The sequence below is a fragment of the Oratosquilla oratoria genome, chromosome 11 (assembly GCF_046742065.1).
Source record: "Oratosquilla oratoria isolate Oo_2021 chromosome 11, ASM4674206v1, whole genome shotgun sequence".
NCBI classification, from domain to species: domain Eukaryota; kingdom Metazoa; phylum Arthropoda; class Malacostraca; order Stomatopoda; family Squillidae; genus Oratosquilla; species Oratosquilla oratoria.
The window spans coordinates 22,357,583-22,410,082 of NC_134787.1; the positions used below are offsets into that span (position 1 = coordinate 22,357,583).

The 52,500-nt window shown below is 41.7% G+C and overlaps 2 protein-coding genes across 3 annotated transcripts; one reads left to right on the top strand and one right to left on the bottom strand.

Moving 5' to 3' along the window:
* The first annotated feature begins 7,269 nt into the window (after positions 1-7,269).
* On the top strand, positions 7,270-21,852 carry LOC143029463 (uncharacterized). The gene is made up of 4 exons (XM_076192110.1): positions 7,270-7,323; positions 18,503-18,550; positions 19,070-19,266; positions 20,353-21,852. The coding sequence occupies exons 1-4, from the start codon at positions 7,312-7,314 to the stop codon at positions 20,948-20,950; spliced, it is 855 nt and encodes a 284-aa protein (XP_076048225.1). The 5' UTR covers positions 7,270-7,311; the 3' UTR covers positions 20,951-21,852.
* A 4,320-nt stretch (positions 21,853-26,172) lies between these two features.
* On the bottom strand, positions 26,173-46,910 carry LOC143029643 (dehydrogenase/reductase SDR family member 4-like). Of its 2 annotated transcripts, none has more exons than XM_076192427.1 (7): positions 46,550-46,910; positions 38,850-39,027; positions 37,754-37,831; positions 35,074-35,220; positions 33,736-33,870; positions 32,382-32,437; positions 26,173-27,545 (listed from the first exon to the last, which is right to left on the bottom strand). In XM_076192427.1, exons 1-7 carry the CDS (start codon positions 46,693-46,695, stop codon positions 27,431-27,433), a joined length of 855 nt encoding a protein of 284 aa, XP_076048542.1. In that variant the 5' UTR covers positions 46,696-46,910; the 3' UTR covers positions 26,173-27,430. The 2 variants fall into 2 exon arrangements, with proteins under 2 accessions (XP_076048542.1, XP_076048543.1); XM_076192428.1 differs by lacking the exon at positions 46,550-46,910 and adding an exon at positions 46,323-46,430.
* Positions 46,911-52,500: the final 5,590 nt, after the last annotated feature.

The following is a 52,500-nucleotide window of genomic DNA, read 5'->3' on the forward strand; positions in this document are numbered from 1 at the left end:
CCTTTCCCCCACCCCCTCCCGCTCCCTCCACCCTTTCACCCTCCCCCTCCCTCTCCCTCCACCCTTTTCCCCTCCCCCTCCCTCTCCATCCTTTCCCTCCTCCTCCCACTTTCATTAGCTGAGTAATATCGCTGACGCAAATGAATCCTTATTTAGTGATTCCAATATTCCCTACTCCAACATCACCTACATACCGCATATCTAAATATCTGAATCAAGAACCAAATAGTTGAAAGAATAGATACAACCACATAGATGGCTTAGTACCATGATAATATATAAAGACAAGTATGGATAAACAGACAAATAAATAGATACATAAATAAGAAAATAATAGATAAACAGAGAGGCAAATAGATAAATAAAAGATAAATGGGTAAAGGAATAAATGAATCAATACATAAATAATCAAATAAATACAGAAATACATAAATAAATTAATAAATATATAAATTCATAAACAAATAATAATGCACTTTCATGAATAAATTGGTAGTCGAACAGAGACAACGCTTCCCTTATTTGTCCAATCTTGCCGATGGCCCTGGGAAGATCAAGGCCAGAGGCAACTTGATAAAAGATGAGCTTGAGCGACCTAACTGAAGACGATGAATTAAGACAAGAAGTCAGGAACCGCAGTAATGGATTTCAATTGGACACATTTAGATTTAAGAAGGAAATAGGCAAGAACTAGTTACTAATAGGATGGTCAACAAATGGAATTGGCTTAGTAACCATGTAGTGAGTGCTGAAACTATCGGTTGTTTTAAGAAACGGTTAGACAGCTTTATGGATGGGGATGACGGTTGGTCATGGACATGGAACTGCCTAGTGTAGGCCTTATGGTCTCTTGAAGTGTCCTTCATTCTTATGTTCTTATGAATGATTAAGATTGGATCCTTGTGACTGTGTCTTTAAATGACAAGTCACGAACCTTTAGTGAAATAGGTTCGAAGAGATATGAAGTCGTAGTAATTAGTGATCATAATAGGTAATGAAATAAAAAGACGCATTACATTTGGTTGGAAAGTGTTTGGTAAGTATAATAAAATCCTGAGAGGTTCTCTACCTTTATGTTTGAAACGTAAAGTTTACAATCAGTGCATTCTACCAGCAATAATCTACGGGTGTGAGACTTAGAAACTAACGAAGGCGATGGAAACAAAGCTAAGAACTGCACAGAATAGAATGGAGAAGTCAATGATGGGAATAACGCTGAGAGACCGAGAGAAAGTTGAGTAAGAAAGCAGACTAGAGTGAAAGATATTGTGGAGGCTGTGAAAGAGAGGAAGTGGAATTGGGCAGGTAAGTTGGTGCGAACGACTGATGAGCGATGGAACAAGTGTGTTACTGAGTGGACGTCGCGAGATAGGAAGCGTGGAAGAGGGAGACCAGACAGAAGGTGGAGAAACGAGATAGAGAAGTTTGCAGGAGTGACGTGGCAGATGTTGGCGCGGTCGTGCGAATCATGGAATGCTATGAAGGAGGCCTTTGTTCAGCAGTGGACTTAGGATGGCTGATTTGATTGATTGATTGATTGAATAGCTATTGAATCGAGTTTCACGGACTCAAACCCCACGGTGGCCGCCAAGGATCCCTAGGATCTTCCCACAGATCTCTTTAGGAAGACATACTGGACTGAATGTGGAACTGGTTCTGTGTCACTGACATTTCGTAAGAGGAGGAGAACAGTCGTCGGGTGTTAACTCTCCTTGATTGATGAAAAACACCCAAAATTGACAGAAAGAGGGAGGAATCTCAGAACCCGGCCTAGGAACCGAGTGCCAGCCCCTCGGGGCTCCACTCCAAATGAAGGTGTGGGTGTTGGCAAACTTTGAAGAACGGCGACAGGGACATGATTCTCTCTAACGTCCGTCTTTTAGGACCACCAATCACAGGCACCCACCATTGGTCTACACACGCACACACACACACACACACACACACACACACACACACACACACACACACACACACACACACACACACACACACACACACACACACATACACACACATACACACACACACACATACACACACACACACACACATACGTGTGCATGCATGTGTGTGTATGTGTGTTTGTGTGAGAGAGAGAGAGAGAGAGTGAATATCATGTTACCAATCTGAATGATAAAATGTGAAACAGATACTCATAAGAAGCAAAGGAAATGACGACAATAGTGTCGTCATACACTGCTACAGGAACGATGACGTCACAAACACTGAAGAGAGGAATCAGAACCAAGGAAGGCTCCCATGAAGTCTCCAGGATCTCGAAGTCCTCGGGAGCAGCCGAAGAGGAGTGAACTCCTCCTCGGGACGATCCACGGGCGGACTGTAAACAACTGATCACTTTCACTTTCGCCTTTGTGCTCTCCTCCTCCTCCTCCTCTTCCTCCTCCTCGCGGAACTTCAGAACTTCCCTCCGCGCCTCGAGTGACGAAACGAAGCAACATGATTAGATGCTACCTTGAGCTGATCAGCAGTTTGAGATGTTTATCTCCCTCTCCTCCCCTTCCTTGCTAAACGATCCTCTTGTTATTGATGGTGATGAACAGGTGGTCTGAATTGATCATGCGATTATCAGCTTGAATCGATTTACATAATGGGGTTTCTTTGTGTTACATGATTACCTGTCGTTGCTGCTCTGTACGAACAGGTGTTCATGGGCACCACTGTCATTATATGCATATCTCAATTTGCACAATGGGAGATGAATATCGGGCGTATTCAACGCAACATACGACAGTTATCTTACGTCAGCACTCCGTCAGAACAGATGCACCTATATATCGCGTTTTTATTATAATTTACAAATAGGAGCATGCCGACAGGAGACCTTTTGGTCCATAACGAGGTCGGATGCGGGAAAAAATACAATAGTGATAAATAAACAAAAGAAAATTAAATTAGAATTATAATAATATAAATAATAATAAATAAAATAAATAAATGCTTATGTATAGCTAAATAATAAACAAACAGGTAAATAGTAAATAATAATAAAAGGACAGATAACTAATAATAAATAAAAATCAAGCAAATGATAATAAACAAACAAATAATAACAAATAAATGAAAAAATAGATATATGCATAGGTACAGTTAAATAATAAACAGTTAAATAGTAAATAATAATATATTGACAGATAACTAATAATATATAAAAATCAAACAAATAATAATAAACAAACAAATAATAACAAACAGATAAAAATAAATATATGCATAGGTATAGTTAAATAATAAACAAACAGGTAAATAGTAAATAATAATAAATAGACAGATAACTAATAATAAATAAAAATCAAGCAAATAATAATAAACAAACAAATAAAAACAAACAAATAAATATATATATATATACAGTATGTATATCTCCAATTCAATATTGGTTGGGGGAGAATAATCTGGTGCGTTTGATGCAAGATACGACAATTACTCGATGTCACGGTGCCTGCTCGCTGCTTGACGACGGCGCCTTCGGATTTCAGACCCGAGAGATAAGAAGAGGGTCGTTCTCCACTTAACAGGTTTTCTCTCAACGCTTTGAAGAGCACCTGCGCCCAAAGTGGGCGTAACAGAGACGACATAATGCTTGGTTCTCGACACCCACCCGAGCATAGATCCCGCAATTACTTTCAGGGCGTGAAACACACGCCCAACACCTTTTACACTTAACCTGTTCCCGCCATCTTCTGGGTTTTAATATTCATACTCTGATATTATTCGTTGCCATTGACTGCTGCTATAAAGGCCTTGTTCATATCGGGAAGTGTCTACGCTCGTCACGCTCGCTACCCAGCATATTTGAAATTCGAAAATAACGGATATTTCGTGAAGCCGTCACCAGCGAATAACGACTATTAACGGAAATAACGGAAAATTCTGGAGTCTCCAACGTCTGAGGAAACAAACGACGAACATCGCAACGAACAAAATCAAACAATAGCACTTGTAAAAGCTGAAGACAAATATTCACATAAGGGAAGAAAGAGAAGAAAGAAAGAGAAGGAAAAAAAAAAGAAGAAGAAAAAAGGAGATGGAAGAGGTCGATGAAGGAGGTAACCGTGGGAACGCGCTGCTTCTACTGGCTCCCCCTCTCCCCCTCCCTCCCCCCACCACTCTTCAGTGTCTCCAGCTATTGCATCGTTTGCCTAACCTCCCTCTACCCCCCTTCCTGTGACCTCACCCCTCCCCACCCCCAGAGAGAACAAAAAACGGGCAACGACCTTGAATCGGATCAATTTCGGTCCCCGTGGGACGGCATGTACAGTGAATCATGGCGACGACCCTCGCATACAAAAAAGCGTAAAAAAAACTCTGCATTTTCCTGGAACCAAGACTTCCTTCTTGTACAGGTAAGTTAATCCCTTCGTTGCCGAGGGAGTTGAGAAACCAGCACGAATGGAATAACCTGGCAGTTACCAGAACAAAAAGGAAATTTGTTCCAGGCATAATGAAAAAAAAGAGAAAAAAAAAACGCACGAAACATTTCAGACCTTTTGGACGGGATTTCTGGTCGCAATATCCACCCTTCACCCCCAACACACGGCCCTTCAAGTAGTGAATTTAAAGATTTTGCACTGATTAACATCAAGTGGTTTCCATCAGCACAGAGAAACATTTGGTTTTCACATTGTTGGAGACTCATTCCGTTCACCAATCGAGACCCAGGGGAAGACTGATGACTTTCTTCTGGACAACACCACGTGATTTCACACGGTTTAGGGGGGGGGGGCTTAGGGACCCCTGACCCCTAATGGGATGACCTGCCCAGGTGCCCGTGGAATCACCTTGTACAACATTCTTGTCCCAGACAATCCCGAGAGACCTAACTTCCGGCTTAGCCCGCGTGACCCTGGGCGTTTTTAGTCACGGCCCTGGCGCGGGGCACAAAGGACCGCCCTCACGCCCTCACGACCAGCGGGGGACTCCAGGACGATGCCACGCGACGCCCACGGCAGGTAACTACCCGCACTTTACGGGACGGATTCGGAGAATACATTCGAACACAGCACGCAAAGACAGGTACTGCGCGTATTTTAAATATGCATGAGTATGCGATCCCACACACGTCTTACACACACACACACACACACACACACACACACACACACACACACACACACACACACACACACACACACGCACACACACACACACACACACACACACATTTATACATATATATATATATATATACATATATGTATACATACATATATATATATGTATATATATATACATATATATATATATATATATATATATATATATATATATATATATATATATATATATATATATATATATGCATATATGTTTCGGAAAGTAGATAAAGAAGGCACAGTTCTAGGAACGAGTTCATTCTCGACTAATTTTCGACTCAGAGGGCAAGGAGGCAGAGAGGGGGGGTAACAACCGGAGGGGGAAAGAATGGAAGGCAGCTTAATGGATGGGCACTGCAGAGGCAGAGGACATATCGTGAATGGAAGGACAGAAGAAAGGGAGGAAGGGGAGGAGGGAGGAGGCAAAGAAGGAAGAAAGGAAGGAAGGAAGGAAGGAAGGAAGGAAGAGAGAAAGAAAGATGGAAAGAAAGAATGGAGGAGGACAGAAAGGAGAAACATTATGAGAACGAAAGATTGAGTGGAAAGAGAGAAAGAGAGAAACAAGTCAATGAAAGTATAGTGAGAAGAAGAGAAATGAAAAGGAGGAAGAGGATGAGAAAGAGGAAGAGGAGGGCGAGGAACACGAGGAAAAGGAAGACGAGAAGGACGAGGAGGAAGAGGAGGAGGAGGTAAAGGAAGAGGAAGACGAATAGGAAGAAGGAAGAGGAGAAGGGAAGACGAAAGAGGAGAAGGAAGAGGACAAGAAGGGGAAAGGGTGGTGGAAGAGGAGGAAGAAACTCGGGAAGGTCCTCGGACATCACCACCGCGCCTCAGAGTCTGTTTGTCTGTCTATGTCTGCCTGTCTATGTCTTTCTGTCTGTCCGTCCGTCTATATCTGTCTGTCTGTATCTGCCTATTTATGTCTTTGTCTGTCTGTATGTCTGTTTTCTCATGTCTATCCGTCTGTCTGTATGTCTGTCCATCCATGTTTGTCTGTCTATATTTGCCTATCTGTTTATGTCTTTATGTCTGTCTGTCTGTCTGTTTGCACATGCCTGTCTGTCTGTCTACGTCTTTGTCTATCTGTCTTTCTATGTCTGTCTGTCTGCGGGCATTACGTCATTGCAATCGCCGTCTTCTGGTCAGTTCCCAGATGAAGAAATAGAAATTGAGTGTGTGTGTTGGGGGGGGAGTAAGAAAAACAAGAAGTTCTTGAAAGACGATTTTGCAATCCCCTCCCCCTCCCCCCACCGAAAATAATTTCGAGAATGCCTCTCTACTCCCCCCCAAACTTCCTCTCTACTCTCTTCCCCCTCCCCCTTCTTATTCTCTTTTTCTCCAGCTCTTTATTCGAGATTGGAAACGTTCTCTGTTGCAATATGTACCTCATCCACCTTCTTCTTTCCATCTCCTCTGAGCTCCTTTCTCATCTCACCGTCGCTTTTCAACGTCGACTTGAGGGTTGCCCGCTGACACGAGCTCACACGCCCACCTTCCTGAGGCGGTACAGTTCACAAGAATTGGTTCACGTCCAGGCAGGTCAGTACCAGTTCGGGAAACGAGCCACCTGGGGCTATGAGACGCCCACCAGCTGCGAAAGAGCCTCTCACGTTGAGCCAGCTGAAGACTCTCACACTCCTCACGAGCTTTGGTAGCCACATTCCGCTACCTCACCTTTTTTTTTTTTTCTTCTTCTTTTTCGTGTGCTCATCTTCCGTTCCCAGGCCGTGTCTTTTCTCGCTCACCTTGCAGGACAGAAACGAACGCGTCCGGATGTGTGTCCATAGGCTCTGGCTTGGCCTTCACGCGAGACGCGCCGACGACATAATTTCTGTTTACGAGCAACAGGAGAACCGTTACTCGGCGAAGACATAATCTGCATAACTCCTCTTCTCCATTAGCTCATTCGCGTACGAGACCTTACCCCACAACGCTCAGATCCGAGAGAGAGCAGCATCAGTCACGAGAAGCTTAATCGAACAAAAGAAGATCCCCAAGTTCGAGAATAAAAAGTTGTTCACTTTGAATGGACCAATGGCAGCACGGAGGAGTTGGCGGGAAAGCTCTCGGGCCAATCACGAGGAGGCTTCCACTTGTGGGTGGCGCCGGGAACCGCCGGTATAAAGGCATAAGGCGACGCTCTGGCTATCCTGTGTCATTCTGAACTCTGAATTATTCTCTTGTGCCGAGCACCATGCGGATCCTGGTGGGTGTTTCTCCTCAAGTGAATGGTATTTCTTGACAAAGTTTACCATATATGGGTATACGCCACTCTCGTAGTAGCCTCCGCCTCTGTGGCCCAGAGGGGGTGACCAACAAGCATCGTGTGTACAAAACTCCAAAAAACAAAAAAACTACCACGTACAGTGTCCACGGGGAATAGAAACGTCACTCGACACTCATACCATCTAACAACAACGTAACACTTATAAAAAAGGACGGAAACTGTGTGTTTACTTTGACGGACGAAAAACGCTTTGCCCGCTCAATCGCGCAAGCGCGGCGTGGGGCCGACTCAGTCAGTCTCGTGACCTCATGTCGCCCGGGGTGACTTTCCGTATGACGCAACGGTGCCCCCGCAGAGCCAGCGGGGGGCCAGAAGGACAGCGCTCCCTGTGCAGGAACCCACAGGCGACAAAGGCTAACACAGTGATCCCCGTATAAAGACAGGAGAAACTCTTCATTTACTTTACACGGTTATGAATATATATATGCACACACACAAACACACACACGCGTACATACACACACACGACTCGTGGCGCAGTGGTTAGAGCTCCCGGCCGCCACTACAGCGGTTCGGGTTCGAATCCCGACCAGGGCTGAAATAATTCTTAGTATCAGTGCGCTACAAGTCGTTACTCCAACTCTCTTGGGAGTTGAGTGTGTGTGTGCATGTAAAGTCACAGGATTACCCATACACTGGTCATATATGAGCTCTGAGCTCTCTTCCGGGAGGGAAACAGCTGTCGATCACGAGTTCAACACGTGATCCAAGACCACAATGAATCACACATACTCATACATGCATTGGAAAGGTGGCTCGAAAACACGGGATGAATCAAGAATACTAATATATTCTGACGTTTCGACTGCAAGTCTTCTTCAGTGACGGGTATATGCAAATCAGGCTTCTAGTCAAAACGTCAGAATATATTGGTATCCCTTAAACAACCTGTGTTTCCTTACCACCAGTCGCACCACTGTACAGTGGACACACACACATACGCAAACTCATTCACACACAAATATATATATATATATATATATATATATATATATATATATATATATATATATATATATGTGTGTGTGTGGGGTGGGGTGGGGGGTGGGTGTGGGTGTGGGTGTAGGACAAACAAATCACATAGACCTGATTCTAAGTATGCGGAAAACGACAAACTGTGAACCATAGTTTACTATTTTTTTTTGTGGCTTTCCGTGTATATATTGTATTATATATATATATATATATATATAGAAATATATATATAAAAATATACGATATCTGTATATCTATATATATATATATATATATATATAGTGTGTGTGTGTGTTTACATGCATGCATATGTCAATCATAAATTACCATTGTCATATAGGTCCATTGTCATTAGGTTCCCGCGTCTTGGATTACATAGGTCTGTTGACAAGGGAGTGGGAGCAACAAGAGGCGGGTCCGACAGCTCTTGAAGCCCTGGTTTGATTCGATTCCTGGATGCAAATTCCAAGGAATGATCAAATATGCACACACACACACACACACACACACACACACACACACACACACACACACACACACACACACACACACACACACACACACACACACACACACACACACACACACACACACATATATATATATATATATATATATATATATATATATATATATATATATACATTTATCGACCACAATTCACTTTAATTCTAGGCCATCAACGTTGAGTAACTCGAGGAGGCCGACATGCAGAAATTGGAACGTGGTCAAGCTAAGGACTCGAACCTTCGCTAACACGTAACAAGTGACAGTGACTTAGTACAACACACACATATATATATGCATATATACACGCATACATATGCACATATACAAACACGTCATATGCAATCACATACATGTACATTTATATACACAGATTATTTATACACGAAAACTCCTAAACAAAAAATATATCATTGATGATCTATTTTATTGATTTATTCTTATATGTTTACCTTTTATTATTTAATGATTTATCATTTATAAATCATTATCATTTACCTGTTATTTTTCCATTTATCATTATTTTATTTATTTACTTATTTCATTTTTTCGCATCCGACCTAGTTATGGACCAAAAGGTCTCTAGTCGCTATCCTCTTCCTTTGTAATCCTTTGTAAAATCCTTTTATTCAATTATTTTTTCTCATGTAGATAACAAGAGAATTCCGATCCACCCATGGAAATGGTGGATGGGTGGTGGTGGATCCTGCTCGAGTGGATTTTAAGGAATGGAATTTTATTATGAACCGAGCTGAGAAATTAGAGTTCAAACTGATTATATTTGTATTTCTGAACACTCTTAAATCAGTGTTGCAGAATTGTTAGTCTGTAGTTTCCACGCATTTATTTATATTATTATATTTATGTATATCTACCTACTTATTAATCTATTTCTCTTGGGAACGTGCCTTTTGTTTGGGCTAAGATAGTTTCTATTATTATCAGAAATCACCAGATTAAGATGAATTAACAATAAACCAATTAATAGGGCAAATATATCCTTTTAAGTCTTTCTATTCTCACTAACTCCAAATAATTTCATTCAGTAGTGTCGTCTAATTCTGTTCTAGTGTCAGACAATAGAAAAACATCCGTCTCGTAATGTACGGCCCAAGGTTCGAGTCCCATTGGAATAGTCATTTGTTCAAAGCGACTGTCGATATTGTTAATTTTTATTTATCTATTCACTTATCTATATATCTACTTATTCTTTCACTTATCTATTTATTTATCTACGTATTTGTTTATTTGTCTTAAAGGGCATCTTCCATAATTCATTTGGAAGATTTATTCAAACTGACTGCCTATATCATTTATCTTTATTTACTTACTTACTAATCCAATTATTAATTCATTTACTTATTTATCTATTTCAAAGGAAATATTTTTCATAATTCAATAACTACTCAAGTCTGCCTATGTAATACGCTGCCGAATTACAAAACGTTGCCATCTGTGTTGACAAGGAGAGTAGCCTACTCCTAGGGAATTTGTTATGATGAGATCTATTTTTAGATACACAAGTACTTGATAGAATCGAGCATCATCAAAGATAAGATTATACCTATTTGAGACAGGTTGGTAGCTGCCAGAATGTAACCTCAACAAAGGTACAGTCACGATCAAAAGTTTTGACACACGTTACCTGTTCTCACAACGTCAGTATGATCTTTTTCAAATGAGTAAAAGCAGCAACGACCGCAACAGCACTGTAGGAGAGAGGCCAAACGCAAAATGTGTTTACACCAGTTTCATGTTCGTTTCTCCCCGCAAGCTCGGGTTATATAAGAAGTCAGATGTTTGCCCACTATGTTATTTCTGAAGAAGCCCTGCTGGGCTAAACGTTTAATACATTGGATCCCATACTCTGCGTTTGGTCTCTCTACTAATGATATTTTTCTTTGTCGATTACGTGACATATTTTCCTATGCAGTATTTACCTTATAGCTAGGTAAAAAAAAAATTAACATATGAAAAAACCGGTTATCAAACAAAGAATTTTAGTTTTGTATCATGGAAATCTTAGGGTGGATGAAGACTTTTTCTCGTGACTGTACATTCCATGTCGTGATCAGCTTAGGTCGTAGAAAACGGATCGTTTCAAAGTTGGGGAAAATGGTACCACGGCACTCGTAAAGCCGTTATCACACTGGGTTATTTTTCCTCCGACAGTTGGAGCAGATTTGCAGCCCGCCGCTTTCGGGGAGGAATCTCATAAGCTGGAGGAAAATAATTTTTCTCCAAGACATTTATTTATTTATTATTTATTTTATTTATCTATTTAAAATTTATTTTTTTATTTTGAGAAACTAAAAATGTTTGTCATAGTGATTTTGCGGCGAAAAAAATTCTGGAAGTGGAAGGTACCGCTACTTAATCGAACGTTGAAGGAAAATAAGCCCAACCTCATCCAGGAGTCACTGCTCTCACGCTAAAGAACAGGGAGACAACGTGAGGCTCGTTTGACACGTATCGACTTTTCGCCGTACGCCGTCCCCGACACGACGTCGTGCTCTCAATCATGGATGTCTATAAACGCTTTTACACGTCACGACTACGGCCACATATGAAAAGTCCATAAACATCCATGGTTATTTGAGAGCACGACGTCGTGTCGAGGACGGCATACGGCGAAAAGTCGATACGTGTGAAACGAGCCTGAGGTTCTTTGTTGAGGTTCCTCCCTCCATCCCATACATACATACAGTACATGTATATATGTGTGTGTGTGTGTATTATATATATATATATATATATATATACATATATATATACATATTTATATACATATATATATATACATATGTATGAATATATATAATATACATATATATATACATATATAAATATATATATATACATATGTATACATGTATATATATATACATATATATATACACACATATATATATATACATATATATATACATATATATATATACATATATATATATATATATATACATATATATATGTATATATATATATATATATATATATATATATGTATATATATATATATATATATATATATATACCATTTCAATAAGTTTTCATTCCCCTTCTCTCAAAAAAATAGCAAATTTAATGCATTGTATATTCATTACGTATATTTCAAATGTATCACTTATATTTGTTCCATCTACGATCTATATGTTTTGACTTTCCTAATATTTATCTTTATTTCTACACTTGATTGTACGAAGGGAACAGATCTCCTCAATTTAGTCATTCCATCATCATTAATCCATCTCTTCCAAGAAATTTCCCATCTATCTTTTATTTCCTAATGTCTTCAATTTCACTTTCACTTTTTTTTCCTTAGCTGAAATTCCCTCTCACTCCCTTTTGGGGCATATGCCAAAGGTGAAGGAGTACTTTAAGTAGTGGAGGAAGAACACAGGGAGTGGGGAGGGAAGGTACCGAAGAGAGAGAGAGAGAGAGAGAAAGGCAAGCAGGTAGACAGCCTCGTCTCCCCTTGACCCAAGTCGACCTGGCCAGTGATCTTAAAAGCATCCCTGGCCAGTTAGCACAGTCCTCTCCCTCTCGTCCTCATCTCTAACGACCTTCACCTCTTCCTCTTCCCTTCCCTTTACTTTCTTCGACAACCTCACGCCAAGTCGACTCTTCGGGTCCTTAACCAAGTATCTACGATCGTAAGACTTAAGATAAATTGTCAGAAAATTCCCCTTCGAAGAAGCTTTTCCATCAAGGCAGCCATACCAATTTCCTTGTACAAAAACTTTAAATTTCTTGCTGAAAGACGATATAAAGGACACTACATGGCAAAGAAGTTGTGCCAATCGCCCCAGAGAATCAAAATAATTGTTTCCACAATGCTGTCATGAAAAGAAAATTAAAAAAACAAGACTCCAACAGCCTAAGGTTAATCTTGTACGTTTTGATTGATTTGGTTTAACGTCATAGACTCCTCCCTATCGGAAGGCTAGGATGGTGCCCCTCACAGAGGGCTTTGTAGCGTGGGATGTAATGAACCATGCCCTTGGCTCAACTTCGCCGGTGGCAGGACTCGAACCGCTATCTCCTCGACCTTCGCCGCAAGTAACGACGCCCTAACTCTCTCAGCCAGCGAGCTTCCTCTTGTAGATTTACAAACCGAAAACCCTTTCTCCCTTGCAAGGGGAGAGGTCACGTCAAAACATTATGTCTTGATTCTTCAAAGGAGAAAGAGAGACACAGGGAATCCCTCAGTCCCCTTCGCTCCGTCCCATTCCTTTTCCTCCACCTATGGGAACGCGGTGGCAGCCTCCTCATCCCAGCCACAGGATCAGTGACAAATCTTATGATCGTAAAAGTTTGGTGAATCCGGGTTCCTGACCCCCAACCTCTCTTTTCCCTCTCTCTCTCTCTTTATCTCTCTGTCTCACACAGCCAAGTCAGTAGAGCCCCTAATCTCTTTATTCCATTACTCTTCTTAAACTTAATCTAACTTAACTTCACCCAATCTAACACTGCCTATCTCCTCTTCCATCCTTCCCTATGTCCTCTCCTTACTTCCATCATCATTGCCCTCCTATACACACGAATATTTTGTTTGTCCCTCTGGCGACACCAAACCAAAGGGACCAGAGGAAATAGAAGCCTCGAGTAGTTTCGGTGTCGTCGTCCTTCTCCCTCCCTCTCTCTCTCTCTCTTCTCCTCCATATCCTTCCCTTCATTTAATATTCCTTTCCCCTGGATATTATCCACCATTGTCTATGTATATCTTCAAACTCGTCCGACCACTGCCAATTTTGTAATGCACTGACCTACATTCCAAATCTGAAGTCATAAGAGACGATGATGAAGCCAGTGGGTGAGTCAGGTGTGGGTGTGGGTGGGAGTGCACCTCTCCCACCACCCCCGAGCGCCCCACCCTGACCCTTGTTAATTGCCCACTTCGGACGGGAACGTCTGCCTCTGTGGAATAATAATTGGCTAACGGAGCTCTCACGACGATGTTGGTGGGAAGAGGGGGGGTGGGGGGCAGAAGAAGAAGAAGATGAAGGCGAGTCGGTGGATGAAAAACCAGTTTGCAAAGTGGTATACCGAACACGTCGAGGTCTCGTGTGAGATTCAGTAAAAAGAGAGAGGAACATGAATACGAAGAAAAGGAAGAAGACAAATACAAAGAAGAAAGAGGAAAAGGGAAGACATAGGAACATGAATAAGAAGAAAAGGAAGAAGGCAAATACAACGAAGAAGAAAAGGGAAGACATAGGAAAATGAATATGAAGAAAAGGAAGAAGACAAATACAATGAAGAAGAAAGAAGAAAGGGAAGACATAGGAACATGAATACGAAGAAAAGGAAGAAGACAAATACAACGAAGAAGAAAAAAGAAGAAAAGGAAAGACATAGGAATATGAATAAGAAGAAAAGGAAGAAGACAAATACAATGAAGAAGAAAGAGGAAAAGGGAAGACATAGGAATATGAACAAGAAGAAAAGGAAGAAGACAAAGACAATGAAGAAGAAAAAAGAGGAAAAGAGAAGACAGAGGAACACGAATAAGAAAAAAAGAAAACAAAGACAATGAAGAGGGAAAAGGAGGAAAGGAGAAGAAGACGCGGGAGACGAGGAGGGGAAAAGATGAAAAAAGACCAATAAGAAATCGAAGGAAAAGGAGATGTCGAAGACGAGGAAGGAAAAAGAAGACAAGAACGACAAAGAACACGAAGAAAAAACGAAAAGGAAGGAGGAGATAGGAGGAGGAGATAGAGGAGGGGGAGGAGGAGGAGGAGGAGGAGGAGGAAGGAGGGCGCCCGCACCTACTTCTCAGGATCCAGAGAGTGGTGACGTCAGTAACTGGAGCGAAAACTACCTCATGACCGCAGAGTCCCTCTATTATCCGGAAAAATCCATTTCCGGACATCCTGAGGACCCTCTGCCCTCCGGAGGAAGCATCTCCCGGATTGTCCCAAGTCTCTCCATTCCCCGGATGAAGTCTCCCCTTACACATGAGACTCCAGATAAAAGGGGTCAAAGGGAATTTTGGTGAAGGCGAGGAGCCTACGCCAGGAGGCGCTGTGTAGCTGCGTCCGAAACCTTTGCCCTGTTATCCACTTGAATTGGAGAGGAGTGCGGGATTTAAACCCACAACTAAGCGAATGCGAGGACAGCACGTCTCCGATTCGGTTACCAGCGAGAGAATGTCATATGTGTGTGTGTGTGTGTGTGTGTGTGTGTGTGTGTGTGTGTGTGTGTGTGTGTGTGTGTGTGTGTGTGTGTGTGTGTGTGTGTGTGTGTGTGTGTGTGTGTGTGTGTGTGTGTGTGTGTGTGTGTGTGTCATATAATTTCGTGAAGACAGGATGAGTCTTGGCCACTGTGACAGCGACTCTTTCGAAGAGGTGATCAAAGAGAGTTAAATGTGACTTATCAGAAATACAGAGGAAAAAAATATATTAACGATTTACCTCCTTCTTCCTCCTCCATCCTCGCTCCTTCTCCCCTCCTCTTCCTCCATCTTCGCTCCCTCTCCCCTCCTCCTCCTCCTCTTCTTTCAGCCTCGCTCCCTCTCCTCTTCTCCTCCAACCTTGCTTCCTTATCTCTGCCTCCTCCTCCTCCAAATTCCAAGCACCACCTCGGCCTTGACAGGTTCCCTTCCTTGTTTCTCCCCTCCTCTTTATTGCCGCCGTCACTTAAAATATCTCCCCTGCCCCCCCCCCCCACCCCCGCCTCCACAAATCACCTCTGACCCTACCTCCCCCCCTCCTTTTCCACCAACTCTCCCTCCCCTCAAAACTTCCATCTTCTCTCACCGAGGTTGTTCCAACCGTTAAATACTCCTCTTCACTTGTACCGGGTGATTTCTTTTCATTCTGTTTGTTGCCAGCTGATTTTCTTCATCTCCGTAGCATCCCCACCTTTCGTCTTTTGAAGCGTTCCTTCAGCTGAATAAAATCACCTCACGGTTCCAAAAGGTCAAGAGAAGACTCAAGAGTGTTCTTAGTTTGATTGAAACTTTTTGTAGTCTTGACCAGCCTCAAGTCGACATCGCTTCTCCACGTCCAAGGAGGCGGGGCCTATCTGTGACGTCATGTCGTCCAGTTCGGGTCTCGAATTTCTCAAATGCAATTGGGAAAAAGATCTTATGCCTGCAGTTTTATTTTATTTTATTTTTCAAAATTAACTGTTAACTCGAGGTTAGAAATGTATCCACGCCATTTCTGGTGAAAATTTAACCAATGACTGGAATATTCTCTCCTAAATTTACTTAATCAAATTTGATAATCTACTGGTCTGTTGCTCGGGTCAATGTGTTCAATCGATTTTTCATGAAAATTTGTCTTCCACCGACGTATTTAAACAAACCCAAAATAATCCAACTTAACCCAACCTTAATCTAACCGAACTGAAACATGCCCCTACCTACGGGAATTGATTGATTGATTTATTTATTTTATTTACTTATTTTTTTGTAATGACTGAGAGGTGGAGGACTTAATCATACCATCTTCATCGTCGTCGGAAAAAGATCCAAAATGGCGTCGATCGCCCGCCAACCAGGACGAGACTTAATCCGCTCTTAATATAATCGCCAGGCGACTGTCCGAACATAAGTAAAGGTGCCACACGGTACGGAAGGGGGGGGGGAGAGGGTGCCACGACGATGAATAAAATCACCTGGCGGCAGGGAGAACATAAAATATAAAGTGGCACTCGGTGCTTCTTGCGAGGTCCTCCGAACTCGCTGGTTCCGACCTCGAGGCCGACACGAGCTCCCCCGAAGGGAAGGAAGGAAAAAGGAAAACCATAAATCTCGCAAAGCATTGGGACCACGAGGCCAATACGTCAAGCCCAAATGTGAGAACGACACTGCGACAACCTCAGAGAGAGAGGAAAAACGAGAGAGAGGGGGAGGAGAGAGAGAGAGAGAGAGCGAGAAAGAGAGAGAGAGAGAGAGAGAGAGAGAGAGAGAGAGAGGAGGAAAAACGAGAGGAAAAACGAGAGAGAGGAAAAACGAGAGAGAGGAAGAGAGAGGGGGAGGAGAGAGAGAGAGAGAGAGAGCGAGAAAGAGAGAGAGAGAGGGGGGGAAGAATGAGAGAGAAAGAGAGAGGAGAGAGAGGGAGGAGACTGAAAGAGAGAAGACAAAATGTGGAGAAAATTATCATAACTAATACCCTAGTTTCATGGTCTGGAAACCCGCATCCCTACCGCAGACGGCGACGGTCCTCAGGAGGAGGAGGAGATCAGTCGCCGGTTGTAAGTTGCCCTGATATGAAAACGTGAAGCGAACAATTGTCGTAGTACATGGAGACCTTGGGCCGGCCCGGAGACCGAGTGACAGCCCCATGGGGTTGCACCTCCAGATGGGGATGAGGATACGTTCTGAATACGGACATCGGGGAGGTGATTCTCTTCGATGTCCATCCCGCAGAAACACCCTGTATTATTTCTGCCTGGAAAAAATATGAAAGACCAAAAGGTGAGGATGAAGGAGAGCTGGATAACAACAGAGGAGGTGGAAGATGAGAAGGAGGAGGTGGAGGAGGATGAGAAGGTGGAGGAAGAAGAGGAGGAGGAGGAGGTGGAGCAGAAGCATCAAGAGACATAAAGAGAAGAAAGGCGAAAAGAGCGAGGGAAGAGAGGCACCCTAAGAAACAGGACAACATAGAGAAGACAAGAGACGGGGGAGGTGGAGAGAGAGCGGGGAGACCGAGGGAGGGGGGAGACCGGGGGAGAGGGGGGATTGGTGATGGTGGTGATGTAGATGGTGATAATGGTGGGATGATTGTGATGACAATGGTACTCTTTGTGATGATGGTGGTGGTGATGAGGGTGGAAATGGTGATAATTATAGAAATGATGGTAATCGTTAAGGTGGCGGTAATGGTGGAGCTAAAGATGTTGGTGATGTTGGCGATAATGATAATTATGGTGATAGAGGTCGTGAAAATGGTGACAACGATGGTTAAAGTGGTGATAATGATAGCGACGATGGTGACAGTAGTGGTGAGGGTAGCGATGGTGATAATGGTGATAGCCCTGTTGGTGTTGTTGGGGGTGTGGGGGTGTACGTGGGGGGGCAGAGGGTGAAGGGCAAGGTGGGGGTGGGGAGGGGGAGGAGGGTGGGTGGAGGTGGCGAAGACGAATCCAGCCGACCTTGACTTGAGCGTTTTTGCGTCCCGGGTGAAAGTTGGTGACGGGAGGGAGGGGGAGGAGAACGAGGGGGAGGGGGAGGGAGAGGGAGGAACTGGTGCCAATCTGACTGCTTACTTGCTGCTGTAGAAGGATTAACTTGTCTATTACGAACGACAAAGATTAAGTGTGACTTGAGTGTGTATGCATGTGTGTATGTGTACGAGTATGATTGTGTGTGTGTATACGTGTGTGTATGCCTGTATGTGTATGAGTACGAGTGTGTGTGTGTATGTGTATGTGTGTGTGATTATGTGTATGAGTGTATGCATGTGCGTGTGTTTACCTAGTTGTATCTTACGGGAAGGGGAGCTATGCTCGTGTGTGTGTATTTATGACAATTTTAACCCCCACGACTTCCACTTAACGGTTGTCAATCCTACTCCCCCTCCCTCCCCTCCCGATGGGTTCTCCTCTCCTTCTCACTGCGGAGACTGCCTGGACCTTGACTCACCGATCTCTTCTTCCCCCGCAGGTGGTGTTGTGTCTGCTCCTGGCAGTGGCCAGCGCCCAGTTCGGTCAGGTAAGTCACCTTTCCCCGAAGTCCAGTCGCCTCGCCTCGGGCGGACAGCGTCCGTATACCCAGAGGGCGCTCTCTGTTATCGAGGTTCTCAGTTTCAGAAATCTTTGATATTTGGAACGAAAATATATTCTGGAGAACTTCCAGAATACTAGATGGTTCCTTTTCTAGTGTCTGGATTTTCCTAGATGCAAGAACTTTTCGTTTCGAATGTTTGAGAGTTTCTAGTTATGGAGACTCCGAATAGAGAGGACTATCTGCGGTCTATCCCTTTAAGCCCTTTTGCGGAGTTTCATAATTGTTATTCAAGATGTCTGGTGATTTTACTATATCAACTCTCCTCTGCAGCGGAAGGGAGAGGCATTATCACCCTCTATTTTCGTTTGATGACGCAGTTTTAGACCCTCATTGTCAATTACTATCTAAATTATTTCATTTAAACTTAGTAACTTAGTTCAATGAATTTAATTTCATTTCATTTTCTTTGGTTTTATTCCCTCACCACATTTTCTGTCTCCACAGTTCTCTCGACCGGGCAGTCGTACCATTTTCATCGACGACGACGACTTCGACGATTTCGACGACTTCCACGACGACGACGACGACTCGCTAGAAGACCTCTATGAAGATCTGTACGACGACGACCCCGGCGACAGGGCCCGGGCCCAGGCCGCCCTCACAAGGCTCCGCGCGTCCGGGAACTTGGGAAACCTTCGAAGGTGAGATGATGGCCCACGTCTACTCATCCATTCATTTATTCTTACACAGAAAACAGTCACTGGGACTCGAACCATTGGTTGCACGACTGATTGTCCCAAGGCAACGACGTTACCGTTGTACCATGCTGGCTGCATACAAAAGGAACAATTCGGAACTTGTCCTGACTATTCCCCAACGACAACTCGCCGAGCTGGTTAGAGCGTCGCTACTTGAGGAGGAGGTCGAGGTGACGGCAGTTCGAACCCTGCCGCCAATGAGTTGGATCAGAGGCATGGTTCATTAACTTCCTCTGCAAGAGGCAACGTCCTAGCCTGCTGATAGGGGGAGTTAGCGACGTTAAACCGAATCATGAATCATATTCATCAACAGCTTGTATTTTTTTTAGCTTTAAAAATAATTTCCATTTCTGAATTTCTCGAGCAATTTCTAAACAACTTTTTTCAAACATGCTTGTTTCCCCCAAATTATCCCCTTCTCTGTATTACTCGTTCATTGGCTCTAAATCTCCTCTTGCCATACTTCAAAAAGGCAATCACTCCGGGTTTTCTAGTAATCACCAAGTCCAATCCCTCGAGCGTGACGTCTCCTCTTAATCTTATCACATCTTCAACCCACCGAGTCATTGTGCTCATTGTGTACCTGTGTGTGTGTATGTGTGTGTGGGGGGGTTACGTGTGTGTTACCTGTGTGTGTGTGCCTGTGTGTGTGTGTGTGTGTGTGTGTGTGTGTGTGTGAATTATATAAATAACAAACCTCCCCTGAATACATAGCCGCTCATTTCAACTCGCAGGACTTGAATGTACAAGAACAATAAGTCATCAATTCACTTCGGAAGGAAAAAAAATGAATGACGTCACGAGGAGGCGCATAAAATATTGAGACAGAATGATGACACAACTAGTCAGTCAATATTGTTATTTTCTTGAGTGACCTGCCCTGTTCCTGTTTTGACCTTGTGTATGGAAACTTCCGCTTCACCCGACAAAAACAAGCAAAAAATATATAATAATAATAGAAATAAATAAAACGAAATAAAATAACAAATGAATTAAAAACCAGTAACTACTCTTTTATCTCGTCCACAGAAACAACCAATTCAGAGGAAACGCCTTCAGGAGTTCCGGGTTCAACAACAACAGATTCAGGACCAACAGCAACTTCAACAGATTCAGTAACAACAACAGGTTCAACACCAACACCAACAGGTTCAACACCAACACCAACAGGTTCAACACCAACACCAATAGGTTCAACACCAACACCAATAGGTTCAACACCAACACCAATAGGTTCAACACCAACAACAGGTTCCAAAGTAACAGAAACCCCGTCGGCGCCTTCGTCAGCAACAGGAACTCTGGGTTGGGGTTTCGTGGGGCTAATACCTTTCAGGCACTGAGCTCCAACAACCTGGGCACGGGCGTTTCGGGCACCAACTCCTTAGTGCCCAACGTCTCCAACAAGTTCGGGAATCCCTCCGTGAACAGCGTCACCCAGCGACCCGCCTTCGGCAAGAACACCTTCACGCCTTCGTCGGCGACTTCGACAGGGGGTTCCTCCCGCCGCCTTTCGTCAGCCCCTTCGTTCGAGTGGCCCCCAAACGCCAACGGCTACTACTTCCGGATGAGTTCCTTCGGGGCGGAGCCGGTCACGTACTTCATCAGATACGATGACGACGACTAAGCCGGGTCCAAGGGTCCGAACACGCAAACGCAGCGCACGACCTCCTCAACACGGCGACGCCTCAAAGGATCTCGTTCCAGATGACGTCAGACGGTTCTATCCGGACAGAGGGTGTACCCAGGGTCAATCTGGGGTCTCGATCAATCCAGACCCCTGTTTTGAATCAGGGACCACTCGCCCATGACTGAATAACATCGCCAGGCGTTGGCCGGAGGGGCAGCCTTTGAGGTCGTGACCGTGTTGAGGGGGTTTGGAAGGCAGCCGATCATGAGGGTGGCGTGAGGACATGCAGCACATCACTGCGTAACACAGCACATCACAACAATACAGTACTACGGCTACGACCTCTGAAGATGCAACAGGTCACGGGTTGTACACCTACTTGGGAATGTCGCAAAGGTGTGGTACTGTGCATACCTGTACGTGGACATTTGCTTACATATAAGTGTATAAAAACATTGACGAGTATACACGTGTAAACACACACACACACATAGGACCCAACGAGCATTGCTCCTTTTCTGTATACTACTACAGTACAGTTAGGTAAATACATCCACAAGTGTACATAAAACAATGCAAAACTTACTTGTGTATGATAACATTATTCACACACACATACACACACAAATATATTCACACACACACACACACATGCACACATTTACACACACACACACACACACACATACACACATTCTCACACACACCACACACATACACACATTTACACATTCACACTCTCTCACACACACATTCACACGATATAAAGACGGGACACCACGAGCATAGCTCCCCTTCCCGTAAAATACAACTAGGTAAATACACACATGCACACATTTACACATTCACACTCTCTCTCTCACACACACACACACATACATTCACACATACATTCACACTCACACTCACACACACACATTCACTCTCTCTCTCACACACACACACACACACGCGCGCGCGCGCACACACACACAAGAGTAGGAGATGGGAAACAATGAGCGTTGCTCCTTTCCTGTATACTACAATTAGGTAAATACTACTAGGTAAATATACACATTCACACACAAGCAAGTATACATACACACACACATATATACATATATCCACTTGCAAGCACTGCCACAAAAAACACACACACACACGGGTCACCATGAGCATAGCTCCCTTCCCATGTAATACAACTAGGTAAATACACACACACACACTCACATTTTCACTAACACACACACACACTCACATTTTCACACACACACACACACTCTCACTCACACACTCACTCAATCTCTCACACACCCATTTACACATAAAAGCACACTGATACTGTAACTAAATAATATACAAACATGCATACACACAAAGCCACTAACAACAGCCAAAACTCAACTTATGAAAACACAACATGCACACACATAAACATACAGATACACACTGGTAAGAAAGCACACACAATCACACACACACACATAACTGGTGACATACATTACTACATCTATGCCTTACACCCACACATGTAAACACGCTGGTGTACACATTATATCATTATATACATACACGTATATGTATATGTATATATATATAAATATCTATTTATATATATACATATATTCATATACACAAATACATGCTTATTCACATAAAGCCAAAATGTAGTATTCCTATTCTAATCTTCCATACTATGGAACAACATATTCGAAACAGAGTTTGTGCGCCAAGCACAAAGGAGTGAAAGTCTCAAGCCACATTGGCCCTGGGGGTCGGGTCCCCTTACTGAGACCACATAAAAAAATACCCCACAGACCCTCCCTTTTCCCCAACTACATATTGTCTTCATTCAAAACTGTTTGAATTTGCTTGGAATTAGTAACCCTGATGATAACTTCCGTAGCCCAAGTTTCCAATCTCCGAAATGCATTTACAAAACTTGATGGATGAGCAAAGCAAAGCACCCGACATTTAGCCCCTGCCTCCCCACCCTCAAGGCTGTATTTTACCTTTAATTGCTTTGTATAGTATATACTTAAATTATGCAAATAATCTTTATAATCTCATATCACATTACGTTTATGGAGTTGACTTGTGAGTCAACTAGCAGAAAACGTGATTTCAGACCGTTGATAAAAGAGTTTTATCTATTCTACCATGTTTACTGTCTTTTCGAATAAAGAAACAAAATTGATTGTGTATGGAACATCGTTTCCAAGTTTCCTATCCTACAAATTGTGAGATTTGACATGTGGGTAGGAAAGGAAAGGGAAATGGACAGAATTGGTAAGGTATAACAAAATTCAGGGCAGTGGACAAGATGCAGGGATGACCCGTCATCCAGGAGGTGCCAAGAGAAGAGGGAGGGAAGAGGGTAGAGGGTAGTGGAGTATGTAGGGGATGGAATGGGCGGGAATGGTTTCTATGCCTTGTCTTTTTGGCTACCTCCCATGTAAGGGAAAAAAAAACCTTTGGTATATGATTGTATGTATAAAGAAATTCCATCCATCTGGAATTCCTTGGAGATGAATGGATGGGGTGAAAGGGGCTTTGAGCAAAGAGGGGGATGTCTGTTGAGCAAGGGAGAAAGCAGGAGATAGGGGTGAGTGGAGAATGGCTGTGTATTGATAATGTTATGCAAGAAAGGTTAGGGAATGGTTATGTGTAAATGAATTTTGACACAGCCTGAAGGGTTAACTCCCCATCTCCTATTTTTCTGCATGAGGTGACAGATAGGAGGGGGGTCACCAATTAAGTGAAGTAGCATTGCTGTGTCTTGCTGCACTGCTTCTGACCCTGCTGCACTGCTTCTGACCCAGATGTGTGTATAGATATATAAACAGATAAAGATATTGGAGACATTTACATGAAATGACAAGAAGTATAAGAGTAAACTCAAAATAATGTTCAACTCAATTGAGAAGTACACTACAGAGGAGAAAAGACTTTTCAATAAGGAGGCTGTAAAATGTAAACAAAAGAACTGGGGACAGGAGACAGGCTCATATCCAGGACACAAAAGACAACAATGGCAATAAAAACATGATAATGATAAACAATATACATTAAGTAATAAATACATACATATACCAAAGGCTTTTTCCCCCTTATAAGGGAGGTAGCCAAAAAAACAAGGGCATAGAAACCACTCCCACCCATTCCATCCCCAACACACTCCACTCCCCTCTACCCTCTTCCCTCCCTCTTATCTGGGCACCTCCTGGACGACAGGTCATCCCTGCATCTTGTCCACTACCCTGGGTCAGAAGCAGTGTCGCAAGACACAGCACATCCACAGCAAGGCCGCTTCATTAAATCGGCGACCCCCTCTCTGTCCCCTCATGCAGAAAAGGAGAAGACGGGGAGAAATCCCTTTGGGCCGCATCAATTTTTTTCAAATTTGTAAGTAATAGATACATATACTAAAATACCTTTTCCTCTTTATAAGGAGCTGGAAGAGTCAAAGTATATACCCACACTTCACCCATCCAAAAACCCATTTCTTGTCCCTTCCATCTCAGATCCTTATGAATGATGGGTCATCCCTGTTTCCTACCCACTGCTCAGGTCAGAGGCAATGCAGCAAGACACAGCACCACCACAGCAGAACCCAACAGCTGAGGCTGGTTTACCCCCACCACTTTATTAAGTTGTGACCCTCTCCAGTCATCCATTGAAGAACTTGCAGAAAACACAAAAAAATCCAACTGGAATATGACATTTCCTGATCCATTCACATCCACTCTCCACTCATACATCTCTTGCCCTTTCCCTTCCCTGCTCAACAGACATTCCCCTTGCACCCACTGCCACTTCCACCCTGTCCATCCACTTTATTCTTGGTCTTCCCCTAAGTTCACTCCATCCACCTCTGCCTTCCACATTTTTTCTAGCAAGTCTTTCTTCACTCACTTTTTCCGTACTACCAAACCTTTTGGTCAGCCTTATCTACCACCTCTCTTTCCTCCCATGCTCTCTGCCTCACCTTATCTTTTTCTTATTATCCATCCACATAACCTCCATTATATCTTTCAAACACTCCATCTCCAACCCATTCAGGTTCCTCCTTTCTACTTCTCTTAATTACGAGTCTACCTCATACAGTGTTGCGAGCACAATCAACTCTTCATACGGTCTTTTCTGTGTGTTCATTCCTAAACATTTATTTCTTGAAGCACTTTCCGTTTTGCCAAGATATTTGTTTTCATTACTCTGTAATTCATTTCCATCCCACTACTCTATTCCATTAATTGTGACCCAAAATACAAAGTTCTTTGTTTCCACTCTTCTATTCCCTGTTACATGTGACCCCAAATACAAAGTTCTTCATTTACTCCAGCCTTTCTCCTTTTAAAATCACCTGCAACTCACTATCCTTTTCCCTTTTACATCTAATCACCTTATTTTTACCCACATTTACCTTCAGAATTTTTTTCCTCCCATACCATCCCAAATTCTGACATTAGTTATCATAGTCCCTCCTTTGACCCAATTACAGGTGCAGTGTCATAACATATTAATAGATTGTAAGTCTACTTCAAAGACATTGTTCATACATATTGATAAAACCAAGAACCATTTCTTACAAAAAAAAAAAAAAAAAAAAAAAAAAAAATTACTTACTTAATAACAACACCAGATTACTGTTGTATTTTACCTCATCCTTTGTGGATTACATGGTCTGCACACACTGCTGGGCAATTGTGAAGAGATCATAGTTTATATATATATATATATATATTATATTTATATACAGTATATTTGCTTAAACCACTGGGAAATTTAAAAAATGGATACCGAATGTTTTTGTCTATTTAAGATGTTTTTTTTCAATTTCCCGGTGGTTTCTGCAAAAATAGTTTATCACATGTGTTTTGTCATTTCTTTTATATATATATATATATATATATAAAACACACACACTTTTTTACCAAGTTAAAAATACTGTAGAACAGATACACATTTGGTCTACCCCTTCACTATTAGCATATTCTACTAATTTTACTCTAGCTAACATCTGACTATTTTATTTAGCACTGTGGACATCACAACAGTGAAGAGATTACACTATCTTCATAATCCCCTCTGATATTGTGAAGTATTCTCCAGATTTTATCCTGGATGACATTAGACAATTCTATTCAATTTCACAAATGTCATTGTAATAGAGGATTTAACATCCTTATTCTGTCACTCATTTTAGATCCTATTTTCTAGGTTATCCCAAATTCACAAAGGTTGATGAAAATCATTTTATTATCCAACATTACAAATACTATTCCCTTCATAAGATAATCACATCATTATTTGAATAAACAAAGAACTTTGGAGGTAAAATATAGATGTGGGATAAGACCTAAAGGGGTACAAAAGACATGAGAGTGGATGAACTTAGTTAAGAGTTACATTCTCGGGCAAAAAGATCGAGTTTCATTTTGAGAGAAATATAAGTCAGCGAGATGTGGCAGACAGCCTTGTAAGACGTACAAGGGAGAGCAAGCTTGTAACGAAATTGGAATACAGTAAAGATGGTCAAGGTTCACGAAATTATAAACATTCATTCCCCTTTTTTATACAATTCACATCATGAGGGAGAATATCTATATTTCGTGGAAGCTGCTTTTACACAAGATAAGTTTTTTGGTTCAGAATGTTAATATAGGATGGGCCAAATCTTTAAAATATTAGAAGAGAACAGCTGTTTGTTGCAATTTTGTGCCAAAATAACTTTTAGTCTTGAAGGTCACCTTCAAAGGACTCCTTCAAAGATCAAGAAAGTTTACAACAGTCTTGTAGATCATGAAGTTGAAACCTTACCCTGGTCCAAGAATATTGTGCTAGTGTATCACCAATTAAGGGGAGGGAAGAAGTGAGAAAAGTGCTTCCTTCTATACAATTGCCACCATCTATGAACAATCCCGAGATGTGAAAAGGAGATGGAATAGTGGGTCTCTAAAGTGATGGAAGGTTTTAATTTTCTTCTACTTCAAATCAAATGATACAAAAAAAATTAATAGAGCTTTCGAATTAAGCTACAGGAATTTTTCATATCAATATAAACTGATCTATGCTGACAAATATAATCCATGAGAAAGTAAAGGGAAAGTTGCATAGAGACATTGTATTTATAAATATAAAAAAGAAGTTACACCACACAATTCTGCCTCAACCCTTTCAGAGCATTCGACCCTATAATGCCTAAAATATGCTGAATTCTGGTAAACTGACACTTGCAATGATTTTACAAAATCTTTAAAATTCCATATCAAGGTTGAAAGTGAAAGACGAAGATGCAAGAATACATTTCATTATTCAGCTTATTTCCATTACAGTTCACACAGCTTCCACAACTGGAAGTAAGGCAGAAAGGAGGTATTTACATGTAAGATTATGTACATATGTATAAAGTACCACAAAATATTTCACTCACCCAATTCCTACTCATTCTAAGTATTATACACTTCTTCTATTATGGGAGTCATCAGCTGTACAGACTCAGAGTCTAGAGGCCATTCCTCCGGCAGCAATGAAAGACTCCCCAGTGATGTATGAGGCATCATCACTACACAAGAAAGACACAAGTCCAGCCATCTCATGACTCTCTCCCAATCTGTAAACAAATATTCCTCAAAGTTAATAAATATTCTATCTATCTAGCTGTATACGAAGGGCTTTTTCCCCCTTATAAGGGATGTAGCCAAAAGTTCAAGGCACGCACCTACTCCCATCCACCACCCATGTTTCCCTGCCTTCTTAGCTCCTCTTGGATGAAGGGTCATCCCAATCTCCAGTCTACAGTCTGGGTCAGGGGCAAATACAAGAAAATACAGTACATCCATAGCAAGGCTGCTTCACTTAATTGGCAACCCTCCTCTGTCTCCTCATGTAGGAAATAAAGAAAACAGGGAGAAATCCCTTTGAACTGTGTCAAAACATCATCTACAGACAACCACTTCAAATTCCCTTCATCCTTTGCCCACCTCTTCCTTGTTTGACATAGAAGAGAAGACATGGGAAAAAAATCCCTTCAGCTGCATCAGTGTCATCCTTCTTCCTAACAACATCTCATAGTAGTTTCACAGGCATCATACAATCATATGCAGTTGGTAAGAAGTCATAAAGGTCATAAATAAGAGATTTATGAATGACAGAAGAACCAAGGGATTGCAGAAGCTTTAAGTGATCAGCATTCCTTTCCAAGTAGAGATTAGTTCCCAACCATAAAAGAATGCTATGCGACTTTGGTCCACATAGATATCAATAAGTCCTTAAATTAGCATAAGTTTACCTGGTCAATACTCCATACATGACAATGTACACTAAAATATAGCTTTTATTAACCCCTTCCATACAATGATCACTACATAGGCGTCACGAGACGTGAGAGGGTATATGGGTATGCCAGAATTGGAGTCTTGATTTTTTTTTTTGTAGTTGTAGCTGAAGTGGCCTTGCTGTGGATGTGCTGTGTCTTGCGACACTGCTTCTGACCCAGGGCAGTGGACAAGGTGCAGGGATGACCTGTCATCCAGGAGGTGCTAAGATAAGAGGGAGGGTGGAGGGGTGTGGAGTGTATTCAGAGATGGAATGGGTGGGAATAATTTTATGCCTTTTTCTTTTTGGCTACCTCCCTTGTAAGGGGGAAAAAGCCTTGGTATATGTATGTTTTTTACTTTTATTTTTTATTTTAGGAGATATGCCCCGTGGGGCTACAGGGAGAAGGATGCCTAGTCCCAATCCCCGTCCCTTTCTTCTCGCCTCTTACGATCCAAGTGGGAATACTTGGTGGCAGTATTCTTTTCCCCCACCACAGGGAATTCCCCCATCACAGAAAGAGAATACTCAGAGAAATTGTACAGGACAGCAACAAAGGGTTGGGGGACAGCATAACGGAGGGACAGTCGTAGTATAAAAGTGTGACGCAGCCCGAAGGGATTTCTCCCTGTCCTCTCCTTATATGCAAGGGGGGACGGAGAGGGGGGGTCGCCGATTAAATGAAGCGGCCTTGCTGTGGATGTGCTGTGTCTTGCGACACTGCTTCTGACCCAGGGCGGTGGGCAGGGTGCAGGGATGACCCATCATCCAGGAGGTGCTCAGATGAGAGGGAGGGTGGGAGGCGTGTGGAGTGTATTTAGGGATGAAATGGGTGGAGTGTTTTTATGCCTTTCCCTTTTTGGCTACCTCCCTTGAAAGGGGGAAAAAGCCTTGGTATATGTATGTAGCTGAGTGACCCCATATTCTGTGAACTGGCTTGATCATATTTTCTGTGGTTATCAATATTCAGAGTAAAAGAGAACAAGTAATACAGCTGTAACTTTATATTTTATAATGCGAGTATTGTGATGCATCATCGAATCATCATACATCAGGCAGCTGATGCTGCCCGTGAGAATTTAATTTGTATTGAAAAGGCTAAATACACGAATAAAGCTTTGTACTGAAGCTAATCTTTACCTATGAAATCCCAATTATTTATGAAAAATGAGAATTTTTTCCTAATAAAAATAATTGTTGCTTTTAATTTCAGACTTGAACTGACAGCCCTACAGTAGCCAGCAACAGTCCTCAGACCTTCCTATTTATTTCTCTTGAAAGAAATAGTTTGTTGTCTGTGTTGTATCACTGTATATTTATTTACATGTCACCAGCATACAGACATACATACATATACCTATGGCTTTTTCCCCCACACATGGGAGGTGGCCAAAAAACAAAGGCATTAAATCCACTCCCACCCAAATAAATAAATAAAAATAAATAAATAAATAAAGAGAGAGAATAATTAAAATCCATAGAGATCTTAGACCCAGTCTAAATACTGAATGCCATTCCTTTGGGGCTCCACCATAGGGTGTAATTTTGAAAATGGGGTGGGAAACCAAACTCTCCGATGTCCATTTCTCATGCAGTTATTACTTGGTCCTAGTTTATGTTAATTACATAATACACAGCCCAGTATTATGATAATTGTTGTCTTGCATTTCAATAACTGGTAATCCAGAACCTCACAATGGTCGACAACAATCCTCGACTCCTTCCATAGATCTCTAAGGGACGAAAATCTAGGCTGTTCCCTGTGAGATATAGTCTATGTCACTAGTTTTAGGAGTATGAGCGGAACACTCACTAATTGTCAGATCTCCTCATCTGGAAGAAATGCAGTTAAAGATGATAGTGAGATCTTGGGGCTAGTGTGAAGACAAAATGTTAGTCCCTTCAAGGCCATACCTCCAGATAAGGGGTGAAGGTGTTGACAGGTTTTGAAGAAAGATGGCAAAGAGAGGATTATCTCGGACATCAATCTTGTAATACACAAATACATATACCAAGGGCTTTTTTCCCCCATTACAAGGGAGGTAGCCAAAGTCAAAAGGCATAATTCCACTCCCACCCATTTCATCCCCAACCACTCCACTCCCATTCACCACCCCTCGCTCCCTCTTTTCTTGGCTCCTCCTGGATGACAGGTCATCCTTGCATCTTGCCCATTCCCCTAGGTCAGAAACAATGCAGCAAGACACAGCACATCCACAGCAAGGCCACTTCATTTTAACCTTGTAATACCACCACTAAAGTCTGTGCGAAGGAATTTGTTTAGTCTGGCATACATTGTGAGTTACTACTAGCCATTCTGCCAAATCAACCTTGGTACAGGCCTTTCTCTTATTTCCCATCTATGTACTTTTTTTTTAATATTCTGACCCAGGGTGGTGGGTGAGATGCAAGGATTACCCATCATCTAGTAGGAGCCAAGAAAAGAGGGAGGGAGGGGTGGTGAATGGGTGTGGAGTATGTAGGGATGAAATGGGTGGGAGTGGATTTATGCCATTTGACTTTGGCTACCTCCCTTGTAAGGGGGAAAAAGCCATTGGAATATGTATGTATGTATACAGTAAACGAAGCTGTATAGTACAAGTGTTACTTTTTAGGATTATGACAAGAATTACCCACCCCATCCCACCCGTGACACCTCCGCATGACAACATGGGGGTAAAAGAGTTGTCATGTGTCATAGAATTTATTGAAATCATTGTTATAATCCTAAAAGGTGATACACCTCAGTCCCACCCTCACCAACCACCACTTGTGTGGATGTTTGGGCCCAGGACATAAACCCACTTTGAGAAATGGCCCAGGACAAAACACTATCAATTCCTGAAATGGATTAAGGAGGAGCATGCTGACAGGAGACCTTTTGGTCCATAACTAGGTCAGATGCAAAAAAAATCATATTAATGATAACTCATACATACATATACCAAAGGCTTTTTCGCCCTTATAAGGGAGGTAGCCAAAAAACAAAGGCATAGAAACCACTCCCACCCATTCCATCCCCAACATACTCCACTCCCCTCTACCCTCTCTCTTATCTTGGCACCTCCTGGATGACGGGTCATCCCTGCATCTTGTTCACTGCCCTGGGTCAGAAGCAGTGTCGCAAGAAACAGCACATCCACAGCAAGGCTGCTTCATTAATTTGGCAACCTCCCCTCTCCGTCCCCTCATGCAGAAAAGGAGATGACAGGGAGAAATCCCTTTAGGCTGCATCAATTTTTGATGATGATATGGTTTAACATCACACACTCCCCCCTATCGGGAGGCTAGGATGGTGCCCCTCACAGAAGGCTTTGTAACGTGGAATTTAATGAACCATGCCCTTGGTTCAACTTCTCTGGTGGCAGGATTCGAACCACCCTCACCTCGACCTTTGCCGCAAGTAACGACGCCCTAACCCGCTCAACCAGCAAGCTTCCAATGATAAATAAATTAATAAAAATTATAATATCCTGGGCCTAAACATCCACACAAATGAGAGTTGGCAAGTGTAGCATTAAGAGACTGAGATGTACTCGCACTATACATCTTCCTTTCCTATATATAGAATATGAAAAATAGCACAGAGATGGGAAATATGAGAGAGAGAGAGAGAGAGAGAGAGAGAGAGAGAGAGAGAGAGAGATATATATATATATATATATAGAGGCATGTACTAAGGTTGACTGGGCAGAATGGCTTGTAGTAAATCCAGACATATGCCACACCTTGAATGGACTCTTTGGAGTGCACAGACAATAGCCGATATCCATCACTGGTCCCAACAGTCTAGTATATCAGCTTTATCTAAGTTTTATCTTTTTCATCCAGGAGGAGTCAAGATAAGAGGGAGGGAGGGGGGTGAATGGGAGTGGAGTATAAGGGGATGGAATGGGTGGGAGTGGATTTTATGCCTTTGTTTTTTAATTGCCTCCCTTGTAACAGGGAAAAAGCTGTTGGTATATGTACATACATACATACATATACCAAGGCTTTTTCCCCCTTACAAGGGAGGTTGCCAAAAAGGTAAAGGCATAAAAATCATTCCCACCCATTCCATCCCTGAATATACTCCACACCCCTCCACCCTCCCTCTTATCTAAGTTTAAAAACTTATGTTGATGATTCTTACCTCCCCATTGGTATTCGTTCCAGTACCTTTTCCAAGGCATATTCATTGCTATGCAGCTGTAAAAGTCAAAGAGTTATTAGTTATTAACTGTAAGTTAAACTGCCCACCCAAGCCAAGATCACAATATCAATATGTACATATGTTTTCCAAAATATCAATCCAACACAGTTAATATCATATAATAATCTATATTTCTCAATTCAACATGATTTAAATGTAGACTGACTGAAGAAATGATCAATTGAAAAAAAAAATTGGATAAGAGTTGTTTGTGTGAGGAGTGTGTTACTAAATATTCATTCATCCATTGTCTTCTTTCTCGTTTCCAGAGGACCTGGGCTTTCAAGAAACCTGACAGCCACCAGTTCAGATCATAGGTAATAATGATAATACTTGTTGTCTCTAGTTTTGCTAACTGAAGAATTCACAGCTGCCACACTGGCTGGCAACAAGCCTCAGGTCCTCCCACAGATCTCTCAGGGAAGAAACTTTGGTCTGTTGTTCTGGTGTAGGACTGTTTCTATGTCACCAACTGAAAGGAGTAGGAGGTGGGAAGCATTTGCCATTCATAAGCTCTCTGTGTATGAAAAGGTACAAGAAATAACAGTTCATGTTTATAGAGAGGTTGCACCTCCTGAGAAAGATGACGTGGTTGATTGGTTTTGAAAATGGCCAGCTCCACTGTTGCCTTGCAGGACCGTCACAAGCAAATACCTGTCATTGGTCACTGGCCCATAAATCATTCAGTGAAGACATTTTGTGTTGCTGTCAGGAAAGAGTGAGTCAGAGTATTAAAAAGTGTTCTGTGCCTTTGGTATGGTGGTTGCATCTTGGGCACTTTGTGTCTATTGCCTGGTTGATTCTGTCTTGGTACTATCTTAGTGTTGAGTGATGATGTGAGCACTGACTTGCCCTTGTAATTCTTGTTCATTTGGAGTGATTTCCCATTTGGGTTGGTTTCTGGAGAAGTTTTGACAGTCTATTATGGACTGGTTGTTATATGTTTTGAATGGGCATGTGCTTTTGTATGGAAATATCCTCTGGTACTGAAGGGAGGAGGGGTGGTGAATGGAAATGGAATGAGTGAGGATGAAATGGGTAAAAGTGGAATTATGTCTTTTGACTTTGGCTACCTCCCTTGTAAGGGGCAAAAAGCACTTGATACATGTATGTACTGATGGGAGGCTATTGTAGTTCCTCAAGCAGACTACTACTGGAGTTGTTTTTATGCTGTGTTTGGTGGGCTGTGTTTATCTGATGTGATCTAAAGGATGGGTGGGTTTGATAGTTATTGTGTAGAACTGTATGCTCATCATTCTCATGTTAACTAAATAATAATAAACAAGAGACTTACTGCTGCTGAGAACTTGGTTCTGATTATGCCTGGTGCAACGCAGTTGACTCGAATATTGTCACCTGCGATTTCTTGGGCAACAGCTTTAGTCAATCCTAATAGTGCTGTTTTGCTCACACTGTATGCTCCCACGACCTACATAGAAGAATATACATCATCAGTCATACAGAAATGTTAACTTAACTCAATTTGTAATGTCCAGGACCCCTCTCTAGAAACACTACAACATCTGGAAAGCTGGCATCAGCCTGTGGCTGAATGGATTTCAATATGGCTCTGTGCATTGTGAAGCTCATTCAGAATCAATACACTAATCCATACACTACTTTTCTTCTAGATTATCTTAATTTAGAAACCCAAGTTGAAATCCCTCTGGTACATTAAACAGATGGTCAAATAGGTAAATACATAGATACATACATATACCAAGGCTTTTTCCCCCTTACAAGAGAGGTAGCCAAAAAGGAAAAGGCATAAAATCATTCCCACCCATTCCATCCCTGAATACACTCCACACCCCTCCACCCTCCCTCTTATCTTAGCACCTCATGGATGACAGGTCATCCCTGCACCTTGTCCACTGCCCTGGGTCAGAAGCAGCGTCGCAAGACACAGCACATCCACAGCAAGACCGCTTCATCAAATCGGCGACCCCCCCTCTCCGTCCCCCCATGCCCTTCAGGTTGCGTCAAATTTTGCTCACACACACTACCTCAACCCCCATCCCCCCGCCCATTTCACCTCATGCATCACATCATCATCCACATACAACCATTCTCCATTCACCCCTGTCTTCTGTCCTCTCCCGTCCTTCCTCAACAGACATTCCCCTCTTCCCCAAAGCCCCCTTCACCCCATCCATCCATCTCATCCTAGGACGTCCCTTCATGTTCACTCCCTCCATATCTGCCTTCCATACCTCTTTTACTAGTCTTTCTTCACTCATTCTTTCCATGTGTCCAAACCATCCTAATACTCTTTCATCAACCCTATCTCCCAACTCCCATTCTGCCCCTGTTCACCTCCTCACCTCCTCATTTCTCACTCTATCTAGCCTAGTAACCCCCATCATACTTCTCAGACACCTCATCTCAAACACATTCAAACTCCTTCTCTCTTCCTCTCTTATGTTCCATGTAAGTACAATTAGGTAAATAATGCTTATAAGGTAAGTAACTGTTTCAACCTATGCTTCTCTGTCACAAGGTTTACCTATTTCCCAAGAAAATAAACATTTAATAGATCACTGAAGTGCACATAAATCTCACAACATTTATCATTAACAAACACCATTATGAGTACAAAAAATTCTATGGTTTTTACTGAGTGGCAACCTACATCTATTGGTTGAAATCCTGCAATCGAGGAAACGTAGACAATTGATCCACCTCGGCGTTGCTCCATGTACGGTATAACAAGCTTTGTTAACAGGAGAGCACTCTTGACATTCACATCCATGATTTTATCCCATACACCCTCTGGACACTGTAAAGTAAATACATTTTTCTTAGCAATTCTAGTATAGAATAGTATATCACTTCAGTCTGTGTCTTACTGCATTGCCTTTGACCTAAGCAGTGTGATGGGGAGCAAGGATGGCTCTTCACCTACAAGGTCCTAACATGGAAAGGGAGTTAACTGGATTCTAATATAAATATGTAGTTGGTACCTGTTTTGAACTGGCCACCTCATTTAAGGGAAAAAGGGCCTTCGGTAGTATGGATATATTATATCAGTAACCTAAATGCCACCTTGGGACACTTTTTATAAAACATATTTTCATTTATAGTGATCCCCCAGTATTTGCTAGAGTTAGGTTCCAAGACCCCATGTAAATAGCAAAAAATTTGCAGATAATGGACACATCCCTTAAAAATACCTTAGAATACACTTTTTAACAGTGCAAACCATGTTTTGACACTTTTATATTGTCCTATGATGTAAATGAATATCAACACCCAATTTCTAAAAAAAATATTTTTAAATACAATGATAATTTTAATAAAAATTATAGTAAAATAGACATGTACTCACCAATAATGAACACTTGACTGAATCTTGCACCCTAATTGGTTACTCTCAAATTGCCAGCCAATAGTGTGGTCTGAAATATTGGTGCTTGAGATGCTGGCATCCCATGCCACATTTTTATTGTTGATATTTAAGTTTAATGTTAATTTCTATACTGTATATTGCTAGAAGAGATAGAAGCAATTGGAAAGGGCTGTGTATAGATGATACTGTGATGCAAGGAAGGAAGGAGTGGGGAATGGGGGAAGTAGAGGGTGGTTATGTGTGAATGACATTTTGATGCAGCCCGAAGGGATTTCTCCATGTCTTCTCTTTAAATGCATGAGCAGGTGGATGGGGTGGGAGTGGGGGAGTGAGACCCTGATTAAGTGAAGTGGCTTTGTTGTGGATCTGCTGTGTTCTGCTACATTGCTTCTGACCCAGGGGAGTGGGTGGGATACAAGGATGACCCATCATTCATGAGGAGCTAAGATGATAGGGAGGAATGGGTGGGAATGAAATGGGTGGGAATGGGTATATGCCTTTTAACTTGGCTACCTCCCTGATAATGGGGAAAATGCCCTCAGTATATATATAGATATTGCTACTTTGCTTGTTTCTAATTAATAAATGTACATGGAAATACATAAAATAGCTTGGTAATGACCAAAAGACAAAGAAAAGTGACATCTGGTATGAAGGGATTAATTATGACAGGCTATAGCCTCTTTGCTATAAAAAGTGGGGTGTGAGAGATGAATGAAATATTCAGGTGGAAGTTAAATAAGAAGTAAATAACTATAAAATAAGTTAATGGACAAGTGAATACATACATACATATACCAAGGGCTTTTTCCCTTTACAAGGGAGGTAGCCAAAGTCAACATGTATGATTCCACTCCCATTCACCACCCCTTCCTCCCTCTCACTCATCTTGGATTCTAATGGATGATGGGTCATCCCTGAATCTCGCCCATTGCCCTGAGTCAGAAGCAATGCAGCAAAACACAGCACAACCACAGCAAGGCCATTTAATTTAAATGATGACCCCCCCTTCTCCATTTGCTCATGCAGTAACATTGAAGACAGGGAGAAATCCCTTTGGGCTGCATCAAAATATTATTCACACATAACCACTCCCTAGCCCCCCCTATCCCCCACCCATGTATCATAGTACCATCCATTCACAGCCAATCTCCATTCACCTCTATCTTCTGCTTTCTCCTTTCTTTCCTCAACAGACATCCCCTCTTGCTCAATGCCCCTTTTAGCCCATCCATCCATCTCATGTTCATTCCATCCATCTCTGCCTTCCACACCTCTTTTACTAATCTTTCTTCAATCCTTCCATGTGTCCAAACCATCCCAATACTCTTTCATCAACCCTATCTACCATCTCCTTTTCCACCCCTGCTCTCCTCATCACCTTTTCATTTCTCACTCTATCCATCCTTGTAATACCTACCATACTTCTTAGACATTTCATTGCAGACACATTTAAACTCTACCCCTCTTATGTTCCATGTTTCTGCCCCATACAGTGCTGTTGGCACAATCACTCCTTCACACAATCTCATTTTGGCATCCATTCCCAAATGTCTATTTCTCATTACGCTTTTTAATCCCCCAAGGCATTTACTTGCTTCTCTCAGTCTATATTCTGCCTCCACCTCCAATCCTCCCCTTCCTGCCACATTCTCACCCAAGTAGCTAAAACTATCCACTTCCTTTCCTTTAATACTCACTTCCAAATTGCTGCCATCCTTTCCCCTTGTACATCTGATCACCTTATTTTTATTCATATCCTTCAACTTTCACCTCTCACACACCTCCCCAAACTCCATCACTAACTTCCTTAGTCCCCACTCTGATCCTACCACTAATGCAGGGTCATCAGCAAGTGAATAAGATAAACAAATGGATAAATAAATAAAAAATAAATTAAACAATACATAAATAAATGCGGGAAGCAATGCATGCCAAAACAAAACACTGTTCAGATACTTACATCAAGTACTCCTCCAGCAACTGGGTTAGTGGCAGCATTGGAAACCAAGATGTCAATGCCCCCATACTTTTTCACAGTCTGAAATAGTGCAGCAATCAATTAATCACTCATCTACTTCAGATCTCTCCTGTTGAGGATCCAAAGTCCCCCAGGAACCTGTCCACAGCCACCAAATTGGCCCATAATATTTTGTGTAGTCTGATCTGGTTGAGTAATTTGGCAGCATGATGGGTGCATCTGGGGGATATGGAGTCTGTTACTATATTTAGTTTTTATATTGTTTCAATGGTGGGTGATAATCTGAGCACTGAGGAAAAAGGGTTACACTTGTATGTCTTAGGAATGTTTTCTCCTCTGGGTTCATGTCCTGGAGATTGTGGTTCAATACAAGAGTTGCTGGTCCAAAGAACAGCACCTCCTTTGTGATCTCTGTTTGTGGCAATCTGGTGGAAGGAGGATAGAAAAGTAGGATGCAAGAAAAGGAATAAAAAGGGAGAGGGGAAAAAAACTGAGGGAGTGAGGAGATGTTGCTCACTGTGGTATAGGATAGTGTGTACAGCTGGCAAATCCTTATGGAGGCCAAATGCATGGGTTCAAATCCTGATCACAGCACAGAAGTTAGGCGCAATGGTTAGGTTAGAGTTCAGTGTGGGTTATGTTAGGTTAGGTTAGGGACAATTAGGCTTAACCACTTTAGTATGATGATGCCTATGTAGGCATCATAAGGTGCGAGTGGGTACACAAGGATGCTGGCGTCTTGATTATATATATATTTTTTTTGTAGTTGTATGTATGTAGGCTATGTATGTACACGAGTATGTATGTACACGAGTTACCCCTGAATTCTGTGAACTGGTTTGATTATGTTTTCTGTATTTATTATTACTCAGAGTACAAGCGAATGAGTAATACAGCAGTGACTTTATATTTTATAATGCAAGTAGTGTGATGCATTGTTCATATGGCAGCCAATGCTGCACATGATAATTTAACTTGTACTGAACTGATTAAGGGCAATCTGAGCAATGATCTTCAATTACTAAAATTAAAGTTCTTTGATAAAACATAAAATCAAATCATTCTATACCATAGCTACCTCAGACATTAGTCTTGTTCGATCTTCTTCCTTTGAAACATGACAGGTAAGGCCCATCACCTCATAACCTTCATTTTTCAAGTCAGCCACTGCATTGTCAACATTGGCCTGTTTGCGACTGCTTACAACCACAGAAGCTCCATCTTTTCCTAAGCGACGTGCGATTGCCAGTCCAATTCTGAAATTCAAGGAATTCCAGGAACAATGAAGTGTTTACCCTTTTTTACTATCTACAAAGTATGAAAATCATTGGTGGGACTAAACAAGGAAACATGTCATAAATGAGAGATGATGATAATTACTGCCTTGAGTTTATTAAGAGGCCAACCTGCAGCACCGAAGCAGGCAGGCAACAGTCCTCAGGTTTTCCCACAGATCTCTCTGTTAAGAAACTTTGGACTGCTGTCTGTGTTGTACTGATTTGGAATAGTTTCCATGTCACCAGCTGAAAGCAGTAGGAGGAAGGGAGCAGTCACCAACTGTCAGATCTCCATTTGTGAAAAGGTGCAAGAAATACAGATGAAGTTGACATGAGGGATCCTGGGCCCAGCCTGGAGACCAAATGTCAGCCCCTCAAGGCTTCTGCACCTCCTGATGGAGAGGAAGGGGTTGATGGGTTTTGAAAATAGGCAGCTCTGCTGTCCATCTTGCAGGACCACCACAAGCACAAACTTGTCAATGATACCCGACAGATGACAGAATAAAGAAAACCAACAATCGCTGACTGCTTCCATAATTTTTTTTATTAGTCAATGACATTGAAACTGCTCCATTCTTACATATAACAGCAGCCCAAAATTTCTTCCCAGGGCGAACCCATTGATGACTGCTACCTGCCGTGCAGCTGCAAGTTTGTTGTTGGAGGAGCTCATGACAATAAATGACTGACTGACTATATTACTTTGCCTCATGGAAGTATACATTTGTGAAGAAAATATTAACAACTGTTGCCTTCTGTTCATTATCTGGAAACCCACAATCCCACAGCGACTTGTAATGGTTATCATGTCTTTCCACAGATCCCAAAGAAGAATTTTTGGGATTTGTCTGTGCTGTATTTGTGTAGGGCTGTTTCTGTAGTAACAGGATAAGAGCAACTGTTGTTGTTAGCTCTTCATAGGCCAAGTGAAAAAAATACACACACACACATATATGAATATATATATATATATATAATATATATATATGTATATACATACATACATATACCAAAGGCTTTTTCCCCCTACACAGGGGTAGCCAAAAAGAAAAAGGCATAGAAACCACTCCCACCCATTCCATTTCATATTATATAAATATATATAAATAAATATATATATCAATATATATATATATATATATATATATATATATATATATATATATATATATATAAAATAAATGATCCCTGCCTGCCCCTAAAATCAATGCCATGCCAATTCTTTTTTTTTTCTATTTTTCTATTTTGTGCCAGAAAACTAGCTGCATATGTGCAGTAGACTCAATTCCGGCATGTTCTAGCAATGCCCAGATGATCGAGCAAACCATGAGTTCTCTAATGTATTGTGTGATATTGAAAACACCTGGTGACCCATCTACAGGCATCTATTGTGCTCTGCCATAATGTCATCCATCCTTATCCAGGTTGTCTTTGGGACGTGAAGATGATCTCACTTTGGGTGTTGGATTCTATCCTCTCTGTGCACACTGCAAGGAGTCTAGTGTTCAGCCAACTGCAAAGGCGATCAGAGCCTTAAAACCAAAGTAACTGAAATGAGTGAAATTAACTTGGTACTTGGTTTTACGAGTACAATCAACTCTCAATTAACGCAAGGGTTACGTTCCTGGAGATGTCATGTTAATAGAAATCGCGTTACATACATACATATACCAAAGACTTTTTCCCCCTTACATGGGGGGTAGCCAAAAAGAATAAGGCATAGAAATCACTGCCACCCATTTCATTTCCAATATATTCCACTCCCCTCCACCCTCCTCCCTCCCTCCTATCTTGGCACCTCCTGGATGACAGGTCATCCCTGCATCCTGTCCACTGCCCTGGATCAGAAGCAGTGTCGCAAGACACAGCACATCCACAGCAAGGCTGCTTTATAAATTCGGCGACCCCCCCTCTCCGTCCCCTCATGCAGGAAAGGATAACATGGGGAGAAATCCCTTCGGCCTGCGTCAATTTTTTTTCTCATACATACTTCTTCACCCCCCATCCCCTACCCTTCATGCATCACAGCCTCATCCATTCACAACCCTTCTCCATTCACACCTATCTTCTGTCATCTCCCGTCCTTCCTCTGCAGACATTCTTCTCTTTTGTAAAGCCCCTTTCACTCCATCCATCCATCTCATCCTAGGACGCCCCCTCATATTCACTCCTTCCACACTTCTTTTACTAATCTTTCTTCACTCATTCTTTCCATGTGTCCAAACCATCCTAATACTCTTTCATCCACCCTATCTCCCAGCTCCCTTTCCACCCGTTCTCCTCCTCATTTCTCACTCTATCTAGCCTGATTGTATACGGCTCATATACACGACGAGTAATATAACCCCAGTCATATAACCCACTCCTTAACTCACTGTCCACCACAGGCATTAATCGCTGAGTCAAACATCACGAGGCCCAGTGGAACCCATAAATCGCTGAGTCAATCCTTTGGCTTCGCGACAACACCGTCGACCACCAAACACACGAACGAACACACGCGATCAATCTAGTAGCCACCCAGTACTGACATACGATATTACGTATACTGACGGTCCTCCCCTGGATATATAATTAACATGTATGATAGTAGACAACAATACATAATCAATGCAGTTGCACCACCCATGTGAGACAACGGACCTTCTCGAAATTAATGTAAATCTGAAGACTGAACCCATGTGAGACAACGGACCTTCTCGAAATTAATGTAAATCTGAAGACTAAACCCAACACAAGAAAGTGCTGAGGTTGGCACTTCCGGCCAATGACCACCAGGGTAGGTGGCCGAGAGCACCAGTTGGGACGATGACGGGTGTTGTGCAAGAAGAGGTGTGATAAACAGTTATGTATGTAACCAATATTGTATCGTTCTGTTTAACAGTTGACAGTGTATATACCATAAGTGTGAAACCTGCAAGCTTTGAATAAAGGGGTATAAACTTAATACGAGTTTACACAAACCAGTACCCCGTACCTAGTGAACGATACAAGTAACCCCTATCATACTTCTCAGACATTTCATCCCAAACACATTCAAACTCCTTCTCTCTTCCTCTCTCATGTTCCATGTGTCTGCCCCGTACATTGCTGTTGGCACAATCACTCCTTCATATAACCTCCTCTTAGTATCCATTCCCAGATGTCTATTTCTAAATACACTTTTTAATCCACCAAGGCATTTACTTGCTTCTCTCAATCTACATTCTACCTCCACCCCCACTCCTCCCTTTCCTGTCACATTCGCACACAAGTATCTGAAACTAACCACTTCTTCCAGTTTCTCACCCTTAATGCTCACTTCCAGCCTAACGTCACTCTTTCCCCTTGTACATCTCATCACCTTACTTTTCCCCACATTTATCTTCAGCTTCCTTCTTTCACACACCTTCTCAAACTATGTCACTAACTTCCTCAATCCCTCCTCTGATCCTGCTACAAGCGCAGTGTCATCAGCAAACAACAGCTGGCTCACCTCCCACTTTTCTCCATTTTCTTTAATCATCTCCAACCCCTGACTCACTACCCTTGCATTCACCTCTCGCAGCACCCCATCCAACACGTTAGTTAAACATATTTTTCCCATAGGAAATAAGGGTAAGGGGGGGGGGGATGTAGGTTACTGGACACAGGGAAAGTCTTGTTTATTTTGAGATTTTGTTGCTCTGATGGTTTGGACACATGGAAAGAATGAGTGAAGAAAGACTAGTAAAAGAGGTATGGAAGGCAGATGTGGAGGGAGTGAACATGAGGGGACGTCCTAGGATGAGGTGGATGGATGGGGTGAAGGGGGCTTTGGGGAAGAGGGGAATGTCTGTTGAGGAAGGACGGGAGAGGACAGAAGACGGGTGAATGGAGAATGGTTGTATATGGATGAGGTGGAATGGGCGGGAGGATGGGGGGTGAGGTAGTATGTGTGAGCAAAATTTGACGCAGCCCGAAGGGATTTCTCCCCGTCTTCTCCTTTTATGCATGGGGGGACGGAGAGGGGGGGGGGGGGTCGCCGATTTAATGAAGCGGCCTTGCTGTGGATGTGCTGTCTTGCGACACTGCTTCTGACCCAGGGCAGTGGACAAGGTGCAGAGATGACCCGTCATCCAGGAGGTGCTAAGATAAGAGGGAGGGTGGAGGGGTGTGGAGTGTTTTCAGGGATGGAATGGGTGGGAATGATTTTATGCCTTTTCCTTTTTGGCTACCTCCCTTGTAAGGGGGAAAAAGCCTTGGTATATATATGTTACTCTGAACTTGAACAAACACATCATTAATACATTTGTAGGTTACAGAAACAACAAAAACACACATTCTTTGTATTTATTTGTAGTGCACAGTTATTCATTCTATGTGTGCACTTGTCATCAGCCACTCTCCACCTCACTTGCCTCTTCCTCAGACTCCCAGTGTAGAACAGAAAATGAGAGTTTACAATCTCTAACTAAATTATTCATTTCTCTGTAACAATTTTTCAAGCTTTTATGACTTATAATCAAGGTCCATACATTTAAAAATTAGTTTACCATTAATTGTGGGTTGGTGACACAGTTTTCTTTTTTGTTTTGGTGTAGAACAGAAAATGAGAGTTTACAATCTCTTAACTAAATCATTCATTTCTCTGTAAAAAAAATTCAAGCTTTTATGACTTATAATCATGGTCCATACATTTAAAAATTAGTTTACCATTAATTGTGGGTTGGTGACACAGTTTTCTTTTTTGTTTTAGTGTAGAACAGAAAATGAGAGTTTACAATCTCTTAACTAAATTATTCATTTCTCTGAAACAATTTTTCAAGCTTTTATGATTTACTAGACCACCCGTGACCCGAGGGGTTCTGCAGGGAAGTGTCCTCGGTCCAATTTTGTTTTGCATATATACTAGAGGGCTCTCTGATCTACTGAATAGACACGGGGTCAGTTTTAAACTATTTGCGGATGATACACAATTCTATATGGCAGTGAACAATGTGCATAGCATAGAGACAGTGCTGAATGACTTAATGTATGACATTAGAAACTGGATGAAACTCAAACAACTAAAACTTAATGAAAACAAGACAGAGTGCCTGATAGTTGGGAAAGAAATTGATTTGGTAAGGCTAAACATTCCAAGGTTGCACATAAATGGTGTCTCGATGACTGTGGGAGACAATATTAAGAATCTGGGAGTGATCATAGACAGAAATGTAAATCTCGCGAGTCAGGTGCATCATGTGGTTAGAGTGGCTAGTTATCACCTGAGAAACATAACCTTTGTAAGGAAATATCTTGATAAAGAAACTGTCAAAATGCTTGTTCATAACTACGTGATAAGTAGGCTTGATTATTGCAACTCGCTGTATTATGGACTGCCTAACCACTTATTGAGGAAACTACAATTAGTTATGAACAGAGCTGCGAGGATGATAGTGGGTTTAAAGAGGCGTGAGAGAATAACTCCCGTACTGATAAGCTTACACTGGTTGCCTATTAAGGCGAGGATCATTTATAAAATATGCACGCTAGTATATCAAGCGATTAAATTTGGAAAACCAGTCTACCTCAAAGAATTGCTTAGTGACTTCAGTACAGCTTCCGACTTGACGTTAAGGCATAATGTTCAATTAGACAGGCTAAATGAGCCAAGATTCAACACCGAAATGGGTGGTAAAGCCTTTGTGAATAGTGCTCCAAGGTTATATAATAAATTACCCGAATGCGTAAGGATATCCGAGAACTACATAACCTTCAAGAAGGAACTAAAGGCATATTTGTTCACTGAGTGCTATGACACGGACAGCATGTCAATGAGGACGGATTTTGGTTGCTAGTATAATCGTTTTCAGCTGAACAGAGCGTCATGCAAGATTATCAGAGTTTTATAAGTATATAGATAATCATGGTCCATACATTTAAGAATTAGTTTACAATTAATTGTGGGTTGGTGACACTGTTTTCTCGTACACAGACACTTCCACTCACAGTGCGGGCTAGCTTCAGGCTGAGATCAAAACAGAGCGCGGGAGACTGACTGTGCAGAGGCCCTCTCTCTCAATGTTCTTACCGCCAAATTAAAATGGTGTTAAATCAAAATTGTTGTGATATTTAAAAAAAAAAATCCTTAAAAATTAACTCGTGTTAAATCCAAAACGTATTAGTTAAACTTGTGTTAATTGAGTTGACTATATGTTTTATTAAATAAATCTACCTATACACGCAAGAGCAAATTGCATCAACTGGTAAACCTGGCTGTGACTGCACTGGTTAATCTGACCAGAGCTACAATAATGCACAGTATTGCTGAAAAAGTGTCACCCTCCACCATGCCAATTTCGTGAAACTTCAATAAATAAAAAATTTTTTTACTTGGCCTTATACAAGAAGGTGCAGGAAATACAGTTGAAGCCACTTACCACCCTAAGCTATGCTAAGATGACAAATTTAAGCTACCCAAAGTTAACCAACCTAACTTAACCTATCCCACCTAACCAAACCTATCCCATCTAATCTATCAGATCAAATCTAACCTAACCTATCCAGTACAACCTAATATACACCAATCCTTTATGACTAAATATCAGGAGACCAAAAGCTCATATATTCATCTAAGGTTCCTAAAGACAACAATTACCATCATGATTATCATAACTATATCCTTTGCAACTTCTTTCCCATAGTCTGGCATGCATGACCTCCTATTCCTCTGTCCCAGCACCTCCATCCCACCTTTCATATCAGGCATTTCATATTTAAATAAACATTCAGAATGACATACATCTTTATTTCCCAAATTAAAGTCTTTCTGAAGTTGGTGTGAGGTGTCCTCTTTCCTATTACATTTTCATCATAAAGGAAATAATTTTGTCATGTTTAGAACTGGAGAGGTGAGATAACAAATTGGGTTTGAGGACAAGTCACAATACCTCCAGGATTCCTGTGTGACGTGTCCATCTGAACAAAAGTATTTTTAGTTTATAATATTGTATTATCAATTTACTAAAACCCCTCTATACTTGTCTTTCCTTCTATGAAACATGTTTACAAGTTTTTGGGGAAATTCTTTTCCATTTTGCAAATAAGAGGAAAACTTGAGTGGGAGTATTATCATGAGCTGTATACTGTTGTTATTAGATAATTAGTAGGTAATAACTATCTTGAAATCTTGGAGCTTAGTTATATGTGACAACCAGCCATGTATGCATGCCATAATAATAATTCACATAAAAAATTAAATGCAATGCACTTTTTATGGCACATGAAAAATAAAAAACATTGCAAGTGGTTGTTTACATGTAATTAGTTACCTTACGAGTGTGCGGTTCACTTCTTGCATGAATAAAAAGGCAACTTCACCGAGTTGTGAACTTGTTTATGGGATATATTTACGGAAATGTTCCACAAAACTGAAAAAGGATGTCTAGTTGGTACTTTATACACACGATATGCATACATACTGGTTGTTTGGTTATGGTTTTCGACAACACTACCGACTACAAGATGAAATGCATAGAAATGATTGTACTTTTCTCACCCTTCAGTTGAAGCCGTGACAATAGCCACTTTTCCAGACAATTTTCCATTCATCTCCGATAATCCCGTAGCCGATCTGCTGAAGTTCCGTGTAAGAGAGAGTATTACTCCTTTATCTCTTGTCGCCCAGAGATATGACCTAAACATCTTTGTGTGCGTGACTTTTTAGCTTTTAACCTTCAGGAACGACAGGTCACAGGCAAGGGTGATTCAGATTTAACAGTTCGTGTAACCACCTTATCAGTGAAATTCAAATATATTTGAGTCTCCCAATCCGGCTGTGAAATCTTGATACTTAGCAACCACTGTTACTACACCGCTACTGTTATTGTACAGCGTAAGCGGCAGTCGAATAGACGGATAGTCTTAATTCTAAAGATATATTGTAAATTGTTGTACACTTGATAGAAACTATCATATTACATGACTATTGCGATCAAACATCAGCATATACAAATTAGACTTCAAATATATTTGTGTGTGTGTATCTATTACCATTAATATGAGTTTTTACGAACATTTGAGATTTTATCTTACAAACTCGAAGAATACCTGAAGGAAAATTATAATCTTACTTTTTAAATACAAAAAACCTAACGTTTGCCCAACAGAATCCATTGTGTCAAAATTATCCGAATAGCCCAAATGAGATTATAATCACAAATAAGATTACTTTGCACAATCTATCATTTTCTTATTTGGTTTACTTTAATCTTTTAACTAGCGTGCCTGCAATATCTTATCTATTTGGTATTTTTGTGACCCCCCCCACTGACTTCATATAAGCTAGTACAAACCAGGTGATGATTTCGATAACAATTTATTTATGCGTCAAACTGAAAAATATAAATATAATTGTTTTTGATAACCATAATCACAACATTCATATCATGGCGTTATCATTATTCATTATTATTCATTTCACGACACAGCTTCAGGTAAGATAAGCTTTTGAGTTTTGACGAGCCCTGAAAAAGAATATTGACCCATCACCAGTTGTATTAACCAAATTGTAATATGATGCAGGAATGGAGCTGTGCTTATGGGCTATAGTTCCACATATCTATCTCTCCATATACCAAACTATGCTTTGAATTGATTTATATTGTCGGCAAGTACTTTTTTGTATTGACCAGATTGTAATATAAAGGAATGGAGCTATGTTCACGGGTTATTTTCCATACATCTATCTTTCCACATACCAAAATATACATACATATACCAAGGCTTTTTCCCCCTTACAAGGGAGGTAGCCAAAAAGGAAAAGGCATAAAATCATTCCCACCCATTCCATCCCTGAATACACTCCACACCCCTCCACCCTCCCTCTTATCTTAGCACCTCCTGGATGACGGGTCATCCCTGCACCTTGTCCACTGCCCTGGGTCAGAAGCAGTGTCGCAAGACACAGCACATCCACAGCAAGGCCGCTTCATTAAATCGGCGACCCCACTCTCCATCCCCCCATGCATAAAAGGAGAAGACGGGGAGAAATCCCTTCGGGCTGCGTCAAATTTTGATCACACATACTACCTCACCCCCATCCCCCCGCCCATTCCACCTCATGCATCACAACATCATCCATATACAACCATTCTCCATTCACCCCTGTCTTCTGTCTTCTCCCGTCCTTCCTCAACAGACATTCCCCTGTCAGCATGTATTGTTTCTTCTAATCTATTCCTCAAATAGCATATATGTGGGAAACTATTTCTCTATTCATCTATTAATCTATTTGTTTACTTGTGTATTTATTTATTCACTTTGTTTTATTCTATCATTATTGTATTTTAATTTTATTTTATTATATTCTATTTATCTACCTATTTATATGTTTATTTATTTGTTTATTTATTTATAAACTTATTTATTTATTAATTTTTGCTGTCATTATATTTTTTCATACTATCCCAGGTGGGATCCTGTCGAGAGACAAGAGCAGTGAGGAGGCTGAGAAAAGACTAAATCAACTACGATAACACGCACTGGAAGAGAGATTACTGACTTTTGAACTGTAAAAGTAGAGGTTGAATTTGACAAATAGGGTACATCAGTATGGGATCAATGGCACTAACAAAATGAATAGTGCATGTTGAATCTTGCAAGTTGAATGTTGCATAATGATCACCGAACGCTTATTGTTGCATGTTGTGTGTTGCATACTGAGTGTTGCGTCTTGATGCATTCTAAGAGGTCCATGTTGCGTACTTCATGTAAGTTGCATGTTGACTTATTGCAGAGGAGATGCAGGTCAGGACAGTGATAGGATGCCATGAATACAAGGTTGATGATATACCAGATAGTGGTGGCGAGACGAAAGCTGCAGATGAGTTGAAATGATTGGGATGGTGGCGACCCTATCATGGTGATAAGGAGGATGAGAGTGCGGAGGAAGAGGACTCAGCAGGTTGAAAGGGAGAGAGAGAGAGAGAGAGAGAGAAGGCGGGAGAGAAGTATATAGGTTGAGCTGCTGGGCAAACACTCGCGGGCAATGTGACCATATTGTGGAAGGAGGGGAGAGGGGAGGAAGGGAGTGGAGAGACCGCAAGGAACGCAGGCAGGAAGGAAGGAGAGGGGAGGGGGTGGACACGAATCTCGTAATAAATAATCATTATATGGAGTGTGTGTGGGTGGTGGGGCAGCAAGGAAGAGGAAATAAGGACAAAGTGTGAGGCGAACACGGGATAAACGAAGGACGAAGGGATACGGAACAGAAAACGACGAAAGAAAACTGAAGACTACGGATGGCAAGACTCCTCAGAGGAACAGAAGTCCATAAGGCTAGTTAACTTAAGGTGGAAGGGAAGGTTAGGTCATTGCTAAGAGTTTACCCTCTGATGTAACGGTATTATTATGATGTTAGGTGTCATACGGAAATAGAGGAAAGGGACTAAACATAGTTAAAATTCTTAATCATTAGAACGAGTGATCTGTGTGTCTGACTGGAACAATTTTACAAATTCAACAGTCTGAACAAAAAAATCCCTCTCTGGTGGCTTACTGTTAAAGCGAAGTGTCATTCAAGTAGAAAGTAGAAAGTAAGAGAAGAAATACAAAACTATAGAAGGGAACAGAAAACAGTGTTAAGAACGAGGTGAGAAATGAGTCGATAAGAGAACATCAATAGTTTAGTGAAGTTGAAAAAAAAAAACGTTTGTTCGAGTAGGATAAAGATGGATCGGCCACACTTTGCTGGCGGCCCTTCTCAGGAAAAAGAGAAAAGGATGTCAGAGGAGCCTCGGGTCGCTCGACGTAGATCTACTGTAGATTCTAGCTAAAGAAAAGGGGACAGAGAAATTGTGTCATCGTCGTTGTCGTTGTCGTCGTCGTCGTCGTCGTCGTCGTCGTCGTCGTTGTGCCGATTACACCGTGGCGATACAAAGCGTCACCCATGAACGGAAGGTACGAAGAGGGAGAGAGGTATGCATATGTATACATAGATACATACACACATATATACATAAATACATACATACATACATACATACATACATACACACGTACATACATACATACATACATACATACACAAATACATACATACATACATACACAAATACATACATACATACATACATACATACATAAATATATACATACATACATACACACACATACATGCTACATACATACATACATACATACATACAAATATATGCATACATGCATACATACATAAATGCATACATGTATACATGCATACATATATGCATACATACATACATACATGCATGCATGTATACATACATATATACATGTATACATACATACATGCATGAATACATACATGTATACATACATACATGCATACATACATACTGTACATACATGCATGCATACATACATACATACATACATACATACATGCATGCATACATACATGCACAGAGGATCAAGGAAAGTTGAGGAGTAACATGACTTTGCAGGATTAATTGAAAACAAACAAAACGTAGAAACATTCTGACGAGAAAATGTCGCCGCACATCCGTGAAATGAGCTGTAAAACCCAGTGTCGGAGGAAATAAACACTACTCTAGAGTTTGTTTTTTTCCGACGGCGAGTTTCACAGCTCGTGGAGAATCATGACCTAACTCTAAGTCCTGAAAAAATAATAAAATGGGAAGGTCAGTGGCGTGTGAAGCTACGGAGCAAACGGCCAACGAGATTGTCACCTACCACGTTTTTCAAGGAAAGAAGATAAGAGAAAGGAAGAGAGAACAAAAAAGAAAACCGGCAGGTTCGCGAAACGTAACAGGGGGTGCTCGTAGCGAGCCTTAGGGAACCCAAGATGTTGATAATTAATTGTCAGTCTCAAGCTATATTGGCGACAGGCAGCACGGAGGCAAAGGAGGCGGGGAAAGGGGAATAAATAGCAATGATATTAACAGCAACAGCAACAATAACAACAGCAACAACAACAACAGCAACAACAACAACAACAATAACAGCAGCAACAATAATAATAACAGCAGCAATAACAGAATATAACGGCAATTACTATTACTATAACAACAACATTATCAACAGCAAAAACAACAACAGGAGCAAATACAACAACAACATCAACAATAACAGAATATATAACGACAACATTATCAACAGCAAAAACAACAACAGGAGCAATAACAACAACAGCAACAATAACAACAGCAACAATAACATAATACATAACGACAACATCAACAGCAAAAACAACAACAGGAGTAATAATAACAACAGCAACAATAACAACAGCAACAATAACATAATATAGAACGACAACTGCTACAACAACAGAAATAACATAAACAACAACAACAATAATAGCATCAGAAAGAACAACAACAGCAACTGAAAATAACAGTAACAACAACAGTAACAACAACAACAACAGTAACAACAGAAGACAACAAAAACAAAAACAACAAAAATAAGACAACAATAACAACAGTAACAACAGCAACAACAGAAGACAACAAAACAACAACAATAGGACAACAACAACAACAACAGAGGAGTAAATGCTTGGTCGGTCAGTCAGTCAGTCGGGGCACACAGGAGATGGGAACGAAAAGGCAGGGGAAGGAGGAACCAGGATGAGGGCGTCGAGTACATGGTAAAGCGACGCCGGTAGCGGAAGAGGGGCAACAAGACAGCAAGGCAGCAGGACAGCAGGCACCAGGGCAGCAGGGCAGCAGGGTAGGGGGGCGACCACCGTGGGCCAGCAGAGAGAGAGAGAGAGAGAGAGAGAGAGAGAGAGAGAGAGAGAGAGAGAGAGAGAGAGAGAGAGAGAGAGAGAGAGAGAGAGAGAGAGAGAGAGAGAGAGAGAGAAAAGACGAGATCATTTAGGGTCACGATAAAAAGCCTACTGACTATAATTGGCACTGCGTCGCGCCGCGCGTCCCGGACAATAGGGGCTGGGGAGACTGGGGACCGGGCCTTTCATTTACGGTGATTTTATCGGGTGCGTAATTACCAAAGGAGAGGACTGTCCCAAAGACTGTGCTGTTGGGAAGGGGTTTGTGTGAAAAGGATAGCAGACGTAGTCTTGGAGAAGGTGGTCCTCCTGTTTATTATATGTGTAGAACCTGTTTATCGTTAAGAGGAGACCAGGTTACGCAGGCCCGGTCTGCACGGGAGTCGGAGGCTCAGGTCTTTGCTGCCGCAGCCACGGCGCCATACCCTTCGGGCGATGGGGAAGTGGGGGTGTGCAAGTGCCCGGAAGCCAGAAGGTCAAGGATCACCTCTCAAGTCTGAAACAGGTCACAGGACGTAGGTGGGGTCAGTGCTGAGGGGGTCTGAAGGAATTCAAGGGGAGGAAGGGAGGGAGGAAGGCGCCAATCTCGGAGAGAGCATCCAGGAAAAAGTGCACATGTGTGTGTGTGTGTGTGTGTGTGTGTGTGTGTGTGTGTGTGTGTGTGTGTGTGTGTGTGTGTGTGTGTGTGTGTGTGTGTGTGTGTGTGTGTGTGTGTG

What these genes read in the sequence shown, in the direction of transcription:
- LOC143029643 (XM_076192427.1), bottom strand. Translation starts at nt 46,695, where the DNA reads ATGTTTAGGTCATATCTCTGGGCGACAAGAGATAAAGGAGTAATACTC. An exon ending in GAACCAAGTTCTCAGCAGCA is followed by an intron (nt 32,438 to 33,735) that starts GTAAGTCTCTTG and finishes TGACTTTTACAG; the next exon opens with CTGCATAGCAATGAATATGC. An exon ending in GAACGAATACCAATGGGGAG is followed by an intron (nt 27,546 to 32,381) that starts GTAAGAATCATC and finishes ATTTGTTTACAG; the next exon opens with ATTGGGAGAGAGTCATGAGA.
- LOC143029463 (XM_076192110.1), top strand. An exon ending in CCAGCGCCCAGTTCGGTCAG is followed by an intron (nt 18,551 to 19,069) that starts GTAAGTCACCTT and finishes CTGTCTCCACAG; the next exon opens with TTCTCTCGACCGGGCAGTCG. An exon ending in AACTTGGGAAACCTTCGAAG is followed by an intron (nt 19,267 to 20,352) that starts GTGAGATGATGG and finishes TCTCGTCCACAG; the next exon opens with AAACAACCAATTCAGAGGAA.